Raw genomic sequence first — 72,089 nt, 5'->3', positions numbered from 1 at the left:
CAGAGCCCCTAAATATTCTTAAAGTTGGTTCGAGACTTTCAACCTACCATTTAACCTATATAGACCCATGACATAACAATAAGATATATTACAACCTTAATTTAGCTAAAAGGATTGAATACTCCCAACTTTTAGCTAAAAACTACTTTAATTTGAGTAGACACAGGTCTTGATAAGCTTAAATGCCTCCAATGAGGTCAAAATCATCTTCAAGAAGTTCGGAAATGTAGGAAACAATATCAAAAAGTCTATACCGAGCAGTATAAGCTATCGAGTTGAGTCATTGAGCTAAACTTGAGTCGTGCATACGAGACTGATCTGACAAACGAGCCATGACTGGAGATGGCTGATCACGTGTGCCATGCGTGTGAGGATGACTGTGTAGGCGGGTTGAGACACAGACTTTGGGTTGAGCGGGTACTTCAGGTTAAGGTTAGCATTTTCTATCCATGGGTCGCTTCGTCTTTTGGGCCACCTTATCCAAGGGCTACCCTGCTTCGATTGCGCCACTCTTATCTTCAACCATATAGTTTGAGCATCCTGAATGAATGACTCAGTCATCCTCGTAATTGATATGCTCTCCCATATTCGCCATGAGCGCCAACTCATCTTCTTCTATTGGACATAGTACCTTTGCATCTCATTCATCCTCCATCTCCTTTCTGGAGGTTGCCACATTACTTTGAACAGATTTTTATTGGACTATCAATCCCTGAATATGTGGTCTTTCTTCCCGCAATTTTAGCAAATACCTTCAAATCTCTTCCCCTGAGAGCTCTTGTCGTCGTTCTTCTGAGCTCTCCCTGGTTGTGCAGTTCCTTGGTGCCTTTTTCCTTTGTCACCATTTTTTTGAAAGTATTGAGTAATCTTCATGTCACGTTGTGAAATTGATAACAACTCATTCTCCAGAAGTTGTAGCCGCATATCGTTCTTCTTTAAGAACATCATTACAAACGTGTCTCATGCTTCTTTTGGTGTCTTGTTTTCCCAAATGTGCTCTAATATCTCTTCTGCGATTGTGATCTTGTTATCTCACTCTTCTCAAAAAATCATTTCTGATGTGGAAAATTAGACCGTGCTGCAACCACAGACCATACTAAAAATTTCAAGAGATCAAACAACCTACACCAACTTCACTCTAATACTAGGTTGTTGAACACCACTCTTTTGTCGGAAACACTCACACTTTTTATTAACACCAATTAAAAAAGATCACAAGACATTAAATAGAAACTACTTCTGCGCTTTCTCTAATTAAGACTGCTTGGATTTTTTGGGATTTATGGGGAAGAAAAACTAGATAGGGTGGAAGGGTATTCATAGCATCTGTCAATTTATTTTTAAAATATCTAAATCTTTTTCATAAAATATCTTGGCATATTTATTCTTAAATACATAAATCATTTTCTTAAAATATCTTAATCATTTTACTATAATAAATATACAAGGGATTTATACAATTATTGGGCTTGACTAACGATCTATGTCTAGAATTCGAATCAGGATTCGAAATCTTAATTTGGTACCTGATGGCCTCGACAATCCATTGTGGCACCTTATGTACTTCTCACTTTTTAAGAGTGAAGACTATCTCCATAAGCCAACACGATTTCTTTCCGCATGCTTTGTCCTCACTCATATGTATCCCCCAAAAAATCTTAGGAGGTTACCCAACATTGAATTACCCTAAGTAAGCTTAACATAGAGTTCCTATGATTAAGCTACCGAAAAAAAAGATACACCTAGTTGGTATAGATAATAACTTATATTTCTTTTAAGCCTTTTTTGATTATCCTATTATCAAAATCACTCTCATTTGGATGTAGTATCAATTCATTCAAGTACTCCTCATTTATTCCGGTGTCACAAACTTCTATTTGTCACCATTCATTTCCCTTGAAAAGACATATCTAAAGAAGAGATTTTACGTTTGTAAGATCTTATCTTACAGATCTTTCATGTGAAAGGAATAAAAAAAAGTTAATTTTGTCTCCTTCAACAAAATTGTCAATTTCCCAAAGAGAAAAGAGGTTTGAATTAATATAAAAACTCAAATCCCTATAGAACAAAGAGATTCATTGGTAAATGCTCCTTAGTCAAAACCTAGTACATCAACTTTACTATAAATTTATATTTAACCTTAAAACACCAACAACTTGATCATTTGAAAAATGTGGAATTAGGGTTTTGAAAGGTTAAACAGAAAGTCTTAATTAGCAGCATGTCATTAACACAGGATCCTGCCTTAATTAATGCGACACTTTGCTTTAATTAATCATAAACAATTCACTTCTTCAATACATTTGTACTTTATATCACATGCAAACCCTAAATTCTTTGCTAATCTTTCTTTCATTCAACCAAGGATTTGTTCATAAACAATTTCTTTTTTATTGGCTAACAATTACATTTTCGAATTACAAACATTATTTTAAGGATACATTCATGATCGTTTCATGTTAATGTACAAATGGGGAAGAAAAGTCTTAAAAACTATGTTTTTTTTTTTTTTTTTTTTTTTTTTTGTAGTTTTCAGAAATAAAATAATTATTAGACTTCAATAATTTGGAAAGTCCAAGAAAAGTTACTAAAAAAAACATCTTTATTTAAAAAAATGTGAACTTTGTTTGCTTTAACATTGTACTTTTGTCTCATAAATTAGAAAATAGTGTCGAAAAACAACTCCCAAAGAACGGCAAGAAGCTTTATACGACCAATGCTCACACATTAAGTTGTAGAAGAACAACAAGTTCAAGACAAATATTTGAAACAAAACAATAAAGAAATACATTTTTTTTTTAAAAAAAAGAAAACATAAAAAGGTTAACCCAACATGTTTTTATTAGACTTTCACTCTATAACCACTTTTACAAACACTCCAAACAGCCCCAAAGCTGTTTCTGTAAACGACATGAACTTTAGGAACATGACTTCCATTATTATTATTATTACTTATTTTATTAAGCTTCACTTTCACACCGACTACACGAACAAAATTTGGTCGACACCCAAAACAATAATATCGTCACTAATCTTAAAAGCATATGGATTTGAAAAATGAGTTTAATTTGGTATAATTACGCTAAGCAACAATGTACTTTGTTGTACCACTTTCTAGAGAGAGAAGTTGACCTACATAAATAGAGTCTTAATGATGAACACTTTGCTTATCACAAATAAAAGCAAATTAAATTAATGTAATAATGTGTCATACATGAACATGAACGGATAACAAATTAAAAAAATTATTAATGGAGACTATCTTTGTTTAACAAATTATTAATGGAGACTGTCACAATATGACTGTATCGTATTCGATAGATATCAATTGTTGTTTTTTATGAAAGTAAAATTAGGAATAATGTGGAAGGTGGAAGAGTGTAGAAAGAGTTGGGTGAAAGATGATGCAAAGAAAAGCCCTAATGTGCGACTTTATGTCCGAAAGTAAGAGAAGGAGAATGCGAAATTTGAGATTTTCACTGTTTGTGTTTCTTCCTTTCACTTCGAGACACAGCAACTTCTTATAATTCATTTTATCTTTCTTCACTTACTCAAAGGAAAACTGTCTCTGTCCTTTCCACTGTTTCAGACATACTTTGTCGGGTCGAGTGCCCTAAATTTAGGGGGTCACTCTCACTGTTTTCTCTAATTTCAATAACTCACATCTTATCTCTTCCCATCGCTGGATCATAATTCTGTTTTTCTTTTCCACCTTTTCATATTTTCCTCACGTCGGCTACACGGTAAATTACAAAATGTACGTGTTAAATCACCATGTGATATCCCATATTGGTCGAGAGGAGAGGACAATATCTATTAGTGGTGGGTTTAGATTATTACCTTAATAGTTTAATTTGTTTATAATTAACTCATTTAATGTTCTACAGAAAAAAACCCAACCCATATAGTTCAAAATTAGGGTGGAAAAATTATGAAATGAGTAAAAAAAGAATTGAAAGTTCATGCATCTCATAAGAACATGAGGAAAACCACTTACTTTGGGGGAAAAGAAAAGGGTAATCTTTATGAAAAGCTGAGACCAAATCTTGTTTCAAATCAAAAGCATATATAAACAGTAAAGAAGATCTAAATTATGGGACTTGGATTCTAGCTGGACTTTTATTTATTTATTTTTATTTTTATTTTTATTTTTTTCATCTTTCATCACCTTCATGGGGTCGCCCATCAAAACAAATTGTCTCCACCTTTCTAAGATATCATTACCAACCCACAACACTAATACGTTTGTTTATTGTAGGCACAGTTCCAAATTAGGAAAGGAAAATCATGATTAATGGTGTCGGTTCACTCAGAATTAATGTAATTAAATTGAAAAACAGCATTTAGGGTAGAAATTAGAGAGAGAAGGAGGAAGAAATAAGGAAATGAGGGAGTAGGATTAGGCCACAAACCACAAAATGAGTTTGTCGGCAACTTTTAGAAGCCTATTGTGTCTTAGGCACATAACAAAGTTACATGAATGATAACATATAATTAAACCAAGAAATATGTATTAAAAACAAAGTTGAAAAAGCATGACAAGATGGATCAGAAGAAAAAGAAAAGAAAAGAAAAGAAAAGAAAAGGCCAAAAGGGTATTGATTTATTGCAAAGCAGCAAGGAATTCCTCCATCCCATGAAGTTTTCAAAGCTTGATTAGATTCCTTAATTGATTAATTAATTATATAATAAAGGGTTTTGTGTAGAATTAATGGGTGAAAAAAAGGTGATGAATTAAGATGTGTTTAGGGTTTAGGGTTTAGGGTTTAGGGTTTAGGGTTTGAAGGGATGGGCATGTGTCCCCCATAGGCCATCTTGTGGACCTCAATAACCCTCTTGACCTACAGCTATACAAATGAAAGTTGTTTTTTTGGGATGATGATTGCACTCATATGGAGTAATGTGTTTTTGAAAGGAAAATGGTATAAGACAGAGAGAGAGGGGCTGGTTGGGTTGCTACCAGGAAATGTGGGGAACATATTCATGTACAATTTGAACACAAACAAATGTTTATTTAAATAGCGAAGGGAGAAGAGTCTCCCACACTTGACACTTTGTTTCTTAGCTTTCAAATAACAACAGTTTTTAGAACTAGCTAGCTTGGACCATGCATGCCTTTGCCTTTCGTTTTTTTTATGTTTTCTATTATTTTTATCCAAAGCTTTTCTACTTTCCCTTTCCATCATTGCATTTCAAATCCAAATAATATTCCTTTTTGACCATATATATATATAATTTCGATCGAGAATTCTGGTTTATTCACTTCTCTTTGTCATTTACCAGTGTAGATTTGTGATATCTGAATAAATGAGAAATACGTAAATGAACTGAAACTAAATCTAAATGAGATCGATCCTGAGGATAGATAATTAAAAAAGAATTAAAAGAATTGAAAGTTAATATCTAAACCAACAAGGTGCATTTTCATTTTCAATTCTTTAATTATAAAAACTCAAAAAATGACCAATGTTACTAAGAGGATAATCTTTACTCTTAAAAACGAGTAGTAACTAAGAATATTGGATACACAAGTACCGAATCCAAATTCCAAATTCTAATCTAAATCCTTAAATTCTCTGACACCTCGTTGTTTCATTTTCTTTTCTAGCATAAAATTTCTTTCTTGTCATAACATAATGTTTGGTTGTAAAGGAGTTGACATGACAGAACCAAGTAGGCTTGTGCATGTCCTTTAAACACGTATCAAGTTTCACTACACATATTACCTCTCTTTCATAATGGGTATAGTTTCTGTAACCGTTCAAGTCCTTTTTGGGCTTTCCTTTCAGGTTTTCACTCAAAAAACGCGTCTATTAGGAAAAGATTTCCATTCGTTCTCCTCCCCAACCAATGTGAGATTCTCACCATTTCTTTATAGAAAGGAACTCAGGGGTGTAAGTCGAATCGGGTAATTTGGTTAACCGTGGTTGATGAATTTGATTTCATAAGTTCAAAATTAAAGATTGTGAGGGAAATTAAGCATTTGGGTATATAGCCATGGGATGAACAGTGAGATTTTGTAAAGATTTCTAGAAATGAAAAGAATAGAAGAAGAGATGTATAATATATCATGAAAAGAAAAAGAAATAATATATAATAGATAGATTGATTAAAGAGAAAAGTAGTGTATTTGGTGCTGAAAGGTGGGGGAGTTGGGGATGTTTGGTCCCATTCGAAAAAATGAATCTAAAAGTGAGAGTGTTGTCTGCCCAAGATTGAACCCCATGAAGAATGTAAAGTGATTTCCATTATTGTCTTTGTTTAACCATTTTCCTTTCGGCCCCCACACCTCTCAGGAGTGGATGAACAAAAGGAAGAAGTATATGAGGAGCCAACAGCCCCCACACACACACACATCACTCTTCTTTGTTCATATCAATTACATCTCTCTTCATTATTGTGATATGTTATCTTATGGGTTTCCAAATTCCTTGAACATTCATATTACCTATTGCTACTTCTTGACCTAATTTACACATTAAACCCCCTAATGTTTCATTATCTTCTCTCCTTTTTACTATTTTTGAGGACAATTTTCAATTCCTATTCTATTGACTTACAAAAAGTTTGTGGAAGGGCTGCTTTTTATCTCCTACCCTTTTTCAATTGCTATTAACACTCCATCCTTAAACTTCAAATAGTGAAAGGTTGTTGAAGATATTTCGTCCCACCATCGATGAATTCAAACCCTCAACCCTTTCAATTGATGATATATACCTTAACGAAATGGACGTAAGAAATGTAAGAACAATCCAGACATAACTTAGAACCATCATTCAAATACTGAGATCTTTCCATTTCAACTCCACGAAGCAATGGTTGGTTTTGATCTTCAAACAAAGCACACTGAAATGAATAATCGAAATAGAGTAAAACACTTACGAAACACACTTTGTACAAAAAATACTTTAATCATTATGCTTTTTAACTTGCAAATAAAACGTATAATTGATGACTATTTATATAAACAAAATCACTAACCATTCTTCTTTTAGAAATTCTCTACGATTAATAAATCATTCAACGACTAAATCACGTGTCAACAATGCACTTATAATATGACACATAATTATTTGTAACTGTTTATTAACCTTTCCATGTATGGCTACTATATCCCATGATTCCAACATAATGCTTAATGTTCGGCTTTAAAAAAGTTGAGTTTATTGACTCAGAGCGATTACATAAACCGAGTTAGGTTCAGGTGGATGGCAATGTTTATGGGAGGCTGTTCATATGCTTTTAGTTTATGTTTAAGAACCGGAGATGATGTGCTTGGTATGCAGGTTGAAGTCTAACTTGAAAGGTGGAGTTAGTGTGAATATTGCAATATATTCCATTAGCTCTTGTGTAGGCTTCCATATAAACCTATGATGTCACTTTCAATTAGCTCTTCTGTACCTCAAACAAGCACAATTAAAGTGGGAAAAAAGAACACAAAACATTACCTTAGGCACCTAAATGGATAAAATAGGGAATCACTCATGGTATTAACATAATGCGTCTATTTGTGTCAAGGGTCGTTGATGTAATGATAAGAGAGCGAAGGTGAAACAAGACATGTCTGACATGAAAGCGGAGCTTCTCTTGAGACATCCCAAACAATGATACAGCTTTTACTGCTATTGATTTCGCTACAAGAGATCAACTGATTGCTATTGAGACTAAATTCAACACCAAGGAGTGGACCAAGGAAGAGACGTGGGTTGTTAGGATGGAACCTTACAACTGCAACGCCTTGATCCTACTTGAATATTCAAACTTCTGTCCCCTTCTCAACAACAATTGATCTTGAAGCAGAATCGTATCCACGAGAAAGAATAGATAATCCTGGTTGTGACCATTGAACATGTAGCGTTGTTAATGCTCTGACTTCAATGATAGCATTGCCATATTCTTCTATAGTCTCAATAAGCTTGACTTGATTACGTGAAAGAAGTTATTAGTTTGGACCAAATTTATGAGGGTGATTATTAGTTATTAACTTATGGAGTAAGATTAGAAAAACAGTCACTACTTTCTCTACCAGAATTACTGGTAGTTGTTAAATTCTGGAACTTGGTTACCAAAATGCTTAGTGTTTTCTTCCCTAAAAATAGTTTTTAAATATATACTTTACTTTTTAAAAAAAAAAAAAAAAAAAAAAAAAAAAACTCCTCTCAAGTTGTTCTTAGTTTTCCGTTATTGGTTTGGATTTGCTTAGATCGAGGGTCAAAACCAACATCTAGTATCAGAGTTAGGATGCCGAAGTATAGTGCACACCTCCGTTCTTTTGGCAGTGATGAACAACCATCTTGTTTCTTTACATTTAAGCTCACATCTCTTGTTACTAACAATTAAATTTCCAAAGTTTTTTTCTTAATCATCCCTATAAATAGATTTGTTATAAATATTATTACAATATTCATGAAGTACCATATTCTTCAATAACTAAAGTTTTCTTATTGAAAAACTCTATCAATTTTACGGGTAGATGAATAACTAACAAAAATACCAATATCCATCTTTGAATCAAAATTTTCAACATTTCTTTACTGTTCAAAATAAAATATTTGCAACAAAAAAACTTTGAAATATTCAATATTTGGAATTTTACTAGGACAAAGTTCATAGGTAGTTTTATCTAGAGAGGTCTAATTAAAACCTTATTTAAAAAATAACAAACTGTGTTAATCCAAGAATATTTAGGTAAATTATATTGTTTAATATTGATGTAACAAATTATTGTTAAGTATGATTTTTCCTTTCAATGGCACTATTTAGTTGAGAAGTCCTCGGAGAGGATACGTCACTAGAAAAATCATTATCTTCACAAAAATTTTCAAAACCAACACTATCAAATTCTTTTCAATATCACTCATAATTTTAGTAATTAAATTTTTTTTTTTAATTTTGAACTTTGTTTACAAAAGTAGCAAATCTTTTCCAAACATATTCTTATGTTTTATCATCAAAACACAAGTAAGAAAAATCATCAACTATCACATATACCGATTCTCATAACTAGTTATTTTAAAAGTGCCAAATAAGTCTATATGTAATTGTGGAAGAGTTCTAATGGTAGAAATCAAAATTTAGATTTGAGAGAGCACTTAATTTGCCGGTACATTTGACCAGCATCACAAATTTTATCTTTTTCAAATTTAATTTAGGAAGACCTCCAACTAATGAATTCTTTGACAAATTTGAAATCAAGCCCATAATAACATGTTCTAATCTTCTATACCATAGCCAAAAGTTATCACGTAAAGTCAAAAAAATGTTTATCATTTGTATAACAATCATTTAAATCAATAATATACACATTGACATATCTATTTCTAACAACACTAACATTTTCAATTATGTAATTATTATTATCAAATGTAACTCTAAGTTTTAAACCATAACTAAAAGTACATTCTCAATAAAAGTACAAGTTACAAGTGTAGTTAGCTATAGTATCCTTATCAATTATTTTACCCTTCTTGTTATCAGCAAAGGTTACTAAACCACTATCTTTCTTATAAAGATTCACAAACTTGGATTGATTTCTTATCATGTGTCTTGAGCAACCACTATCATATCAAAGTACAATTTTTTTAAGGCTTTCAAACAAACCTAAAAACAAAAATATTCAAAATTGGCATTTTGGCGCATCTCTGCCAACTTAACCCTTGCTAGGGCTTTAGTTAGAATATCTGCACGTTTCTCTTTAGTGCATACAAACTCTGCAAGAGTGTCAATGTGTTTGCTGTGTCCATGAAATACTAGATTCTTCGTCGGTGCAATCGCAGATTTGTTGTCGACGTAAAGAGTTACCAGCTTTAGTTCACTCTAGTCACTTCGCTCAATAAATTTCTCAGCCACAATGCTTGGCACGATGCCGCAGTTTCTGCCATGAACTCGACCTCATAGGATGTTAGTGCCACAGTTCACTGCTTCTAAGATTGCCAAGAGATCAAATTTTCGTTGAGATAAAACATCATTCCTACAGTGCTTTTTCTATCGTCAATGTCTCTAGCTAAATCACTATCGGTAAAACTAACTAGTTCTTCAGAACCTCACCCTCTTTGATACTTCAACCCGTAGCTTGTGGTTCCCTTCACATAGCGAAGAATGTGCTTAACCACTTGATGATGCATAATAGTGGACTTTTCATACCTACTCACTATTCCAACAACATATGAAAGGCCCGACGAGTATGAGTCAAATACCTTAGACTTTCAATGACGCGCCTATCTCAGTGGAATTCACCAAGCTTCCTTCAGCATCTTTCTTTAGATGTAAATTTTCTTCCATGGGATAGTTGGTCGGGTTGCACTCTGTCATCTTAAATTGCTCCAACAACTTCTTAGCATAGGCCGATTGCTTTAGCATGATGCAATCTTTCCTTTAGTCCACAACCACAAAACTTGGTCCACAATTTGACAACTACTACCAATTCTCCTACAGTTACTCTATAAGTTAGTAACTCATTATACTAAGTTTACCAACAATTCTAACAATTCTACTAAGGTTACTTCATAAGTTAGTAACTTGTTCTACTAAGTCTACTAACAATTCTAAGAAGGTTACTTCATAAGTTAGTAACTTGTTTTACTAAGTCTACTAACAATTATCCTAAAGTTACTAACTTTTTCTATGGCTCAAGTTTATTAGCTAAGAGAGAGAGAGAGATTTATGTAGTTTAAGTAGGTTGGCGGTGTGATTTTAGTTTATTTAATAGTTTTTATTAATGATTTACATGTTTGTTTAGTTGGTCACTTTCATACATAGTTGTTCTCTTATTCAAACGAAGAGAAGAAGCAATGAAATTCTCCTTAATTTTCTAGTTCCATTACAAAGACACTTGAAGGTAATACAAGGGTTATGAATAATTCTTCTCCTAGTGTCTTGTTAAAAAAAATTACAAAACGAATATGGAAGTAATCACCATGTATGACCCTCGAAAGTGGGCTTAAAAGGAACTAAAATCCATCCGAAAGTTCAACAACTTAATTATTTAATATCTCCTAGCCGAACCTTTCTCATTATTGTTGATTTTCTTGTTGTTCTCTATTTTTCGACAATAGTGACATTCTACATAGTTTTATTTAATTAGTTTAAAGTCATCCAGACCTATTTGAATGATACAAAAAAACTCAGTTAATTTCCAGCAACAAAAGTAACAAAAAAAAAAAAAAATACTATATGGAATCGATAATTTACTCATTACTTGCTACTTGTGATAGTGTATACTTGCACTTATTCTTGTAAATTTTACTCCATTTTATTATATATATCCACAAGCGATCACATGTATGAGACACTATATTTCATTTATGATGTGACATGCCACAACATGTTTTACTATGAAGAGTTATACTAGACACAATTCCCAAGTGATGATTGTATGAATGTTTATGCATGCATGAGACTTAGAGTTACATGTAAAGGATATGTGGAGTTGTGCTGATCGAATGATTTGAGATGAAAACTATAGGGAACTCATGCATATTGTATGTTCATTTAAATTAGGATATTTCCCTTTTTATGATTAGTACAAATGCGTACACTATGATGATGATCATCATCATGTTTTGCATGATATTCGAGGGTTTGTTGTACTTCTGGACATCTGACTATAACTAACTAAGCTGACCATGCAGGCCCAAGGGGTACGCGAGCCTGGTTAGTGGCTCCACGCTTGCACATGTGGGTCGTGTTTATAAAAATATTTGAGACTATATTAAGTAGTTTTTTTGGGTTTATGTTGGATATTCATAACATGTCCGAGAAAGACAAGGTCTTCAATTTTATTAAGGGGTTGAAGCCATGGGCAAAGGCCCACAAACTTGAAGGTAGAGGAGGGGAATGCATGTCCAACCCCCACCATCATTCAGACTAACACCCGTCAACCAAAAGTGATGAAGATTATGTTAGTAATCTCTCGACAAATCGTCTTGACCTTGTGGAAGTACTGAGCAATCGTCATTTCACGTTGTGAAGTTGATAACAACTCGTTCTCTAGAAGTTGTAGTGTAACGACCCAAAATTTTCTACTTAATTTAAGGTCGCTACTATATACGTATCATAAACATTGAATGCGGAAGAGTTCATTTAAATTCCATAAAACATAACCTTTAACTTAAAACACAGCCATGGACTTACGTGTTTCGAAACATCTTTAAAACGACACAACAAAAGACCCGAAATAAAATAAATAAGCGTTTAAGTTTAAAACATCCTATTCTATCCTAAGTCTAAGAAAATAAATACCACTATCCTATGCATGTGCCATGATCTCGAGTTGCGATGTCGTCGTCAGCCGTACAGGAATGTCTTGCCTTAACCTGAAAAATGTAGTAGCACATGGCTTGAGTATTTAAATAAATACTCAGTAAGTGACCCCACTATTGGGGTTAAATGCAACAATCACATGCAATGAAATGATGGGACCTAGCTTTCGTTTCATTTCGTTTCGTTTCGTTTCGTTTTTCCTACGGTGTAATCTTAACAAGTAATCGTCGACGTGTACCATATACTCTACACGCAGTCCATACGTGCGAGTATGGGCTCACCAGCTAGTTCACACACCGCTGGGCCACTGTCCCTAGCCGGTGGACATGTTCTGGGAGCCCTTATACCGGGACCCGTTAAAACTAGAACCGTCACGGCAGCGTTATGCAAAGCATAACGATCGTTGTTCTGCCATTGGATGTACGCGTCGGTACCCTCGTGATGGGATAGGGGTATCCCCCAAATGCATGAGCACACAATATGCATGAGGTCCCACTAGTCCTACAGTTATCATTAATGAACATAACCCCCTGTCACGTTTTCATGCTTACATGTCATTCTCATTCTCATTCTCATTTCATTACGTATCATACATATTCCTAACGGGGTTATGTTTCATGCAATTTACCGTATTTCATGTCATACAGTTCATGCAGTTACATTCAAATATTCATACAAACAAGCTATAATCGTTCAAGGACCACACATCGTTACATGCATTACACATCACATCAGACTAAAAGCATACATTCACGTTCACATAACTACGTACTTAAGCACAATAATCTAGCATACAATGCATCATATTATAAACAAGTCATAACGTAAACAATTCATAGTCATATCGTTCTCTAACTTACCATAGCCTTGACGTTCTTATACCTATCACAGACATATCATTACGTAACGTACCTTGGTCATATCATCACAGAACGTATCCTAACGCCATCGTTCTATCAATCTATCACAAACCTATCTCTTGCTACCCATAACCTAACCGTATTCTTTCATCAATCTCTCCTATCCATAGCACTCCGGTATGTAACCTAACCTTAACGTTTCATGAACAGATCTTACTCCTATCGTTACATTTCGTTTTGTGCATCCTTCTCGTATCCTATCTCACACATCTCCTAGAGCACATCGTACCATAATTATTATCATACAATCCACATATTATAACATAACATAACATATAGGAAGCATATCGATCCACAGACAATTCACACATATCAATATATATGACACGTGCAGAACCATAGGGCACGTGTCAACATCAAAAATAACCATGCCGATAGTAAGGTCACTTACCTAGCTCGCTTAAGTCATTGTCACAAATATATCTTTAATGAAAGTTCGATTTCGTCCTTTGAAATCCGAGTCAACCTATATGAGCTCATGACATCAGTTTCAAGTTTGAACTCTATCAAATTATTTCCCTCATTTACATTGGTCATCTTAAAATTCTAATCTTTTCTGTTAGACAAAATTTAAAGAAGCTCACTGTCCTCTAATAAAAATTCTGATTAGACAAAATTTAAAGGAGCTCACTGCCCTCTGATATTCAGTTTTATGGTTAAATACTGCTTAACAAATCTTTCCTCAATCTCCCTCCATCTCTCTCTAATTTTTTTTTTTTTTTTCATTCTGTAAATAGGTTTTTCAATTGTGTAAACAGATATTACTGGCCAATTTTAAGTACAGGCTACGATCCTTTAGTTTATAGATCTGCCACCTAAAATTTTATTGAATCTAACCTTATAATCTTATTTCGTATAACTAAAATGCTAACAAAAATCTAATAATTATATATGGGATCTGATTAGTACAGACGGTAAGATAGGAAAGAAGATTTGATCCTAAATTAATTTCTTATAACCATAACTAAATTAATTTCTTATATCCATAACTCTAAAGGAAAAGGAAATCTGAGATAGGATTTTACCGTAATAACTGACAAACTCTGAATATGCAATCTGTTGAAAGCCATTTTACTTCTCAAATCTGACCATTTTTTTTTTTTTTTTTTTTTTTTTTTTTTTTTTTTTTTTTTTTGCAGTTGGCTTAAGATGGGTCGAGGAGAGATAGAGGTTAGTGGAGAGGTGTGGGGAAAGATTTTTTAAAATTTTTTTTAATTTAAATTTAAATTAATTAATTAATTTATTATTATTATTATTATTTTAACTATTTTTTTTTATAATTTTTTTATTTGTTTATTTCTTTATTCATTTTTAGGCTATTACATGTAGTCTCGTATCGTTCTTCTTTGAGGACAACATCACGAACATGTCTCATACTTCTTTCGGTGTCTTGTCACCCCAAATATGCTCTATCATCTCTTCTCCAATTGTGATCTTCAAGGCAAACATTGTTTTGTCTGCTTTGATTCTCCATTTGCGCAAAGCGCCGTTAGAATCCTCCTCTGGCAGCGTAGTTACACTCCGGCCAACGTTCTCCCAAAGATCATGTCCTTGTAAATAGGACATCATGCATATTGCCCACATGTTGTAGTTGTTGTTGTTGTTGAGTTTCTTGATTCCTCCAACAATTTGAAAATCACTCATCATGTTGGCAATACCTCGGTAATACCAAACAAGCCTTTTCAACACAAAACTTGCAAAGTTAGGGACTACTCACGACACAATGAAACTCACTCACTAATAATCTCAAGAAATCGTTTCTGATGTGGAAGATCAGACAAAGCTGCAATCATAGAGCACTAAGAATTCTACAAGATCAGACAACCTACATTAACCTCGCTCTGATACCAGATTGTTGAACACAACTCTTTGTGGGAAATACTCGCGCTCTTTACTAAGACTAATCGAGAAGAGATTACAAGACAATTTGTAGGATACTAATGTTTTGTATTTGTTGGGATGATAACATAGGTAGGATGGAGGGGTATTTACCGACAATTTATTCCTAAAATTTCTAACCTTTCTGCTAAAGTACCTAAATCCTTTTCCGAAATTTATTCATAAAATCCAGAAATCATTTCCCTAACATAAATATACAATGACTCACACAATTGTTGGGTTTAACCCTATTGGGATAGTGATGATATTTAACATTATCACACTCCAATCCCATCCTCTCTCAAGGTGGGTTTACATCTACATACAGTAGTAGTTTCTCATGTTATCCATTCATGTAGTCCCTCGTCCCCTATCAAGGCTGGTTTACGGGTCTTGACCTGTTACTACACACAGTGGTAATTACTCATATCGCCTAGTTATGTAGTCCCTCGACCCATCACAAGGCGGGTTTACAAGCCTCAGCCTATTTGTCGTTCTCTAAGACTTTTTACAAAGTCACGACCTTAGCCTTTACTCGTTTCTACACTCAATAGGAGTTCTTGCATTGAATTAACTACCCATCTAGTCCCTAGTTTCTCTTTGAGGTTGGTTTAACGAGATCACGGTGTTAGCCTTGTCCCAACCCTAATCTTAACTCAATTCTCTCATGCATGCTTTTCTAGGGAGATATTTCTACCGATTACTTAAGCACGTATTCCGTAATTTAAACTTCACCTTAATCATATCTAGGAGTTGAGGAGGTCTATTGGATTTCTAAAGCAGCTAGGTGTCTTAACGCGGACTTCTAGCTTCAGGGTTTTCTGTTCTAACTCCTCAAGTTTTTTTTAGTCGTGGGAGCACTAAGGTCTAGACATTCTGACCATTGCTTACGATCCTACGATGTTCAGTCTACTTGAGGCATTCTAGCCTAGGTCATCATCTGACCAACCTAACTCTAACATCTTAGCTTTGTACAGATAAACATGCTCTACAGGGAGAACACACATTCAAACACCTGAAGATAAAACATACAATATCATGCACACATACAAGCAAACAAGCTCAATAGGGAGATAACATCCATCAACCACCCGGAGCACAGATCACAATAGTTCATCCTCCTTCTAACATAGCGGAAAGCATATAGATCATCATTCATTATAAATCTCACCATAGGGGCTTTTTAGTAATTTCATGCAACATGCAAACATACTCATCCATATTTCCCCACTAGTATTATAGTCATGTATATTCTCTTTTTAGCCAAGCAAAAAAACATAAAATAGCATGTTTTTTTTAAAAAAATCTCATCATTGAAGCCCAACAATAACTTTACAATAATATAGATACAATATATACTTATCCAAAAAGATGTTTTTTTTTTTTTTTTTTTTTTTTTTTTTTTTTTTTATGCTTTAAAAAGGAAAACATTGTTACAGGACCCAAAGGAAAAACTTAAAAAATGACATTTTGCCATTGAACACCCGATATGGAATTTTAATATTCAACTTTCACATTTTTAATTTAATTTAATTTAATTTTTTGAATTTTTTCTATGTAAATAAAATCTCTATCTCCTTGCAATGTTGTACATTTAACATTGAAATAAAAGTTTACAAAGTGGCACACCATATGAAACTAACCATTTAATCTGAGAAGTTTAGTTAACTACAATTTAGTCCTTAAGGGATGATTTAATTCCTATTATAAAAAATATAGTTAAACTAATAGATTTTTTTTTTTTTTTTACCATTGGATAGATTTGTTAGATTAATTTTGTTTATAAACTAACTAAAGACTAATTTTGTTTATAAATTATAAAACGGAAGTTGATTGAATGTCTTATACTCTATTGAGATTTTTTTTTTATGTTAATGATCTTAAAAAAAAAAAAACTAAAAAGCAAGAGAGTAATTAGTTATAACTCGATTGAATGTCCTATATATATACTTTGTGATCATCGAGAAAACTTTTATATTTAGTAGTTTGAGTTTCAACCCATGTTTACTATAAAATTAAAATGGAAAGGAGTAATTATTATAGGTTCTTTTTAAACCAATTTCATATATTTAGTATACAATAATTTAGTTTTTATAGTAACAAATAATAATTAAATTAACTGCCATCATTTAATTCAAAAAACTAATATCAAAATTTAATTAAATTTCTTATCATTACTTTACTTTAGTTGCTTGATGAATAAGTAGTTGCTTTCTAAGGTCAATTAAATTTTAACAAGATTGGTCCATAATTACAATTTATCCCTCCTTTTTTTATATTTACACTTGTTGAACCATATTTTACTGGAAGAGGCCACCCTACGTAGGAATGTCCTACGTAAAACATACTTTAAGTTTAAAGTTCTTATGATTTAATCATCTAAGCCATATTTTATATTATAACACTGGTACATTATTTTTATACTAAATTATTGATAAATTGTTATAATAGTAGAGATCTATAAAGATAAAATTGATATTTGTCTATTATTGATAAACTATTTTTATATTTATGGTTATATCAATTATTGATAAATTGTTATAATAGTAAAGATCTATAAGGATAAAATTGATATTTGTCTATTATTGATAAACTATTTTTATATTTATGGTATTGATATAATTTTGATACATATGTATTACTTTGGTTCTCGAGAATAAATATTAAATAAAACTAATAAACTAGTATATAAAGTCAAACGAGAGCATCAACAAAATTTCTAAATTAGAATATTCTCAATCTTATATTACAATAAAATAAAATGGATAATAGAACTAGAGAGACTTATAGATGCACCCAGAGGAGAGATGTCATGGTGGTAGATAGATGGGAACTACCTCTGCCTCAATTTCGCCCGGTCAATATAATAATATGCTTTTATGTTTTTTATTAAATAGTAAATTATCAACCTATATGTTTGTTTGGTGAATATTACTATTATTTTTAATTGGTATGGTATTTTACAGAATTAAGTGATGTACGTAGATTATTAACCTTTTTATGTTATTGTGTTCTCTGCTCAACTTTTACTTCCCTTTTAGCTATTCTTTGGGTCTGTTCAATTGTGTTTTTTTTCTTTATTGTTTTGTAAGAGTGTTTTATTTTCTAATGATAATAACTAAAACTGCTTCGTAATAAAAATTATATATAGGGATCCGATCAAAAAATCAGTGGCACGGTAGTGAACATCACTATGTGGCGTCATTGGAATGTCGACGGCCTGGTCCACGACGGTGGAGGAGTCGAGACGAGGGTTGCTCATTCAGCAAGTAGTCCATGTCTGAGCCTCCACCATGAACAACAATTGTGCGACACTTGCTTTAACCAACATACAAGTCAACCATGTGAAATTCGGACTTTGTTGACAATATCGGCGTATGCTCGAGCATCGGGTCCCATTTGAGAGAAATATTTTAGAAAAAGTGAGCGAGAAAATACGTTAAAAATAATTAAAAAAAAAAACAATGTTATAAGCTAAAAAAGAATAAGTAACAACAATGACTTTGATAACATATTACCCGGATAATAAAAACTGACAACTAGGCACATCTTGCATTTTAACCTTGGCAGATGTAAACAAATTTTTGGTGACCGGACATTCACTCTCGTATTCATATAACAAGAAATAGTAAAGGTTGTCTATCATGAGAGCAAGAAAAATAGGTTCGAAACGGACATGCTACCATGACATTTCTTGGACAAGTATGACCGGGACATCCGACATGCAGTCACAGGCAACACAGTTTGAACAAGCATGACCATGACATTGAGCCACATCAGGACCAAAAATGAAAAAGTTGACTCAAATTCAAAAGAATTAAGAGACAAATGGTTTACAAGATGTACGTGCCAATCTCAAGCAAATTAATCTCCAAAATGGTTTTAACTTTCTTTTAACTGAAACAATTATAGTTATAATTATGGAAATCGTTTTATTTATTTTTCTTTTCTAATTTATTATTGCCTCTTATTCAATATTTTAACCAATTATTAACCTAATTAATTTTTTTTAGAACAGATTTTACAAAATAATCTTTTACTATAAAAAAAAAAAAAGAGAAAAATTTTATTTTTCTTTCTTATAATACATTTTTTTCTTCTAATTTATGAACATATATTTTATTAAAAACACACAAAAAACATACATATATGTATATGTAAAAGTATGTATGTACCTATGTAACGACCCAAAATTTTCTACTTAATTTAAGGTCGCTACTGTATACGTACCATAAACATTGAATGCGGAAGACTTCATTTAAATTCCATAAAACATAACCTTTAACTTAAAACACAGCCATGGACTTACGTGTTTCGAAAACATCTTTAAAACGACACAACAAAAGACCCCAAATAAAATAAATAAGCGTTTAAGTTTAAAACATCCTATTCTATCCCTAAGAAAATAAATACCACTATCCTATGCATGTGCCATGATCTCAAGTTGCGATGCCGTCGTCAGCCGTACAGGAATGCCTTGCCTTAACCTGAATAATGTAGTAGCACATGGCTTGAGTATTTAAATAAATACTCAGTAAGTGACCCCACTATTGGGGTTAAATGCAACAATCACATGCAATGAAATGATGGGACCTATCTTTCATTTCGTTTCGTTTTCCGTACGGTGTAATCCTAACCGGTAATCGTGGACGTGTACCATATACTCTACACGCAACCCATACGTGCGAGTATGGGCTCACCAGCTAGTTCGCACACCGCTGGGCCACTATCCCTAGCCTGTGGGCATGCTTTGGGAGCCCTTATACCGAGACCCGTTAAAACTAGAACCGTCACGGCAGCGCTATGCAAAGCATAACGATCGTTGTCCTGCCATTGGATGTACGCGTTCATACCCTCGTGATGGGATAGGGGTATCCCCCCAAATGCATGAGCACACAATATGCATGAGGTCCCACTAGTCCTACAGTTATCATTAATGAACATAACCCCCTATCACGTTTTCATGCTTAAATGTCATTCTCATTCTCATTTCTTTACATATCATACATATTCCTAACGGGGTTAAGTTTCATGCAATTTACCGTATTTCATGTCATACAATTCATGCAGTTACATTCAAATATTCATACAAACAAGCCATAATCGTTCAAGGACCACACATCGTTACATGCATTACAAATCACATGAGACTAAAAGCATACATTCACGTTCACATACTACGTACTTAAGCACAATAATCTAGCATACAATGCATCATATCATAAACAAGTCATAACGTAAACACTTCGTAGTCATATCGTTCTCTAACTTACCATAGCCTTAACGTTCTTATACCTATCACAGACATATCATTACGTAACGTACCTTGGTCATATCATCACCAGAACGTATCCTAACGCCATCGTTCTATCAATCTATCAAAAACCTATCCCTTTCTACCCATAACCTAACCGTATTCTTTCATCAATCTCTCCTATCCATAGCACTCCGGTATGTAACCTAACCTTAACGTTTCATGAACGTATCTTACTCCTATCGTTACATTTCGTTTTGTGCATCCTTCTCGTATTCTATCTCAAACATCTCCTAGAGCACATCGTACCATAATTATTATCATACAATCCACATATTATAACATAACATAACATATAGGAAGCATATCGATCCACAGACAATTCACACATATCAACATATATGACACGTGCAGAACCACAGGGCACGTGTCAACATAAAAAATAACCATGCCGATAGTAAGGTCACTTACCTGGCTCGCTTAAGTCATTGTCACAAATATATCTTTAATGAAAGTTCGATTCCGTCCTTTGAAATCCGAGTCAACCTATATGAGCTCATGATATCAGTTCCAAGTTTGAACCCTATAAAATTATTTCCCTAATTTACATTGGTCATCTTAAAATTCTGATCTTTTCTGTTAGACAAAATTTAAAGAAGCTCACTGCCCTCTCATATTTTCTTCTATTGTTAAATACTGTTTAACAAATCTTTCCTCAATCTCCCTCCCTCTCTCTCATTTTTTTTTTTCATAAATAGGTTTTTCAATTGTGTAAACATATATTATTGGCCAATTTTAAGTACTTTTAGTTTATAGATCTGCCACTTAAAATTTTATTGAATCTAACCTTATAACATTTCGTATCATTAAAATGCTAACAAAAATCTAATAATTCTATATGGGATCTGATTATTACAAACGTTAAGATAGGAAAAAAGATTTGATCATAAATTAATTTCTTATAATCATAGCTAAATTAATTTCTTATAACCCTAACTAAATTAATTTCTTATAACTATAAAGGAAACCCTAACTAAATTAATTTCTTATAACCCTAACTAAATTAATTTCTTATAACTATAAAGGAAACCTAACTAAATTAATTTCTTATAACTATAAAGGAAACCCTAACTAAATTAATTTCTTATAACTATAGAGGAAAAGGAAATCTGAGATAAACTCTGAATCTCCAATCAGTTGAATGTTTTTTTTTTTTTTCTTCACTTGGAGTAAGATGAGTCTAGGAGAGATAAATGTGGGAAGGGAGGGGAAAGAGGGGGAAATTTTTTTTTTTTAAATTTTAATTTTAATTAATTAATTAATTATTATTATTATTATTTTAACTATTTTTTTTTATTTGTTTATTTGTTTATTTATTTTTGGGCTATTACAACCTATACATATATGTATGTAGGTATATATAGGGGAAGACATGTTATCAAACTCTACTAATTAAATTTTAAAATAGGCTACTAATCTTCTGACTTTTTTTTTTTTTTTTTTTTTGAAGGACAAAACAACAATTGAATGTGTGGAGATACAAAAATCAAAATCAAAACAAATAATCATACCACCAATCATATTTATTTTATATATTTCGTAAGATAAAAAACATTAATGGATAACACACAAACTATTTACAATATTAATATATGCGTCTTAAGTAAATAAAATATCACTTCTCTCATTGAAAACACCACTAAGTCTCTCCTAGACTTATATTTCACCAAGTACCTTCGATAAATATAATGTTTTTCATTGTGTTGAGGTTGATAAAATATCACTTCTCTCATTGAAAACACCACTAAGTCTCTCCTAGACTTATATTTCACCAATCACATTCGATAAATATAATGTTTTCCATTGTGTTGAGGTTGATGGTTAGCTAAGGTTTTTTCACGAACTTCATACAAACACAAAGGACAGATTATTATCTCATCCTTCTTCTCCTTTTCTTTTTCCTTTCCCTTCTTTTCCAAATTGGCATGCCCTTTACCAGTTGTTCTATTCCATCGGATCCACAAGCCTTCCATAGATAAAACAAATATAATGGAAATAAATAAATAAATAAAAGAAACACGGTATCTTACTTGCATAATTTTGGATTTTAGTCAATTGAAAAAATAAAAATTATAAAGTATAAAATTTTATTTCTAAACTCAAACCTAAAATCAAAACAAAAATCACACCACCAATCATATATATATCTTATATTTTTTTAGGATAGAAAATATTTATGAGAAATACACAAATCTATTTACAATATTAATATTTGAATTCTAAATAAATAAGACAGAAATGATGTATTCATACTTGATAAACAAAAAAATAAAAATAGATAGTGAGAAAAGTGTAAGATAATTAATTTATTATTTATGGTGCTCTCCTTATCCTCCACTTATACTCTATAAGCACCTTTTAAAAAATATAATGTTTTATATTGTGGGGAGCATGGTGGTCAACTAAGGAACTTCATACGAACACGTAAGGACAGATTATCATCTTTTTTTTTTTTCTTCTTCTCATTCTCTAGATTGGCATGCCCCTACCCTTCTCTGTGCTATTCTCTTCCATCTGAACCACAAGCCTCTCTCATTGGTTTTTTACCATAGGTAAAGCAAAATAATTGACATAAAAAAAAACAACAAAGAAACAGAGTAACTTACCCTCATCATTTTGGTTCCAATAAATGTAAAAAATAAAAATCATAAATTATAAAACCCAAATATACTTATTCATATATGTCTTTTTTTACTATTTTACAGAAGTGTATGGAAACACAAACCTAAAATCAAAAGAAAGAATTACACCACCAATCATATATATTTTATATATTTTCTAGGATAAAAAACATTCATAAATAACACACAAAATTATTTCCAATATTATTGTAATATTTGCATTCAAGTAAATAACGCAGAATTATGTATTCATATTGTTAGATTGAATGGCACGATGACCTATATGGGTCACGATCTCATGTATTTATAGATGCGTATAATGAAGATTACATTCAAAATCTATGATTTGATAACAAACCATGAAATCATAGATTTGGTAACAAACCTTTCAAATTATAGATTTGGTAACAACTGGTAAATCTTAGATTATTTTAGTATATACAGTTATGATCTATTTTAGGTTTAACACCCCCCTCAATCTGGACGATGTACTACTAAGTTCAGATTGCGCCTAAAATAGCTAAAAGAAGGAGCTGGCAGTGGCTTTGTCATGATATCGGCGAGCTGATCCTTGGAAGATATGAGTCGAACATCAAGCTGACGAGTCGATACTCGTTCACGAACGAAGTGATAATCAACCTCAACATGCTTCGTCCGTCGATGAAAGATTGGATTGGCGGATAGGTAGGTGGCACCAATGTTGTCACACCATAGGCTAGGCGCTCGCGCTTGCGAGATCCCGAGCTCACGCAAGAGGACTTGGATCCAAATTAATTCGGCAGTGGCATCAGCAACCGCCTTATATTTGGCTTCCGTACTAGAACGAGAAACTGTCGATTGTTTCCTCGAACTCCAAGAGATAAGATTGCCACCAAAGAAGATCACATAGCCTCCAGTGCTTCGACGATCATCAGGATTCCCAGCCCAATCAGCATCTGAAAAGGCACTCAACAAATCAGTGCTGGACTTTGTAAGACACAAACCCATATCAATAGTGTCATGTAGATAACGGAGAATTCGTTTGACTGCCGCCCAATGTATAGAAGTCGGAGAGGACATGAACTGACACACTCTGTTGACATAGAAGGATATATCAGGACGTGTCAGAGACAAATATTGGAGAGCACCAATGACACTTCGATAGCGAGTAGTATCCTCAGGTGAGAGCTTTTCACCACCATTCAATAACAACTTCTCACTGGGAAGCATAGGTGTGGGCACACCTTTGGAGGTGAGCATATTGGTTCTGGCTAATAAATCTCGAATGTATTTATGTTGTGTCAGAATAAGTCTACTGGAAGTATGGCGGACCTCAATCCCAAGAAAATAACTCAAAATACCAAGATCCTTGATGGCAAAATCATCCTGAAGCTGTGTAAGAAGTTTCTCAGTAGCCGTAGAAGATGAGCTGATGATAATAATGTCATCAACGTAGATGAGGATATACATCTGAATGCCCGTTTTGTTAAAAAATGAAAAGAGAGACATCAGCCTTTGAAGGTGTAAAATCCAGCTGTAATAGTTTGGAGCTAAGGCGAGAAAACCAGGCATGCGGAGCTTGTTTAAGGCCATAAAGCGACTTATCCAGCTTGCAGAGATAACCAGGGTGTTGAGAATCCACAAATCCAGGGGGCTGCTTCATATAAACATCTTCATTAAGAAAGCCATGAAGAAAAGCATTTTGAATATCAATCTGCCGAATAGCCCAACCACGAGAAATAGCAAGAGATAATAAGAGCCGAATGGTAGTGGGCTTAACAACTGGACTAAAGGTATCATCATAATCAACGCCATACTGCTGTTTAAAACCTTTAGCAACCAGGCGTGCTTTGTAGCGATCAATAGAGCCATCTGGCTTTTGCTTGAGTTTGAAAACCCATTTGCAATCAATAACGTTAAGACCAGCACGAGGAGGAACTAAGTGCCATGTCTTATTTTTTTGAAGTGCCTGAAATTCATCATTCATTGCCTGACGCCAGAGGGGATGCTCCATAGCAGTAATATGTGAAGTAGGTTCAGAGGCAGAAGACCGAGCTACAAGATATGTTACTGTTCCATCTGTATGCACCTTGGGTTTCTTGATATTGTGCTTCAATCGAGTACCATACGGATGAGTAGTAGGTGCAGGATCCACATTTGAGGGGACGGCCGTATCAGCCGTTGCGAGGGGGCAACCGATGCTACAGCAGTTGGTTGACGAGCGGCCGAGGATTCGACCAGGCATTGCGCAATATCATCTGCTGGCGGAGGAGCCGAGGCCTCAATCATTGGCGGAACAACCAACGCCGATTCGCATGGCAGCGACGCGGAGGATTGTTGCGGCAATTCCGAAGCTGATGTAGACACCAAATTTTCTGCATCCAAAGAGTTAGTAGGCCCAGGCATATGCATGTGATCATTCTCCAAATTAGTACTGCTATTACCCAAATTCAAGGTGCACAAATCAGGGGCATTATGCGTCGACTGCATGATTGGGGAAGAATTAGGTGGGGGCTCTCTTGAATGGAAAAACATTTTCATCAAATATGACATCTCTAGACATATAGACACGACCAGAATCGGTGTCAAGACACTTATACCCTTTATGTGAAGAACTGTAGCCTAGAAAGACACATTCCTTTGATCGAAAAGAGAGCTTTTGTTTGTTATAAGGACGAAGATGAGGCCAACAAGCACACCCAAAATTTTTTAATAAGGAGTAATTTGGTGGGGTATGAAAAAGAAGCTCTAAGGGGCATTTTTTATCGATGACACGAGTAGGAAGACGATTGATGAGATATGTGGCTGTAAGAAACGCGTCGTCCCAAAATTTAATAGGTACATGAGCATGAGCTAGAAGGGCTAGGCGAGTTTCAACAATATGACGGTGCTTGCGTTCAGCAGACCCATTTTGTTGATGTGTGTGAGGGCACGAAACACGATGACCAATTCCAAGGGAACGAAAAAATGTGTTATGAATTTTCTGATATTCTCCACCCCAATCAGATTGGACCCACTTGATTTTAGTATCTAGGAGGCGCTCAACATGAGCTTGGAATTGCAAAAATATACGAGGAGCTTCTGTACGATCATGCATCAAATAGATCCACGAAAATTTACTGAAATCATCAATGAAACTAATATAATATTTAAAACCCCCAACAGATGGAGGTGCAGGGCCCCAAACATCCGAAAAAATAAGTTCCAAAGGTGACGAAGACCTTTGGGAAGAACTACTATATGGTAATTGATGACTCTTTGCTAACTGACACGCATTACAAACTGACAAACATGACTCACTAGCACACGAAATATTATTTAGACGCAAAATGGATTTTATTACTTGAGATGAAGGATGTCCAAGACGTGCATGCCATTGGGCGTGAGTAGTAGATCTGCTCACCAAGGCGTGCTTGAGATTATCGACATCGGATGGCTTAATAGGATAAAGACCAGATTCACACCTCCCATTTAGGAGACTTTTCCTCGACTGTCGATCCTTTATAGAAAAATGTCAAGGATGGAATTCAAAAAATACGTCATTATCACGAGAAAATTTATGAACAAAAAGAAGATGTTTGGAAATTTCAGGCACATGCAAAATATTACGCAACGCAAGAGGACGAGTAGCAGTATTAATTAGAGAATGACCAGTATGCAAAACACGCAAACCTGCTCCATTGCCGACTTGAACTTGTTCACCTCCATGATAACGTTCACGCACAGCGAGACGATCCAGGTCACTGGTGATATGGTCCGTAGCGCCTGTGTCGTTGTACCAATTTGGGTCAATCTTGTAAGAGGAAGTAGCCGCCAGTGCCGTAGGAGGAGCAGAAGAAGGTTCATCTTGATAGGACTCATCCATCCTATGCCAGCAACGGATAGCAGTATGCCCCACTTTGCCGCAGATCTGGCAGGAAGGACGAGCAGAAGGGCCACGACGATCACCAGCAAGACGAGAGGGTGCATAACCTTGAGAACGACCACGACCACGATCCCTACGCCCACGATTCTTCTGCTGACCACCACGACTAGCATAATTGGCAGAAGATCCAAGATTTAACTGGAGTTCAGCATGGTGTTGTAGTTGGCGAGCTTCATACGTCATTAGATGTGTAAACATATCATCAAGCGTGAGGGCTTCACTCTTGGTAGTCATTAAGGTGACGAAGGGATCATAGTCAGGGCCAAGACCAGCGAGAAGATACGCGATCACATAATCATCCTGCAAGGCAGAGCCGGCGGCGGCCAGCTCGGTGGCTAGCCCTTTGATCTTGCAAAAATAATTTGCAGCAGATTGATCTCGTTTCTTGGACGTGGCGAGCTCAACACGAATCTGAGTAGTGCGAGCACGAGTTTACGATGAAAACATCCGCTGCAGGGTATCCCACGCCTCCTTGGACGTAGTAGCGGCAACCACATCATGAAGAATCTCCTCAGACATGGAGGAGAGAAGGCCGCTAAGGACTTGTTGATCCTGATCATACCACTGATTATAGGCCGGATTAGACACCAGCTCAGCACCAGCAGCAGTTGAGGAAGGGACCAGCTTGGCAGGTGCAACATTGGTGCCATCGAGGTAGCCCATAAGCTTCGTACTCCGTAGGTAGGGGAGGAGCTGGGCACGCCATATGATGAAGTTGTTTTTGGTTAGACGAATTGTGACAACATGGTGTAGAGGGATTGGGCCAAAAGTCGCCATGGTAGTTGAGACGGTGTTGGAGATGGTGGATGGAGAGGAGGAAGAAGACATGGTAGACATTTAAAAAATAAACCTTGGCTCTGATACCATGTTAGATTGAATGGCACGATGACCTATATGGGTCACGACCTCATGTATTTATAGATGCGTATAATGAAGATTACATTCCAAATCTATGATTTGATAACAAACCATGAAATCATATATTTGGTAACAAACCCTTCAAATCATAGATTTGGTAACAACTAGTAAATCTTAGATTATTTTAGTATATACAGTTATGATCTATTTTAGGTTTAACACATATTTCATAAAACGAGAAAGAAAGACACTACAAGTCCCTCCTCGACTTATACTTCACCGATTGATAAATATAATGTTTACCATTGTGTTGAGCTTGGTACTTAACTAAGCTTTCTCCACGAACTTCATACAAACAAAAAAAAAAAAAAAGCAAACATATTACCATCTCATTCTCCTCCTTCCTTTCTTCTCCTTTTTTTCTTCTACTTCTCGAGATTGGCATGTCCAATCCCCTTTCTGCAGCTGTTCTCTTCCATCGGATCTGCAAGCCTCTTCCATTTGTTCTCTTCTACACCTAAATGAAAAAAAATGAAAAAAAAGAAAAAGAAGAAAGAAGAAGAAAAAAAAAAAAAAAGAGAAGAAGAAGAGAGATACACCAACTTCTTGATTCAAATAAATGAAAAAAAGTTAAAATCATAAATTATAAAACTTTATCTCCAAACTCAAACTTATTCATATGTCTTATCTTACCAATGACAAATATTTTAGAAAAATGTTTGGAAACACTAAATAAAATCAAAATAAAGAATCACACCACCAATCATATATATCTTATATATTTCATAAGATAGAAAGTATTCGTATGTAACAGACGAAACTATTTACAATATTAATATTTGTATTCAAAATAAATAAATTAGAATTATGTATTCATATTCATAAATAGACAAATAAAGACAGATAGTCATAGAGGTGGTGAGACAATTGATTTATTATTTATGGTGCTCCTATGGTTGATGACACCACAAGTCCGTATTGCACAGTTGAAAAATATAATGTTTTATATTGGGTGAGCTGGGTGGATAACTAAGTTTTTTTCATAAATTTCATACTATTACATCCTCTCCTTCTTTTTCCTTTTTTTTTTTTTCATCTCCTTCTTCTCCCAATTGACATACCCTTATCCCTGCCGGTTATCTTCTATCCGATTTGCAAGCCTCCTCCATCTATTTTCTTCCCAAGGTAAATAAAATATAATTGATAAAACGAGAAAGAAAGACGGAATCTAGAAAGGAATACAGATACCGAGAGAGGTGGTGAGACCATTCCTTTATTATTTGTGGTGCTTCGCTTTTTGATAAAACCACAAGTCCCTCTTCGACTTATACTTCACCCATCACCTTTAATAAATAAATGTTTTCTATTGTATTGAGCTTGGTGCTTAACTAAGCTTTTCCCATGAACATAACGGACAGAATATCATCTCAATCTCCTCCTCCTCCTTCCTCACCTTATTCTCCATATTGGCATGCTCAATTCCTTTATATAGCTGTTCTATTCAATCGGATCGACTAGTCTCTCCCATTGGTAAACTTCAATAGGTAAATCAAATATAATGGAAAGAAATAAAATAATAAATTATAAAACTTTATCTATGGCTCAAACATATTTGTTCATATATGTCTTTTCTTACCAATAATAAACATTTTAGAAAAGTGTTCTTAAACACTCAACTAAATTCAAAAGAAAGAATGACACCATAAATCATATTTATTTTATATATATGATAAGATAAAAAAATATTAATAAGTAACACAAAGCTATTTACAATATTAATATTTGTGTTCTAAGTAAATAACGAAGAACTATTTATTCTTCATAAAACGAGAAAGAAAGACAGAACATAGAAACAAAGACAGATGGCTAGAGATGTGGTTAGAACAATAATTTAATATTTGTGATGCTTCTCCTTTTTATAACACCACCACAAGTCTCTCTTTGACTTATACTTCACCGAGCACCTTTGATAAATATAATGTTTTCCATTGTTTTGAGCTTGGTGCTTAACTAAGTTTTTTCCACGAACTTCGTACGAATACAAAGAACACATTACCATCTCATTCTCCTTCTCCTTTTTTTTTTTCTTCTTCTAATTCTTTCCGAAATTGCCATGACTAATAAACTTTCGGCACCTGTTCTATTCCATTTGATATAGCAAATATAATGGACAAAAAAAAAAAAAAAAAAAAAAAAAAAAAAAAAAAAAATATCTTACTCCCATCCTCTCATATTCCAATAAATGAAAAAAATAAAAATCATAAATTATAAAACTTTATCCTCAACCTCAAACTTACAAGTCTTTTTCTTATCAACCTCAAGAAACACTCAATAAAATCAAAAGAGAATCACACCACCAATCATATATATCTTACATATTACATAAGATAGAAAACATTTTCATATTTGTTTTCTAAATAAATAAAGTAGAACTATGTATTCATACTTCATAAACAGAGAAATAAAAACCGATAGAGAGAGAGGTGGTGAGATAATTGATTTATTATTTATGGTGCTCCTCTTCTCGATAACACCACAAATCTCTCTTCCATTTCTACTTCACCAATGCTTTTGAAAAATATAATATTTTATATTGTGTTGAGTTTGTAAACTAGGAACATAATAACCATCTCTTTCTTTTTTTTCTTCTCCTATTATTACCCATTGAGATATACTTACCCTTTTGCATCTCTCTTCCATCTAATCTTCAAGCCTCTCCCCTTGGTTCTCTTCCAGGGATAAATCAAAGATAATGGATAAAAATAAAAATAAAAAAAACTTCCAATTTTTTTTTGGATTCCAATAAATGGAAAAAATTAAAATCATAAATTATAAAACTTTTTCTCCAGACTGAAACGTACTTGTTCATATATGTCTTTTGTTACCAACGGTAAATATTTTAGGAAGAATCACACCACCCATACTATATATCTGGTATATTTCATAAGATAGAAAACATTCGTATGTAACATACGAAACTATTTACAATATTAATATTTGTATTCAAAATAAATAAAGTAGAACTATGTATTCATAGTTGATAAACAAAGAAAGAAAGACCGAGAGAGGTGATGAGACAATTGATTTATTATATATGGTGCTTATGTTCTTGATGACACCACAAGTCCCTTGTCAACTTATATTTCACGAGCCCCGTTGAAAAATATAATGTTTTATATTGTGGTGAGCTTGGTGGTCAACTAAGCTTTTTTCATGAATTTCATATGAACACACGGGACAGATTACCATCTTCTCCTCTTTTTTTTTTTTTTTTTCTCCTCATCTCCATGTTGACATGCCCTTACCCCATTCTACTGTTGTTCTCTTCCATCGAATCTGTAAGCCTCTCCCATTGTTTCTCTTCCATTGGTAAATAAAAGATAATAAAGAAAAAAAAAAACAGAAAACAAAGACACTAACTTACTTGTTCATATATATCTTCTATTATCAGTACTAAACATTTTAGAAAAGTGTTCGTAAACACTTAAATATTTGTGATGCTTCACTTTTATATGAAACCAGAAGTCCCACATTGACTTATACTTCAGCGAGCACTTTCAATAAATATAATGTTTTCCATTGTGTTGACCTTAGTGCTTAACTCAACTTTTTCCACGGTTTTCATACGAACATGAAGGATAGATTATCATCTCCTTCTCCTTCTCCTCCTTTTTCTTCTTCTTTTCCAAATTGGCATGTCGAATTCCCTTGAGGAAGCGGTCATTCTCCTTCTTTTTCTTCTTCTTTTCCAAATGGCATGCCCAATTCCCTTTAGGAAGCGGTTCTATTCACGCTGATAAGCCAAAAAAAAAAAAAAAAAAAAAAAAAAAAAAAAAAAAAAAAAAACATTAGCTTACTTTTATCATTTTGAATTCCAATAAATGAAAAAAAATAAAAATCATAAATTATAAAACTTTATCTCCAAACTCAAACATACTTGTTCATGTGTTCTTACTTACCAACCGTAAATATTTTAGAAGAGTGTTTGGAAACACTACATAAAATCGAAAGAAAAAATCACACAACCAATCAAAATATATATATATATATATATTTCATAAGACAGAAAAAATTTGTATGTAACACTAAACGAAATAAAAATAAATAAATGAAGTAGAACAATGTATTCATACTTCATAAATGGAGAAATAAAAATAGATAGCGAGAGAGGTGGTGAGACAATTGATTTATTATTTATGGTGCTTCTCTTTTTTATGCACAAGTCTCTATTCGACTTATACTTCACGGCCACCTTTGAAAAATATAATGTTTTATATTGTAAATTTCAATAGAAACACACCAGACAAATTACCATCTCCTCTTCTTTCTTTTTTCTTCTCCTTCTTCTCTAGATTGGCATGCCCTTACGCCTTTCTGCCATCCTCTTTCTTTCTTTTCTTCTCCTTCTTCTCTAGATTGGCATGCCTGTTAACGGTAAATTTCAATGACTTTGCAAAGATACCAAAAATGATCATTTATTATTGATAGGGTACAATCCCTCTTATAGGAGAAATCCATCAAAATTAATAACAAGAAAAGGTAACTAACAAACTAACTAATAACAAGGAAAAATACTAACTAACTACCTCAACACTCCCTCCCTTGAATTGAATTCGATCAAGAGTTTAGTTCACAGCACTCATTCCAAACGCTTCTCTGATCCTTTGAAATGATGTCAACTTCAAAGGCTTTGTCATTATGTCGGCCAGCTGCTCCTTAGTGCTGCAATAGACCAATTTAATTACACGTTCCTTTATCAATTCTCTGAGAAAATGATATCGAACCCTTATGTGCTTTGACTTTCCGTGCATGACTACATTTTTTGATAACTTGATAGTGGACGTGTTGTCACAAAACAGAATCATCTCTTCATCTTGTTCATGCCCGATTTCTTTCAAAATCCTTTTCATCCAAATGGCTTGACAGGCACATGTAGCTGCTGCTACATACTCTGCTTCAGTTGTTGACAACGTGACGATTGGTTGCTTCCTTGAGAACCATGCTGTTAGGATCGCACAACAACGCACACGCTTGATCTAGATGATCACAAAGAGAAGGATAGAGAGAATTGCAAGGAGAACTCTGGCTAAAAGGATTTTTTATTGATGACTTCAGGCATGTACAACAAGAGAGTACAGAGAATAGAAAGTACATTTAAAAGCTTTACTGGATGGGATATATATATGGTTCAGTCTACTAAATATAGCTTTACCAGATTTAACCATCTACTATATATAGCTATGTACCATATATAGCTTTACCGGATATAGCTTCACCATATATGGCTTTACCAAATATAGCTTTACCGGATATAGTCATTGACCAAGCTATAAATACAGGGAGCAGACTCCATAACTCAACAATTCTCCCACTTGGAGACTGATCCTACACCATACCAATTAGGGCTTTGCATAGCTTTAATTTTCCAACATCAACACATTTTGTCAACATGTCTGCTGGATTCTTTGCACCCTCTATCTTCTCCAAACACATATCGCCTTCTTCCACTAACCTGCGAGTGAAATGGTACCGTCTTCTAATGTGTTTTGTCCTTGAATGATAGACTGGGTTTTTCACCAACTGTATGGCACTCTGACTATCTGTATAAAGGATCTTCTTGCACTGCTTCCGGCCTAATTCTTCTAGATAGTCTGTCATCCATATCATCTCCTTTCCAGCTTCAGTTATGGCCACGTACTCAGCTTCAGTAGATGAAAGAGCAACGCATTTCTGAAGCTTGGACATCCAACTCACTGCTGTTCCATCTATAGTGTAGATATACCCAGATGTGCTCTTGCTGAAGTCTACATCTCCACTCAGATCAGCATCCACAAAACCTTGCAGAACTACTTTGCCATTGCCATAAGCCATAACAAAGTGTAGTATTGGATGTACCTCTCAGATATCTCAGAAGCCACTTCACAGCTTCCCAATGTTCCTTCCCTGGATTTGCCATGTACTTGCTAACAACTCCCACTGCATGTGTTATGTCAGGTCTAGTGCAGACCATAGCATACATCAAACTCCCAACTGCAGAAGCGTACGGAACTGATGCCATGTGCTCACGTTCCTCAACTGTCTTGGGAGATTGCCCCTTTGACAATTGAATATGATTTGCCAAGGGGGTAGTCCTGGGTTTAGCGTTATTCATCTTGAATTTGGACAACACCTTCTCAATGTACTGCTCTTGGGATAGATTTAATGTGCCAGCAGATCTATCTCGAGAAATCCTCATCCCAAGGATCTGCTTCGCTGCACCTAAATCTTTCATCTCAAATACTGAAGACAAGCTTGCCTTCAGGTGGTTTATCTCCCTCATACTTGATCCAGCAATTAGTATATCATCCACATACAGGAGTAGAAACACATAAGAATCAGTGTATTTCTTGAGGTAGCAACACTGATCCTTTTCACTTCTGTGGAAACCACTCTTGCTCATGAAGAAGTCAAACTTCCTGTACCATTGTCTCGGTGCTTGTTTCAGTCCATACAAGCTCTTATTGAGCTTACACACCATGTGCTCCTTGCTTGGAGCTGCAAATCCTTCGGGTTGTTGCATATAGATCTCCTCATCTAGATCTCCATGTAAAAATGCCGTTTTTACATCCATTTGCTCAAGGTGCAAATTCTCCGATGCAACAATACTCAGTAGAATTCGGATAGTAGTTAATTTCACAACTGGAGAAAAGATCTCAGCATAATCAATGCCTTTTCTTTGTGAATATCCTTTAACTACTAACCGAGCCTTAAACCTCCTTCTGCCATCTGGTTCAACCTTGATTTTGAACACCCATTTGTTCAACAGAGCTCTCTTTCCTGTAGGCAACTCAGTCAGCACCCACGTATTATTCCTTTCAAGTGAGCTCATCTCATCATCCATGGCTTGCTCCCACTTAGTTGAATCTTCCACTTGTAGGGCCTCATCAAAGGACTCTGGTTCTCCTTCGTCAGTCAGCAACAGATAGTGTAATGAGGTTGAATATCTGTCTGGTGCTCTGGTAGTTCTGGATGATCTTCTCAACACCTGTTCAGGTGCAACTTGCTCCACGTCTGGTTCTTCAGCAATAGGATCAGCCACGTCTGGTTCTTCAGCAATAGGATCAGGAGTTTCTTGAGCTTCTGTTGTACCATCACTGTGTGAATTTTCTTGCCACTCAAATTCAACTCCCACTTGCTTCGTAGTCTCAGAGTTTATCTTCTCTCTGTCCTTGTACATGACATTTTCATCAAAGGTCACATCACAGTGTCTTAGGATCTTCATATTTTTCTCATCCCAAAACCTATACCCGAACATGTCAGAGCCATAGCCTATGAAGTAGCATTTCACAGCCTTAGCATCAAGCTTATCTCTCTTCTCAGGATCAACATGAACATACGCAGTACAGCCAAAGGTTCTCAAGTGAGAGTACTTGAGTTCTTTTCCTGTCCATACTTCTTCGGGCAATTTGAACTTCAAGGGTACTGACGGCCCTCTATTAATCAAATATGCTGCTGTGTTCACAGCATCAGCCCAGAATGTCTTTGGCAATCCAGATCCTCATGCTTCTTGCTCGCTCATTCAAGGTTCTGTTCATCCTTTCTGCAATACCATTTTGTCTTGCCTTACCGGGAATTGTTCTTATTAATCTGATTCCCTCAGCTGCACAAAATGTTATAAACTCTGATTTGTTGTACTCTCCTCCATTGTCAGACCTCAGGCATTTGATCTTCAAGCCGGTCTGATTTTCAACTTCAGCTTTCCACTTCTTGAAGGTGGTAAACACATCTGACTTGTGTTTCAGAAAGTAAACCCATACCTTCCTGCTGAAGTCATCGATGAAGGTGACGTAGTACCTTGATCCACCAAGTGATGAAACTGGAGATGGTCCCCAGACGTCTGTATGGACCATTTCCAACCGCACTTTCTTCGGTTCTCTGGCAGCCTTTGTGAAACTAACTCGTTTCTGTTTGCCCATAACGCAGCTCTCACAAAGACCCATATCAACAGATTTTAAGCCTTCTAAAGCTCCTTTCGCAGTCAGCATCTTCATTCCTTTGACGCTCATATGTCCAAGTCTATTGTGCCATAGACTTGAATTGGAAGCACTCTCAGCAGCAGCAGTCATGTTTATACATCTGCAGTAGTGTATAAGGTTCCGGATTTTGTGCCACGCGCAACAACCATGGCGCCCTACACAATCTTCCAGGAACTCTTTCCAAACTCTGCTGCATAGCCTGTGCTATCCAACTGACCAATAGAGATCAGGTTCTTCTTGAGACCAGGAATGTATCTGACATCTTGTAATGTCCATTGATTTCCTGCTGGAGTTTGTATGGAGACATCTCCCTTTTCTTCAATCTCCAAGGTTTTATTGTCGGCAAGATACACCTTCCCGAAATTTCCTGATTTAAAATTTCGAAACAATTCCTTACTTGGAGACGAATGGAACGATGCACCTGAATCCAAAATCCAGGATTCAGCTGGGCTATCCACACTAAGAATTAAAACGTCCTCAGCATCTTCTGTTGTGTATATAGAATCATCATCATCTTCAGATTTATGATTCTGCTTCTTCTTTAGCTTTGTACAATCTGTCCGAAAGTGTCCTTTTCCCCCACAGCTCCAACACGTTACGTTGGGTTTGTTTGGAGATTTTCCCCGGTTCTTTGATTTTGAACGCCCATGTTTGTTTGAGCTCTTTGATTTGCTTCTTCCCCTTCGATCAACACTGAGAGCATTGCCTGATGAATCTCCAGTTTCCCGTTTGCGAATACTTTCGCTGAGAACTACATCTCGAATTTCATCAAACTTCAGTTTATCAGATCCTCGGGAACTGCTGATTGCGGCAACAACAGTATCACATGACTCGGGTAAGGATGACATCAAAATCAACGCTTTAATTTCATCTTCAAAATTAATTTCCACCGAACCCAGTTGACTTATGATCATATTGAATTCATTTATATGATCCGCAACATGTCCACCCTCAGACATCTGTAGATTGAACAATCTACGCATCAAATACACCTTGTTCATAGCCGACGATTTTTCATACATATTTGACAGCGCCTTCATCAGATCTGACGTTGTCTTCTCCTTGATGATGTTAAACGCCACGTTTCTGGATAGCGTCAACCGGATCATCCCTAAGGCTTGTCGATCCTTGAGCTTCCACTGTTCCGTGGTCATGGTATCCGGCTTCACCCCCAACAGAGGTTCGTGAAGATCTTTCTGGTACAGATAATCTTCAATCTGCATCTTCCAGAAACCGAAATCGGATCCATCGAACTTCTCAATTCCAATCTTTGAACTTTCCATCTTCACAGATCGTGGTGAATTTTGCCTTGCTCTGATACCAGTTGTTAGGATCGCACAACAACGCACACGCTCGATCTAGATGATCACAAAGAGAAGGATAGAGAGAATTGCAAGGAGAACTCTGGCTAAAAGGATTTTTTATTGATGACTTCAGGCATGTACAACAAGAGAGTACAGAGAATAGAAAGTACATTTAAAAGCTTTACTGGACGGGATATATATATGGTTCAGTCTACTAAATATAGCTTTACCAGATTTAACCATCTACTATATATAGTTATGTACCATATATAGCTTTACCGGATATAGCTTCACCATATATGGCTTTATCAAATATAGCTTTACCGGATATAGCCATTGACCAAGCTATAAATACAGGGAGCAGACTCCATAACTCAACACATGCCACAGCTCCTCCACTCATTAAGAAAACATAGCCTGAAGTGCTCCTACTGTCATCCACATCTCCTGCATAGTTACTGTCAGTGTAGCCTAAGAGTTCACTATTCCCTTCACGTTGATACCCTATCCCAAATTCCAGAGTTCCCTTCAAGTACCTCATGATTCTTTTTGCAGTAGCAAAGTGCAACTCGGTAGGATTTGCCATAAAGCGACTAACAAGACTTACCACAAACATCAAGTCAGGTCGTGTGGCTGTGAGATACATTAAGCTACCCACCATTTGCTTATATAGTGTTGAATTGACCTTCACACCAGATTCATCTTGGCCAATTTGCTGTCCAGGGACTATCGGATTGCAAACAGAGTTGTAATTTTGCATCCCAAACCTCTCGATCAACTCAGCAGCATATTTTCTTTGACATATAAAGATGTCGTCAGCCTTCTGCATCACTTCAATGCCAAGAAAATATTTCATCTTCCCTCCCTTCTGTTTGATGAATAATGTTTGTTCACTAGAGCCGCTTGCAAAACCTTCCTTGACGATATAAGCCTCAATGCGACTGAACCAAGCTCTAGGCGCTTGTTTTAGTCCGTAGAGAGCCTTTTTGCAACTTATAAACCATGTCCTTCTTCCCTGCTACTTCATAACCTTGTGGTTGTTCAACAAATACATCTTCCTTCAGCTCACCATGTAGAAAAGTAGATTTGACATCGAGCTGATAGATTCCCCATCCTTTTTGTGCTGCTACAACAATGATCATCCTTACTGTATCCATTCGAGCCACTGGTGCGAATACCTCTGTGTAATCTATCCGTACTCTTGAGCATACCCTTTTACAACCAGCCGAGCTTTGTACTTGTCTACCTCTCCAAATCATTTAATTTGGTCTTGTAGATCCACTTAACCCCAATAGCCTTGGCTCCAACAGGAAGTGTAGTCAGCGACCACGTGTGGTTCCGTTCGATGGACTGTATCTCAGCATCCATCACTTGTTTCCATTTCTGATGTCCTACGGCTTCTTGAAAACTGATCGGATCTGATATGGCCATGAAAGCTAGAGTTTCAATCTCGACTCTAGCCATGTTTGCTTCTTCCTCTGTATCTGATAGCCCTTCTCCTGTGATATAATCTGCAAACCAGATTGGTGGTGTTCTCACCCTGCCCGTTTCAATCTGGTTACAGTGAAGGAGCTGATCATCCTGTAGAAGTAGGGATAATGGCACCAGAAATAATATTGTTTCCGTAAAGTAGAGATCCAGAAACAGGTTCACGAATACCATCAATATCTACTGGAGGAGCAGCAATCCCAGTATCGAATACTGGTGATAATATCAGCAAAAGAACGTTCTCCTGTGCTTCCAGACATGCCTTGCTATTGTTTCTCTAGTTGGTGGATCATTTGGTGAAGGAACGTCAGCAGTGTATTCTTCTGCTTCCTCTGCATTCTCAACATTTTCATAATCATTTTCCCACTCAAGTTCAATGCTTTCTTCACGAGGATAACCAACATCTTGCCAATTCCACTTCTTATCTTCCTCAAATATCACATCTCGACTGATGTGAACCTTTTTCTCCACTGGATCGAACATCTTAAAGGCCTTGGATTCACTGCTGAAACCTAACAGAACATACTTCACGCTTTTGTCATCGAGCTTGCTTCTTTTAACATCAAGGATATGAACATATCCGATAAATCCAAAAATCATAAAGTGTTCGACTGATGGCTTTCTTTCACTCCATGCCTCTTCCGGAGTCAATATCTTTTACAATGAGTGTAGGAGATCTGTTAAGAATGTGATTCACCCATTGCACAGCATCTAGCCAGAAAACTTTTGGTACCTCCTTTTCTAATAACGGTACTCTCACCATGTTCATGATTGTACGGTTTTTACGTTCAGCAACGCCATTTTGCTGAGGCGTGAAGGCGGTGGTCAGCTGTCTTTTGATTCCATGCGCTTTACAAAATTCTTTGAATGCAATTGAATTGTATTCTCCTCCTCTATCTGTCTGTAGACATTTGATGAACAATCCAGTTTGCTTTTCTACAAACGCTTTGAATGTCTTGAACGGATGAAATGCTTCTGATTTTTCTAGCACAAAATATATCCATGTTTTTCTCGAGAAATCATCAATAAAGCTTATAAAGTACTTTATTTGACTGTTTGATGGTGCGTTGATTGGACCACAGAGATCAGAGTGGATAAGCTGTAATCTTTCAGTGGCTCTCCACTTGCTCTGCTTCGGACATGGAATACGGTGGTGTTTCCCTTTGACACATGCCTCACAGATAGTTTTCACACCTCCAATTTCAGGTAAACCCACAACCATCTCTTTACTGTATAATGTGTGAAGTCCCTTGTAGCTGAGATGCCCATATCGATGGTGCCACAGCTCTGCCTTGTCTGAGATATCAACCTGCAGACATCTCTCCTCCTTTGTTTTGTTATTTAATTCACCCAGCAGGATAAACATCCTATTAGCACTCATAACAGATTCTGCTATTTTTCCTCTTGAGGGATAAAAAAGGCTGCATGTGTTTCGATCTCCTCCTTTGAATAGCACGTCTAAACTCCTTTCTTGAAGTTGTCCAACACTAAGCAGGTTGTTCTTTAGTTCCCGAATATAATACAAATCATTGATCACATAGCTTATTCCCTTGAGTATTATTTTCACTGCTCCTTTCCCACCAACCATTAGTTTGTGATTGTTCCCAAGCTTGACATTATGTGTGAAGCTAGTGTCCAAGCTTAAGAACATACTTCTTTCTTCACACATATGGTTTGAACACCCAGAATCCACGACCACACATCTCTTCTTTTAGTGCCTTGAAGCTCCACATATGTCATGAGAATAGCTTCATCCTTTTCTTCGATCTCTACAAAATGTGCTCCATTGTACCTAATTGGACATTTATATTGGAAATGTCCAAGTTGGTGGCAGTTGTAACACTCGAGTGTTGCTTTGTTGAATGAGCGTCCTCGACCTCTGTATGATCCTTTGCCTCTGCCTCTAACATTGAAAGCTTGATCACCTTCTTCATGACTGATCTTCTTGAATGTCTTTTCATGTACAGACAGAGAGCTTTGCAGTTCGTCAATCGTCATCTTTCTTGTGTCTTTTGACTCCTCGATGGCTACCACCACATATGTGAATTTGTCCGTCAGAGTTTGAAGTATTTTCTCAACAATCTTCGAATCTGACATGTCTTCTCCGTTGCTTCTCATCTTATTGGAGACAGCCATTACTCTTCCAAAATAATCATCAATGTTCTCTTCGTTCTTCATTTCAAGAACCTCAAAGTCTCTTCTTAAAGTTTGGAGAAGAGACTGCTTCACTCTTTCGTTGCCTCCAAACTTTTTCTTCATCGAATCCCAAATGTTCTTGGATGTTTTACGATTCAAGATCTGTTCAAACACAACCCGATCAATTGCTTGGAACAGGTAGTGCTTCACTTGATGATCCTTCATCTTGAACTCATCAAGATTCCTTTTCTGCGCTGCAGTCATTTCGATTCCCTCTGTCGGTTCGGTGTAACCCTCTTCCACTAGACTCCACAAACCCTTGGCACGCAAGAGGTTTTCCATCAGTTCACTCCAATGGTCATAGTGACCATCAAACTGTGGGATCTTGGAGAGTATTTTGTCGTTGCTCATCTTCTTTCTTGGATCACTCTCTTGGATCACTCTCTTGGATCACACTCTTGGATCACTCTCTTGGATCACTCTTGGATCACTCTTTTGGATCACTCTCTTGGATCACTCTTGTCTTGGATCCTAACCCGCTCTGATACCAAATGTTAACGGTAAATTTCAATGACTTTACAAAGATACCAAAAATAATCCTTTATTATTGATGGGGTACAATCCCTTTTTAGGAGAAATCCATCAAAATTAATAACAAGAAAAGGTAACTAACAAACTAACTAATAACAAGGAAAAATACTAACTAACTACCTCAACAATGCATTGCGTCTCTCTGCCGATGTTCTCTTCCATCGGATGTGCAAGCCTTGATTTTCTTGCATAAGTAAATCAAAGATAATGGATAAAAAAAAAAAAACAGAGAAACACATTGAAAAGATTAAAATCATAAATTATAAATTTTATCTTCAAATTCTAACATATTTTTTCATATGTCTTTTTTTACTGTACATATTCTAGAAAAGTATTTGAAAACACTAAACTAGAATCAAAAGAAAGAATCGCACCACCGATTATATATATCTTATATATTTTATAAGGTAGAAAACATTCCTAAGTAACACACGAACCTATTTACAATATTAACATTTACATTCTAAAATAAATAAGGCAAAACTATGTATTCATACTTCATAAACAGAGAAATAAAGATAGATAGCGAGAGAGGTGGTGAGACAATTGATTTATTATTTATGGTGCTTCTTTTCTTGATAACATCACAAGTTCTTCCTCGACTTATACGTCACGAGCATCTTTGAAAAATATAATATTTTATATTGTAGTGAGCTTGAAGGTCAACTAAGTTATTTTCATGAATTTCATAAGACCGACAAATTACCATCTCCTCCTTTTTTTTCTTCTCCTTGTTCTGTGGATGAGCAAGCCTCTCTCATCAGTTCTCTTCCATAAGTAAATCAATTATAATAGACAGAAACAAAAAAGCCCAAAAACACCCTCTTACTTTCATCAATTTGGATTCCAATAAATGAAAAAATTAAAATTATAAATTATAAAATTTTATCTCCAAGCTTAAACGTACTTGTTCGTATATTTTTTTCTTATCAAAAGTAAATATTGTAGAAAAGGATTTCACAACACTAAACTAAAATAAGAAGAAAGAATCACAGGACTAATCATATATAATCTTATACATTTCATAAGATAGAAAACCTTCCTAAGACATAAAAGACATGAAGCTATTTACAATATTAATATTTGCATTCTAAATAAATAAGGCAATTGCACATTCTCGACTTACGATTAACATGATATTTTCATACTTTTCGTACAAGACATATATACGTACATGTGACGTATCGAAGAATACAGGCGAAGAAAGATCAGATATACAAACTGTCGACCCAGCTACCCAAGCCTGCACCCTCGCCCAATACCCGTATTTGCAGCCCGAAGTCCAACATACGTTTCAGCCTAGATCCAACTCCCTTTGTCCAGCGCACGCGTCTACAGCCAACACTCGAGAGTACCTGCAGTCCAAAAACACAGAAGCCCATACCCGAGACCCAACTCCATCGCTTCTGCCCACGCCTGCGACCAGTCCAGTATTGCGACCAGCACACCCAAATCAACAACCCGAACCCGGGCCTTGACCCGAGAAGTAGATCATGACGCATTCCTCTCCCACGGTGACACGTGTCGCGCCTGCAGCCAGACAATCCCTCGCTCCAGTGGCTTAAACAGCTCTACTTGGCTCACTCGGCTCTGCAGCTCCAAAATTGGCTCCTCTGCTCGGTAAAGGGAAAATATATCATTTTCCACTTGAGGCTAATTTTGACTCTAATTAAGGTAATTAAGGTTAGTATGATGCCCTAATTCAAGTTAAACTATATTAGAATTGTGAAATACTAATGAACGAAATGGACAACCTACTAGGAAACAACTTCCTGCGACATTTGGAGTAACTTCGAGGAACAAAAGACTCACATACTCAAATTTAGGGAAACTACAGCTAAGGCCAACCAAGTAAGTAGCCTTACTATAGAATAGAATGAACAATTGTTTGTTGTATGACTACAGGTGCTTAGTGGCTCCTGCACATGTCATTTATGCTTTACATATATGATGCTTGATGATGACTTATGATGTATGACATATGATAACGTGAATGAGTTATATGATGATGCTTTATGATATTTACAATAATTATGATGCATTATATGATGACATTGTATGATAATGACAACGCATGCTAGTTTGACACGTAGGATGATGGTATTTCCTTAATACCATGTTATTTTCCATATTAAGATGAGAAGTATATTTTGAATGTCATATTGCATTATGATGATGATTTTCCTAGTACAAAACCCTAGTTAATGTTAATGATGAGGAAAGTAGAAGGACTAATGCACATATATTACTTTTTGTAATATAAAGATGAGTACGGACGCGAACACTATGATAATGATGGTGATCATGTCGCGCATGACACTCAAGGGTCTATTGATCTCCAGGCGTCGTTACGAACAGCTAGCTCGACTGTGATGGGTTCAGGGGGTGCGAATTGCCTGGGGATTCACGCTTGCACGTGTTGGTCGTGTGTAGGGAAGTACTACACATCCACATTAGTTCGGACTAGAGGCTACCCCTATGATGTCTTTAACAATAGGTCCCTAGAGCATATCTTGCATGTGTTTGCATTTTTACGGCTCCAATAGTGGGGTCAATTACTGAGTATTTCTCGAAATACTCAGGCCGTGTGCTACATCATTTTCAAGTAAAGGCAAGACGTCTCTGTACGGCTAACGACGACATTGCATAAGAGACTATGACACGTGCATAGGCTAGTAGCATTTTTAAATTCTTAGATTTAGGTTAGAATAGGTCGTTATGCATATCATGTTTTAAATTATTCATCATGTTTTTAATTATATTTTCGAACACATAAGACCATGACAGTGTTTTAATGATGATATTATGCTTTTAAGATGAAATTATAATTTAACGATGATGTTACAAGAGTTAAATTCCACATAAGAGCTTAGGTTAAGATGACAGTAGCCACTTTAGATTAGTGGAAATCTAGGGTCGTTACACCTTGAAAGTATCTTATATTTGGAATAACAAAAGGTATTCCTCCCTCATATCGTCCTCTCATTCCCATGTAACTTCCTCTGTTTGAAAATCCTGCCACATAATTTAGACCCTCCTTATCTACGAGTGTTCGTAATCTACTGCATATCCATGTCGGAAAAAAATCGTGAAACCTAGACATGTGGAATGCATTATGCATAGCGGAGAGGAGTGTTAGTCGTACTAATGATATGTTAGGTTCATCATGGACTAAAGTCAGTCACCTTCAAGCATAGTTTCCTTTCCACGGAAGTTAAATATGAAATTATTTATAAGTTCGAAGCTGTTGTAAATGCATATCTACTCAACGTTTTTCTTTTTCGTGCTAAAAAAAAATGATTAATTATGAGGATCATGTATGCGATGCTCTAAGGTCGGATTTTGTATGCCGTGGCATTCAACAGGCTGAATTGTCCATGACGTGGCACAATATGAACCACCCGAAAGCTGACACGTGGCCGCATGTTATTTGAAAATAAAAAAGGAAATTTTGGGTCAATGTGTGGACGAATAGAAGGCGACATGTGGCGCTTGTGGGTGGCGTATTTAATCCCACCCCACATAGCAGCTGACTTACATATCATAGCAGCTGACTTACATAGCAGCTGCATTTTAATTGATTGAGCAAATTCTAGAATAAAACAAGACTGATTTAATAACGAGTTAATATATTTCATATAATCTGCGACGACTTAACTTTTCTGTTAAAAACAAAGTCGATATCACATACATTGCATGATTGTAAAGGTGGAAACCTCTTTAATTTAAAAGGGTTCTTATGACATCATGTACTTTCCTTTGAAATAAAATTCTTAAAACAAAATAAAAATAAATAAATAACCTGAAATTTAAATAAAACAATCTTTTATCTACTTAAAAAATATAAAATAGATATAAATTCAGCTACCCTAACACTATTTCATGGGTCGTCATCCATATATAAGTGCCTTACATTTACTTGAAATATAAGAGTTTTAAGAAATCCTCGTTAGGTAACCCCACTATTGAGGTTAGAAAATGCAAACACATGCAACATGGTGAAACTTATCGTTTTAACATTTCATATTAACATAGTCTTAGGTAGCTTTCCAGTCTAACTAAGGTTGGATGTGTAGTACTTTGTCTCTACACATGACCTACGCGTGTAAGTATGGGCTCACCAAGCATACTCCCACACCCCCTTGACCTGACTCGTCTGACTAGCACTCGCTAACGGTCTCTATACCGAACACCACTGAGGGAAAGGCTCCACATAACATCATGGTGAACATAACATTGTAAAGCATAAGTCATGATACGCGTCCGTACTCGTCATAATAGAGAGGTCCCCACAATTTATAATCCTGGCTTTATGTATGATGCAAGACCTATTCATCTATAACATAGTAAGTTTGTGAATTACGCATACATAATTCCTATATATTGTTTCATACATAGCTTAGCTTTCAGGGTGTAGTGAGGTTTATGTATCATATTTCCACAACAACTTTATACAACATAGAATGATCACAAAATAGATAGCTTATCATAGTAAAATGTGGCATAACATAGCATACCACACCATAACATATATGACATGAGCAGGGGCCACGGGCACACATCATCATACATAATATAATTCGTCCAACCAAATCGATAGTGGAGCCACTGACTTGGTTGGACGAATTTAGTACTATATGTATTCCTATAGTATTCCTCCTCCACTCGAACAAAGTATAACATGACTAAGTTAAAGGCATGACTCTGATACCAGGTTAGGAATCACGGATCTCCATGGTATGATATTGTCCACTTTGAACATAAACTCTCACGGCTTTGTTTTGGGCTTCTCCAAAAGACCTCATACCAATGGAGATGTATTCTTTACTTATAAACTCATGATCATTCCTTAAATTAGCCAACGTGGGACTCCCTCCCAACAGGATCATCAACTTAATCGATGTGGAACAACTTTTATTTATTTATTTTTGGTTATTACATATTCAATAAAAAAATGTTGTGTTAGTCCTTGATTTGAGTTTGTGTATGTCGTTACGGGTATATGGATTAAAGACGCTATTACTTGTTTAAGTTTAGAACTAAACAATGCTTATTAAAACCAAGGTGTTTTCATTGTAATACTCATAACATTGAAACATAATAACGTTATTATTACATAATACTCATAATAATACACAATGGATCAAGATTTCAAAAGGCAAACTTGGACAAATCTTCAATTATTTCTTAATAGTAAACCAAGATTAGGTCTTGCATTTATTATCCCATCAACTCTACCTCTTAGGTCAAAATTAGTCTGAACAGTTTAATATTTTATATTTCCTCTCTAAATTATATTCTTTCTTCACATGGAAACATTAAAAATTAAACTATAACATCAAATAATTAATCAACTTCTAGACTGATTAATAAAATTATTAGGTGTTCTAAACATTTTAAATTTTCAATTCTCGACCGTTACCGTTCATTATTTTTTATAGTTTGATAAGTGATTCAAGTAGCTTAAATTGTGGCCCAAGATATCGTATTTTAACTCTTTATATATAATGCTATGACGACACCTTGTTATGATGACGTAGTTGCTCAAATAATTCTATAGTAAGCCAAATGTGAAAGGCATCTGATAACTTGTTGAATAATTATCAAATAATAAGTGGAACCCTATTCATATATTAATCAATACTTCATCTTCAAGCATAGCCTATATTATATTCATGATCTTTGTTAAATATACATTTAAATATTCAAATTATTCATTTTACCTTCAATAAATCTTAAAACATTACCATTAACATTTTTTATGAATTATAAAAATATATTTAGGTGCGAAAATTATTATGATTATTATTTAATAAAAATGGATAAATTTGATTTAAAATGATTAAATTTAGATTTATTAAAAATACGTAGACTTAAAAAAAAAAAAAATTAAAATTGGAAGTATATTTTAAAATGTATCACATGGGTGTCCCACATTTTAATTTTTGAATTTAATTCCACAAAACTTAGAGATCCAATCTGCTTATATTAAGATAATAATGAATGATAAAGTATTTGGATAGTTTTGATAGATTTGGTTAGTTTATTTAAATTAAGAGTTTGTTTATCTTAAATGCTACGAAAACCAACTTGACTTAAAAAGTTATTAAATTCATAAATCAAAGCTTAAGTTTCTATTATTATTTTTTTTTAATACCATCTTAAATAATTTAATTTTGAATCAAATAGTTTTATTAAAAGCTAAAATAATAAGTTTGTTTGAGAAGGAAGTCTACGTTTCTTAATATTTTGTCATGATAAATGTATGAATTGTAAGGAAGGGTACCTCAAAAGTGCCATTATTAAAGTCATCCAAATTTTTAGTATTATTTAAGGATTTCAAGTTCGGTTCAAGGTTTTGTCTATGATGCCAGTAAAAAGTTGTCCGAGAATTGAATATGTACATAGAAAAATATTATTAGAATTTTTAATAATTTTATTATATTATTTAATTTTTAGATAATTAAATATAGAAAATTATATTTATAATTAAATATAATTTTTTAATTTTTAAAATTTATTTGATAATAATCTTAATAATTATTCTTAAATAAATGATTTTAATAAAATTATATAAAATTTTAATTATAAATATTTAGTTTACCACAAATAAATTATATTAAATGAAATATACTTAAAAATCTTATATCATTATACTAATTTATTAATAAAAATATTATACCTTAAATTTTAATTTGATTTTCCTTCATTAATAAAAATACTATATTATTTTCCTTCATTAATACTATAAATAATATGCATTAAGTTTGTTTAACTATAATATTAATAATTATTCTCAAATGATTTTAATAAAACTATTTTAAAAATTAATTATAAATAGTTAGTATATAAGATATTAGAGTGAATTGGAAGGTAATAAACTTGAAAAGAGAGAGCATTGATGGACCATATAGATGGGTTGGTATTCTTATATAAATCATATCATAATTAAAACAATAAAATAAAATCCTAAAATAAAAACAATCTTTCCTTGTTTCTCAAACCTGCTCCCACCACTTTCTGACATACATTGTCAGTTCAAATGCTACGCAAAAATAATTAATTCTTTTTCGTCTTAAAAAACAATTCGAACAATAAGAAGAAGAAGATGAAGAAGAAGAAGAAGAAGAATCCCATCTTCTGTTTCCTGTCATTATCATCATTCCATCTTCCTTCCTTCCAATCCAAAAATATCTTAGCAGAGCTCGAATTCGCCGGAATTAATGGCTCCTCACATCCAAATAGCATTTTTCTCCATAGCCCTTTTCGCTCTTCTTTCTAATTCCTCTTCTTCACCCACAAAAACCAGCGGCAACACCATCAACAAATGGTGCAATACGACGCCGCATCCTAAGGTTTGCATTTTCTTCATGTCACCCCTCAAATCTCCACCCCAAAATCGACTCGAGTTTAGGAAATTGGCGATCAAAACCACGTTGGAAGGAGCCGCCAAGGCTCAAAATTACGTGTCCCGATTCGGTCCCACCTGTAAAACCACTCGCCAGAGAGCCGCTTGGACCGACTGCTTCAACCTCTATAACGATACCGTTTTTCAATTAAACCGTACTATCCAATGTCTCGACGCTGGTACTCGCCTCCGGCATTGTACGGATTTCGATGCGCAAACTTGGCTCAGTTCTGCTCTCACTAACATCGATATGTGCAGCTCCGGCGCGGCGGATCTCAATGTCACGGATTTTATTACTCCCATCAAATGTCAGAATGTTTCCAAGATGATTAGCAATTGTTTGGCCATTAATGGGAGATTCTTAGAGGAAGAGACTAAAAGCAGAACAACGGGAACAGAGGAATATCAAAATGGGTTTCCCACATGGGTTTTCACTGGTGATCGGAAATTGTTGCAGTCGGCGAGGGTTAGAGCTCATTTGGTGGTGGCGAAAGATGGGTCTGGCAAATTTAGGACGGTTCAGGCGGCAATCAACGCCGCCGCGAGAAGGCGTGGGAGAAGCCGCTTTGTAATTTACATAAAGCGTGGGGTTTATAAAGAAAACATTGAAGTTGGGAATGATAATGGGAACATAATGCTGGTCGGAGATGGGATTAGATTTACGGTGATTACAAGCGGAAGAAGCGTCGCCGCCGGCTTCACCACCTTCAATTCTGCAACCGCAGGTATGCGGTTAAATATGACCTATATAATTTAGTACTAAATATTTTAGGTATGCGGTTAAATATGACCTATATAATTTAGTACTAAATATTTTTGGCACAGGTATAATATGACATATATGGTAAATTTATAAGTTAGTATTAAATATTTTTGGCATCAGGTATCCAAGGTCCAGGGTTCATGGCTCGAGGTATAAGATTTGTGAACACAGCCGGACCAAGAATGGGGCAAGCAGTGGCACTACGGTCATCATCGGACCTATCGGTGTTCCATCGGTGCAGCTTCGAGGGCTACCAAGACACACTCATGGTGCTGTCACAGAGACAATTCTACAAGCAATGCTACGTATACGGTACAATCGACTTTATTTTTGGGAACGCGGCAGTGGTTCTACAAAACTGCTTGATTTACGTGCGAAGGCCTTTAAAGGGGCAAGTGAACGTGATCACCGCGCAGGGCCGAGAGGACCCATTTCAGAACAGCGGAATCTCGATCCACAACTCGCAAATACGGGCGGCGGCTGATTTGCAGCCCATGATTGGGTCTGTGAAGACGTACTTGGGGCGGCCCTGGAAGAAGTACTCGCGGACCGTCATCATGAGAAGCTATATTGATAGCTTGGTGAGCCCAATGGGTTGGTTGGCGTGGCAAGGTACTAGATTTGCTCAAGATACGTTGTATTATGGGGAGTATCGTAACTTTGGGCCCAGAGCCTCCACCCGGCTTCGAGTCAGATGGCCTGGTTTTCATGCCATTACAACCCGAAATGTGGCCTCTAAGTTCACCGTCCGGAGACTCATCGCCGGCCATACTTGGCTTCCGGCCACTGGAGTTCCCTTCAAGCTTGACCTCTGATTTCCATTTCTTACATTTTATCACTTCCATCTCATTTTTATTTATGTAATAAACTATCTGATTGCATCCCAAATTTATTAAAACCTAATTTTTTTTTTTTTTTTTTTTAATTCAGCTATTATCCGATTTCTATCCATAATTTCAAAAAATTTATTTTAAAATAAAAATAGTTACACGGCCAACAACATAATTATTCATAATAGTATTAAAAATAAATTATTTGTTCATAAATAATATTTTTTTAATTAAGTTTTCAATACTCGGGTGAGAGATTGAAGCTACCTCTTGGTCAGATATATAATAAGAGATGATCGGTTTCAAAACCAGACATTATCTGTTAATACAAATTGTATCAGAGCCAGACGACATGTGTTATAGATGTGGGCCGAGTGAAGAAGGCTGGACGGCCAGTGGGCCAGACATGGAAAGAGTGGGCCGTGGGGGGGTGTTGCAGTAGAGGGCATAATGGTAAAATCAACAGGTTCCCCATTGAACAAAACAACAACCCTCTGCTCTTAAAATCTCATTTCTCTCGAAATCCGCGATGGCCGCCTTCTTCTATTACACAATTTACCTCATCCTTCTCTGTGTTCCACAATCCCTTAGTCTCTCCTCCACCATCCACGACCTCCTCCGGTCGAAGGGGCTGCCGGCGGGGCTTATTCCGAGGGAGGTAAAATCCTACTCCCTCTCTGAAAGCGGGCTTCTGGAAGTGTTCCTGGACGGCCCTTGTCTGACAAAATTCGAGAACAGGGTTCTGTATGAGAGCGTGGTTAAGGCTAATCTGAGCTACGGAAGTCTGATCGGCGTCCAAGGCCTGACACAGGAGGAGCTGTTTGTATGGCTTCCAGTGAAGGACATAATCGTGGATGACCCTAAATCCGGCCTTATTCTCTTTGACATTGGCCTCGCTCATAAGCAACTCTCCCTTTCACTCTTCGAAGACCCCCCCACCTGCAACCCTCAATCTACAGGTATTGTTCTAATTTCCCGTTCTTGTCTTTTGCGTCTCCCATTTTTTAATATGGGTTTTGATTTTCGCGTGGGATTGGGATTCGCAGAGCTTCCGCTGCATCATGTGAGGGAGGAGAAAGGATTTGAAGCTCTCAGATGAGGGCAATTTTGTCTTTTTCATTTTTGGTTAATTAAATTTTGTTTTTTTTTTTCTTTTAATATATAATTAGTTGAGTAAGAAACACATAAGTTTGGTTATTATTATTATTATTATGAATTTATAAATTAATTGATTTTGCGGGAACGTAGGCTTTATTGGGAATATGTGGTTTTATTTATTTGTTTATTTTTAATTTTATTTTCCAATAATCCTTGATTAATGGGATTTGGATTTGTTTTGATTTGAATATTAGATAAACAATAATTACCCCCTTGTTGCCAACAATTATTAAAAATATAAATTGTTATAATTATATTTAAAAAAAATTAATGAGAAAGAGAATTTATTAATTGGCCATTTTTGTTGTATTTAATGATTGAGAATGATTGTATTGGTAGGTTGCTTTTGTTGGGGAATGAATTGAAACAATAATTTTAAAATGGAGGGAGAAATTTGGGGATGGAAAAGTAAATAAAGGACTCCCAATAAATATAAAATAAATTCCAAGTATTTGTCGTTAAGCTGTTGGTGTTTATTGGGATTCTTTCAAGCTTCAAGGGCTCACTTCCTACATTTTCAATTTATTCTTATCATTATTGTGAATTATTCCAAAGGGAGAGGAACAAATTTTTATAAAATAATATTTATGAAAGATACTAAAATAGATTCTTAGTCATCTTTTTAGTTTCCAAATAATTTATAAAACCAATGTTATGAATTTAAACGTTCGCATTAAAATTGCATTAAAAGTCCTATTACATATAAATAATTCATTATTTTAACATAAGTTTCATGGTCTTCAACGTGACAACATTCGTACAAAGGTGTCTTGTTTTTACTTGAACTATAAAAATAAGTATTTTAAGAAATACTCTTAAAGTGACCCCATTATTGGGATCGGGTTATGCAAACACATGTAGAATGATCGGACCTATGATTTAAAATTATGTTTTCTCTTAGGTGGCTCTCCAATTCGGACAAATTAGATGTGTAGTATTTCTCTACACATGACCCACACGTGTGAGCATGGGTCCACTACGCAGGATCGCACACCCCCTCTTGGTCGGGCTACCTCCTCTAATGTAACAATTCAAAATTTTCCATTTTTGCGTTATTTGATTAAGATTTGCATTTATTCTTGGGAAAATGTGCAGTTTTCAACCAAGAGTTATTACCAAGTTATGAAAACCTTTTATATTCCTATATTCAACTCTTCTCCTTCCTTAAAAACGACTTTTGCTGTCCAAACTTGTTTCTATTTTCGAGGGTGTTTAAGAGTACGGAAAAAATCGAGAGTGTGAGCCGAAAAAACGTGTGAGTTGGTTCACTGGGTAGTTTCTTGTTCGGCGAGTTCTCGAAATCAATTGTGTTACTCTTTTGGAGGAAGAGTTGAGTGGAAGTTAGCGTCGACGTCGGAATCGCTACGTCAAAGGGGGCAAACCGTCGGAAGCGAAGGAGGAGGACGCCACGTGACCGTCATCGAAATCGGAAGGGATTGTGTCGTCGGCAGCGAGGGCACATCAGATTAGGGTTTTCGTGAAGGTTTGGGCGAAGAAGACATAGAGTCGGATCGGGTTTCAGCCTCTGAACCGGCCCACGGACGAACGTAGGCCCGTGCGTTTCGGCCTAATACGGACGCGCGCTGCAGCCTTGGTCTTGGCTTCGCACGCGTGCTCTCGGCTCGGCTTGACGTGTACAGCTGCTCGGCTCCGTCAAATCCCGTGGCTCAGCTTGTCAGCTTAGTTGGTCGGCTCGGTATCACTATAATATATCGATTCCAAGTTTTTGGCCCTTCCCAAGCCATTCTGTCCTTAGTTTTACCATCTGAGGTTAGTATGGTTCCTAACTGTCAAAGACAAATTGGGTTAGGAGTTTATTTTGATAAATAGCATAAGATTTAGCTAAGGCATGTTATGAAAGGTTCCTAAGTTTTTATGTGGTTATTATAGGACATTTAACCATTGGGATTAGCTTGTTGTGAGTGACTTTGGCCAAGGCCATCGAGATAAGTGACCTTGCTATTGGAGTTAGTTTACTACGTGTTGTATGATGGTGTGTGCCCTGTGACCCTTGCATGCACCATGTTTTATTATGTGATATGACTATATGATGTATGAATTATGTGACTGTTTATGCTATGAAGCATAATGGATTATGTTGACTGTTGACTGTTTATGTTATGTGAAGTTATGAATGATATGTTAGTAATATACGCCATGAAAATGTTGATCGATGTCATAGATATACGTAGTATTATCGAGTCATGTCATGAGATGCTTATGCAATTGGACTGTACTTTCATGTTATGTAATATGCCATGTAATGTAAGTCATGTGAGATGCCATGTAATGTAAAAAGCGTATATGCGATGTTAGCGATGCTTATGTAATGCCATGTTAGATATGTTAAGGGACCTCATGCATATATGTATGTCACGTGCATCGGGATTCTTCCCCTTTATGATACGAAAGAATGAATTACGATATTTATGTTCGTCATGATATCATGCGGGCCCTTTTCTGTTTTGTAGTGTCCGGCGACGTGTAACACGTGTGCCCGACCAAGTCAAGCCCAGGGGGTATGATACGAGCCCGCCTGGTGGGCCTATGTACTCGTACATGGATTGTATGTGAAGGAGTACCACACACACAACCCTACCCGGAATAGAAAAGCGCCCAAGGCTATGTAAAGCTTATGAAAAGTTAGGTCCCGCTCATATGTTGCATGTGTTTGCATTTCTAACCCCAACAGTGGGGTGACTTACTGAGTATTTCATAAAATATTAAAGCCACGTGCTACCTACATTTTTCAGGTAAAGACAAGGCGCCAATGTACAGTTGACGGCGGAGCTGAGGACACCATGAAAGTTGGAGAGGGAATATTTTTAGGATGTTTTATTTAGATTTATTTTGAATTCAGTTATTGAAGGTTTTATTTTCGGAGATAGGTTTGTTTTTGAATTTATGAACCTCTATGAAAGACTTGTTGTGTTTGTCTAAGGTTATTTATGATGAGCTTACACGTAATGAATTATGTATGCATGGATGACGTCCCTAATTAGGTTTAGAAAATTAGGGGCGTTACATGTAAGCTATGCATGATGGTCATTTTTGTCTCGTAATGTACACATCTGTACTCATCATAAGGGGAAGTATGCAATGCACATGAACATACAAATATGCGTAAGGTCTCCATACATTTTATGGTGGCTTAACAAATTATGTAAGACAACCCCATTCTTTCCACACATATCACATTTAGTAATATGCAGGAATAAACTTTTATAAATAATTTCATTCACAATATGACTTTCAAATCATGGCATGAGGTTGTGCTCCGTAGCTTTCGTTTATTTCAAAACATATCATAACATGTCATAATATATCATAGTGCATCAGGGCATCTCATACATATACATTATATAGCTTATCAATACATAACTTAACATTTCATTAATACCATCATATCATTTAGCTTATCTTATAAAGACACAATCATAACATCACATGAAAAAGCATATCACACATATGACACGTGCAAGGCCATTGGACATATGTCATCCTACATAAAACAATTTTTTCAACCGCAAATAGAGTCACTTACTTGGTTGATCTTAACTGAATTTCTATCTTATTTTCAAAGTTGGCTTGACTTGGCCCTTCAGAATTTGTTTCAATCTATATGGAGACACTTCACCATATTAGAAATATTCACCTAATTTCTCCAATAATTCTAGTTCCTAACTTGAATTAACTTAAACTAAGTAATCAAGAATTATACTAACCTTAAATACCTTCGATAAAGTCAAAATTAGCTTTGGGAGGGTAAAAAAAAATGTGGGAGCCGGCACCTACAGGTAATTAATTTCGATTTCGTGAGACAAAATTCCCTTTCTTTTTTTTATTATTTTTTTTTACATAGGGTAAGTAGATGAGTTGTAGAGTTCAAAACACTAAGTGGTTGACTTCCTCTCCAATAAAATTTGCTTATTTTATTCTTTTCTTTGGCGTAGTTGGGCGGACTTGGACTTGAACCAAAGACTTGGCTCGTGAAGTAAATAATCACACCTATGGTCCAACCAATTGGGAGAGAATTAGATTCCTTCTCGGAAGTAATTCATCCTTCTCGAACCCAACATACAACTCTCCTGGCAAGTCTTTGTAAAATATCGACCAATGATAACTTTTTTTTCCCATTCGGCTCATCTTAACGAACTTCGTGTGTTTAATTATTAGATTTTTTAAATAATTAAAAAAAAAAAAAAATTAACAACTCAACCAAAAAAATTTATCAATGCAATCTATATCAGGAATGAGAAGGGAAGGAGGTGTAGGTCCCACAGAATAAAGAACAAGGAAAAGCATAATAAAAAAAGAAAAAGAAAAAAAGAAAATAATAATAATAAATAAAGACTAAGACTAAAGAGTAATAACTTAGTCGCGAAGTTGTTATATTCCGGTCTCGAGTCTGTCCTCCCTTTCATAAGTCTCCATTGTCATCGCTTCACTTCAACAGTCATTAGGGTTTGAAAGGGAATACACACTTCAGTTCACGCTTTCGCCTCATCACTCTCCGTAATCATGCTAACCGGACTTGCCAGAGGCGCGTCTATGGTCGCAGCTGAAGTCGGAGTTCTCAGACGCCGTTTTCAAAGAACTCCGCCCCTTCAATCGCCGGAACACTGCTATGCATCCTCTGCTTCATTTTCTGCTCTCACTTCCTCCTACTCGCCCCTCTCTCCCAACCCTATCGTCGCCGACGACAACGACCTAGTCATGGAGGCCGGAGAGCCACTCCCTAGACTCGTATTCGGAGGTGTTCCTAGTTTTGAAGAAGCTAAGGAAGCCACCGCTGAGTTGAAGGAGGTCTTGGATGCGTAAGATCCGCCAAAGTTCCATCTCATTCTATTGCCAATTTATTTGATTGCATTCTTCGTTTTCCGTTACACGATTTTTGTCATTTTCTCGGAACTCTGTATACATTTTTTTTTTTAAAATTTCCAGGATGTGTCTGTCGTCGCCTAAATACTTTGAATCAGATACCTCATTGATACCGGGAATTGCTCTGTCTCTGAACAATGAGACGGTGGATAACGGATTTGGTGTAATCATGGAGAACGATGCAAGGAATCCAGGGCGTGAACATGTTCGCGAAGCATTCCGTTTGCTGTGCTGTAGCTCTAAAATCCAGGTAATTAATTTTAACGCATTAATTTTGATTAATTACCACGGCACTGAGGTTCAATGGATCTATTATCGTTCCATTTGTTCTCCAGAATATTGTTTCCGGCGTCGCCTGTGACCAAAATGTATTCAACGCTGTGCTTGAGAATCCTGATGTCAAGGAACTCATCCAGACATACAAAACCAGTAATCAAAATGTTCATTTCTTTTGAATCCAATTTAGTTTTTTGGGGCTGAAACTATGTTATTTCTGCTGCAAAACTTGATGAAGTTAAATTTCATTAAGGTTCTGGTACCGAGGATGAAGGAGATGTTACCCAAGAGGGGGAATCAGGAGCACGCGTGGTTAAAAAGCTGAGGAATATGAAAGATTTCGTAATTAAAATGGTGAGTAATATACCAAGTCATCTTCCAGGGTTGTTGCATGGATCTGCAGCTATGGAAAGTGCTGATGGATCAGATCATAAAGAAAGCATAACCATGAAGGCTCGAAAATTTGGTTCCGGCTGTGTGGAAAAGCTCAGAAACCTGAAAAATTCAGCTGTTGAAGTGGCTACTAAAATACCAAATTTTGTTCCAAACTGGTATGGATCTTTAGCTGCAGGGAGTGGTTCTGAATCAGATCATAAAGGGAACGCCCAAAGTTCGACCCCTGAAATGAATTTGGGAACATCTATTACGGGGTTGGCAATCATGGTTATTATGATTGTAGTGTTCAAGCGAATTTAGACTCTCTGTCTCAACACATTGTGCTGGAGGCAGAGTTGGGCAGTAATGTAATTGATAGTATAAGGGAGGGAGGTACTTTATCTTAGCAAATCTGTTGAACTTTTTAAAGTGATTCTCTGTGTTTGTTTGCATAGAGAATATATGTATGTTACTATGAATAATGGGATTGCTGTTATGGAGTTTATGAAATCCATTCCTCTAGGAACAATTGCTTCTCTCACCTTTGCCCACCTTCCTACCATCGTCTGAAAGCTTCCTTAAAACACAAGCATTTTTGTAGTTTGGGAAGGTTGGGAGAAGAACAGACTTTGTATTACTAGCGGGTATTGTCTTCTTTTTGCTTTTCCTTTCAAATTTCTCCTTAAGGTTTTTAAACGCATCTTTGAGAGAAGATCTCACAATTCACCCCCCTCCCCCCTTCAAAGCCCAACATTCTCGCTGACATTTGTCCGTAGAAAGATGTACAAGATTGCTGGAGGCTAACAAAGCTTGTAGGAGAAGAATCAACGAGAGGAAGAACTGTGTTGGTAAAGGCAGGAGCTGTCGCTACAAAGAAGGAACGGTTAAAGTGAATTGGTCCCGGTTGATTCAGTTGGATCGGTAACCGACGGCCGAAACCGACCCACCTTTTAGACCCAATTTTACCATTTTGATTCAATTTTTGTCTCCCTCTCCCAATAATTCTAATATTTTCAATCCATGGGGACCTATTTAATAGGAGATTTTGAATTTTCAAACGATTCAAATCAAGCTTGGGAATTCAACTAATTATGTAAATTACATAGCATCTAAAATGTTAAGACATCAATCTAGTTTGACTTCTATAGCTTTGCAACTCATTCTCGCCTTCTCCTCGAAAAAGATTAAAGTAACATATATGGGTATAAAAGTACTTAGTAAGTAGCTTGATTATAATTCTTAGTTTCGTTCTTAAGTCTTATGTTATTGGTTGGATTGTTCGTTTATATGATGTCTTATTCATACTTAAGAGTTTATTCCCATGTTATAGGTTTTTCTTAGGTTTACTTGGTTCACCTGAACTCAACTTAGGGTCATGATATGTAAATCGTAAGGTTCTCTTTCCTTAGCCCTAACACAATGGTTAATTCTTATAGTTTGTTCTTAAGGTTCTAAGGTATCTTCTTTATATGTTCTATTAGTCTCTTCATCATCGCCATGATCATTAACCTATATCTCATAGGTACTTGAAGCACAATCCCGATGTTTGTTCCAACCCATAGTTCTTACTATACCGTTATGAACACTATTCTTAGATTCTCTAGCAGTTTACTTTCATTCAAACAAGAATAAATTAGAGGATGAATGAAAACTCCTTAACCACACCCACAAGACACTCATTAAGTTTTTCAAGAGGTCCAGGGTTCAACTCTTGTTCTACTAGCCCATAAACATAATAAAATATTATATAAACCCCGACAATTGAGCTGAATTCATGATTATGGATTAGTCAACTGATAATTTTGGGTGTGAAATTATGAAATAAATCAAATAATGTAATTAAAAATAATTAGGGGCAATTATTAATCGACAAAGATAAGCTTCCACATTAATATTTGAGTAACACAAGTGGTAATTAGCATTTAATTAACGCAATAAATGATTGGCATTTAATTTAATATTATCTAATCTAAATGCACTAAACTAACCATATTCAATGCATAGTTGGAACTCCATTAAAAAGAAAAAAAAAATTATTGAATATCCTATGTCATTAATTATTAAATTTTAAATATTATAAAACATATTAAATATATATATTAAAAAAATTTAAAAAGATAAAAGACGAGAAATATAATCTTTTCTGGTTTAGCTAACGAAGAAAAAATCTTCCTTATTCTTTATCCAACTCTTCCCGTAAATGAGATAATAATAATAATAAATGAACATCTCATTTTTTCTTAACTATGATCTTTATCTAAAAATATATAATAATTAAATAATTTGAATATATCTATTCAACCTTAATCTCATGACTAATAATTTGATTAGGAAAATTTTAATTAGGAAGGAAAAAAAGACAGAAAAAAAAAGAAAAAGACAGTTAAATATCCCATTGTCCCAATTTTGGTTTCACTTGTAGGCCTCTTCTCTTCTCTTGAAATGTCATTGTATAAGATTAGACCCACAAATTTATATCATAATCAACATTAGCTGGACAAACAGACTTGTGATATCATATCTCATTTCAATTTCTATTGGTTTCTCATAAATAAACTTTTATCTTGGATTGGAAAGCTCTCGATAATGATAAATGAAAGTAGTCAGAGAAGAATTGGCCCAAAAATTGAATAGGGTTTGTGAGATCTTACATCGATTTTGAGAAGGAAAACGACATGAATTGGAGAGAGAAACGAGTGTCAACGAGGTTGCTGGGCCTCGAAGGAGGGTGAATTGTGAGATCCCACATCGGTTGGAGAGGAAAACAAAACAGTCTTTATAAGAGTGTGGAAACCTCTCCCTAGCCGATGCGTTTTAAGAACCTTGAGAAGAAGCTCGAAAGGTAAAGCTCAAAGATGACAATATTTACTAACGGTGGGTTTGGACGGTTACAGAGGCCATAACATAGTTAGGTGCAGGCAACTAACTTGAGTATCCTTCAAACTGTGCAAAATGGTCGTTGATTACACGACTCACTAATCTAGCTGAAGTCGATTGCATTAACTGCGATGTAGTTAGACGACATAAGGAACTCATAAAGATAGCAAGGTGGCAGGGGAATTTAGAAGCCCTAGGTACATTAAAACCTTTTCTCATTTATTATAAAAAAAAAAATGTGAACGTAATGAAACCATTAAACTAACTATTTTTTTTTATAAGGTCAAAAATTAAGGTTAAAATAAAATTTAAAATTTTGTTAAAAATAAAAATATAATCTAGAAGATTATTGAGCTCCTAACTCCTACTATATTGGAAGTGAATAAGTTTTTAACAATTTGAAGGAAGGTTTTGTAGTAACAGAAAAAGAGTGGGGATATTAGAATAAAACAGGCAAGAAAGAAAAAAAAAAAGAAAAAAAGAAAAAAAGAAAAAAAGAAAACCACATGCTATTTGCCTTATTGTTGAAGCAATTAGTAAGAAGGAAAAATAGGAGACATTGGGGAATTTAAATTGTATATGGTTTGTCATCATTTGAGGACAAAAGTTTTGGTTGGAAGTTTAAACGCAGTTATTGTGTGTTCTTTGAGTTCACACATTTGTACGTTTCTGTTTTCTTTTTGTCTCTCTCCTATTTCATCTTCTCTCCTATTTCTTCTTCTCTCCTATTTCTTCTTCTCTTCTTCTCCAATCATTAATTAAGAAAATATTGATAAAAATGTAAATGTGTTTGCTTCCAAACTAAAATATTTTAATTCATGATAATATCTAAGCTATCACATCAATAATTAATGACCAACAGATGGTGGGAAAACTATAGGGTAAGTGTAAATGCCCAAAAAGCCCATGCAATTGTGACTACGGAAAAGGGAATGAAGAATGTTTTGGTAATTTATACAAGGCTAATGCAAATGTACCCACAGGGAAACCAATGGCCAACGGTTTTCTATAAGTTCAGAATCAACTCCCCTCCACTGGGGAAACTCACCACCACCACCACCACAAGTTCCCGGGATTCTACTACGGACGCCGGAGTGGAGAATGGACTCCTGCCGCTTCAGTTTTTGATACAGATTGTCAATTTTTGGTACTTTCAACTTCGCCTCTTTCTCGGAGTCGGATCAGAGCCTTCGTTCTCGTTCTGACCACTCTCTTCACACCGAGAGACTTGCACGGCGGTTAGTTTCCCGATGAAATTCCTTTTTGAGTTCGTTTCTTGCTGCGTGCCGGTGAATATGTCTCGCCTGGAGAATCCGGAGGCTACGGCGGCGCCGGGCGTCGAGGAGATGAAATCTCTGGCTCCGATTACCACTAGAAAACACCGGCGGAGAAAACGAGGTGCGTTGTTGCCTTCAGCGGCAAAACTAGCTGCCGATTGGAAGCCGTCGCTAGGAGCGATCTCGGAGGATAAGGTAGTTCTGGTGTTGAGGGAGAGAGAGAAGAGCGATGATCAGACGGCGGAATCGGAACGATCGGTGAAGAGGAAAAGCGGATCTCGAGACGGAGAGGCCAGAGGAGTTAACGGCCGTAGTAACAGTAACGATTTCAGGTACGTACGTTTGTGATTTCGTGAATCTTCCGTATCATTATCGAAACCGTAAAGATCTGTGAAATGAAAGCGACATCTGAAACGAATCTTTCTGTTATTTTCCCTCTCTCAGGCGAAGTCCGGCATCGATTCCAGTCGTGATCCCGGCATTTTCTCCGACTCCGTTCTTGTTCTGATGCGATTCCGCTTCTACTTTCTGATCAATCAGGCCCTTGTAATATATGTTGTATGTATATATTTTGCATAATAAATTATAATTTAAAAGTATAAAGTTGAGGTTAAGGAAGAAAACTTCTCCATGGAATTGTAGCTTGTTTGGCTGTTCTCTTCAATGGGAACTCTCTGCAATTTAAATGTTCCCATTCTTACATGATGCTTTGATTTCTCTCCACACTGTTTTGGATTATTGTTAGAGAAAAGAATCTTCATTCCGATTATGGATCTTTACCTGGACTTTGTTAATTTAGGGAATGATAGTGGGTTTATAGATAAAGAATACTCTCTTCATCCATATGAGGTCTTTTGAGGAAGCTCAAAGCAAAGTCAGGAGAGCTTATTCTCAAATGGGACAATATCATACCATTGTGGGGAGTCATTGATTCCTACTGAGAGTTATGCCCTAAATTTAGTTGTGTCAATAGATCGCTAAATCCTCAAATGTCGAACAAAAGACTCCAAAGGAGTCGAGCCTCGACTAAGGGAAGACGTGCTTTGTTCGAGGGGAGGTGTTGGATGATAAAAGTTCCACATCGACTAATTTTGGGGAATGATCATGGGTTTATAAACAAAGAATACTCACTTCATTCGTATGAGACTTGGAACTTTTTAGAAAATCTCAAGCAAAACCTTATTGTTCAAAGGGACAATATCATATCATTGGGGACAATTCTGTGTTGGATGGAGATCCTTTTTGTTTTTTAAAAATCAATTTATTTGTATGAATAATTTTTTAAAATCTTAATTTTATGTACAATAAATCCTTTAAATTCCTAATTTAATTTGAATAGTTCTTAACAACTTGTTAAAACTTATTTATTTAATAATGAAACATGTTTTTACAAACCTAATCTTAAACGGTTATTTTTTAAAATCTAGAAAAAAAAAAATAATTTTTAAGTACATTAAAGAATTTGAAAATAAAAAAGTAATAATTATTTATTTATAAGATATTGAAAGATACATTAAGATAATCACACTTGACTTCAATAATTCTGATTGATAAGACAAATTAAAATATAATAAGATAATAAATTATCTAGATAAGATTAAATGTTATTATTTGACTTTAATCAAATAAACTTTATTATATATTCATACATGTTCCAACTCCCATCAAGAATACATATAACATTTAATAATCAGAGACCATGAGCAATAAAGGAATGATAGAAATATTTCAACCTTTTAATTTATCAAATTATTAGATTAAAAAAAAAAGTTTAAATATAGAGTAGTTTACTCGTCGATATGACTATGATTAAGCTAACTCGTGTGTCGTGTTCATTAGTTCTAAATACAATTTAGCTATCTAATTAAGAAATATTATGTTTTATATGTTGCCGAATCTTTTTTTTTAAGATATCTTTTTTGGTCAATTGTTGGAATCCATATCTAAATAGAATATTAAAAAAAAAAAATCCATTAGGATATAAAATTTGTATGATAAAAGGGATTGGAAGCATGGTGGAAAATGGGATGGAAACACCAAGTGGATTTGAATTGGATGGAATAGTGTATTAAAATTATAAATAAAAAAAAGTTGAGAAATGTCACGTAAAGAAGAAAAAAGGAAGCATGAGATTATGGAAATCTAAAGTCCTATAGGGAGAAACAAAATATGATGTATTTGGTTAAGAGTCACATCGTTCACAAGCTTCCTTTTCTTTCATCCCATCCAAATATTAAAAAAGGGTATCCAACGGGCTCCCGATTAACATTAATTTGGTTAGAAAGTATATCCAAGTAGGCTCCAATTGACGCGGTTTTCTGGTAAAAGTGTATCCAAGTAGGCTCCAATTAACATTAGTTTCGTCAAAAAGGATATCCAAGTAGGCTCCAATTAAATTGTTTCTGTTAAAAAGGTATCCAAATAGGCTTCAATATACGTGTTTTGGTTAAAAAGGTATTCATATAAGCTCCCATTGACATTCTTCCTATTAAAAGGGTTGGATTATCTACCATCCTTCTTCACATTTATTTAAATGCAAAATTATTTAATGTTGCATTTAATGTTTTAATGGGAGGAAAAAAAAAAAAAAACTATAATAAATAACCAAATTGAAATAACAACTTTCTATTATGTATCTAACACTAATTATCAAATATCGATAAAAAAAATTGAGTCTTAAAAATAAATCCTTAATGATCACAGGTACATCAATGACTTAAATATATCATTGAGTTATAATTAATTGACATATATCATAGTTATCGATTATAATTTTTTTTTTCATTAATGCATTATTGATAGCATGTATTAAATTTTTTGTGAAAGAACATTTTAGTTTTTATATAAAGTGGGTAAATGATATAGGTGCATTGGACATTGATATACTTGATAGATCAATGGTATACTAAATCATGTATAATGTTACCTACTATGGTTGAATATAGGACCAAATGTTGGTGGGAGCCTCTTGAAAGAAGCCCATAACCCATCAACCTGGTGGGTTTTGTGGAGTTGGGTTCGTGGATCTAGCTGTTGGGGTGATGAGGGTTGTGGGCTGGTGGGTTTGAGTGTTGTGGTGGTGGTGGATGGACTACTACTTCAACCTCGCACCAACCTCTCTCTCCTTGAGGCTTTTAAAAGCTTTTGTCCTCAAAACACTTCTTTATCCTACCCCTCTTGGTCTATTTTCATATTCCCCTTGAAGACTTCGAAGGTACTTATTAATCGTGCTACCCCGTGTATATGCCAACTCCACCGACTACTTGCATGATCACCGCCCACCCACAAGACAAATCAATCGTGTAGGATAATTCAACAATATGTCAATTCGCATATCCTAACAAACCTCACACCTAGCTTAATTGTAACGACCCAGATCCACCGCTGACAGATATTATCCTCTTTGAGCTTTCCCTTTCGGGCTTCCTCTCAAGACTTTAAAACGCATCTGCTAGGGGAAGGTTTCCACACCCTTATAAATGGTGGTTTGTTCTCCTCCCCAACCAATGTGAGACATCACATTAATGGTACCATACCGAAGTAGAAAGGGAACTGGAAGCTCCACAGACACTGTACCAACTGCTATTGGCCTAGAGAGCTAGCTACCTTTATCATTTCTAGATGCTGTGGAGGTCTACTAGGTCTTTAGAGGCGTTTAGGTTGTTTAAATCTCATATCTCATTTCTAGGACGTTTTTGGTTAGTCTCTTGAGCTAAATCAATCTTTGGGTGCATGAGGTCTAAACCTCTTATCGCTCACGATCCTAGGGTGCAAGATCTACTCGAAATGTACTGACCTAGGTCAACATGTAGACCACTCTAACTATAGCATCCTAAACTTAGTTTGGTTCTCTTGTGCATGCTTTGGTAGGGAGATTATCATATCAATCACCTAGAGCATTGTATACATAATCTAATCATGCGTGCATGTTTATTAGCAAGATATCCTATTGATCACCTAAAGCACTGAAATATTCAAGCAAACAAACAAGCAAACAGGCTAAATGAGGAGTCACAAGGAGCACACACGTCACACACGTCACCCCTTGTGCTCCACTAGCTTGAATGCATTTTCGCTGCTGCTAGTCGATGCATGTCTAGCCCTTATTCTTCGATTTCCTGTGTTTCCCCCATAATTTCTTAGTTTTTGCATTCCAAACTATTTTATTTTCGTATCTCTTAATTATTAACTAGAAACGATTTACTTCCTTTGCAAGAAATGTAGACCTCATATACAGCAAGCCAAAAGTAAATTTTACATAATTTTTAGCTAACCACAAACCGTAATAAACACATTGAAACTTAAAAAAAAAAATCATTCTTACGGAAACTTGAGGTGTCTCGAAACTCCGATTTTTCCCTCAATTTTTGGCCAAGTTTCAACATGCAATCTAGGAGGATCCTTTTCTAGTTGAACTGATGATGATAAATGTTAGGTGTAACACAATTGACAATATAATACATGATGTTACAAGATATGTTTATGATATGATATATGTATATTATGACACGATGCATGAAATGAATGACATGCGATAAGATGTGATGACATGATGCACAACCCAGGAAAGATATGATGAAAATGATATGATATAATATAAAGGAAAAATGATTATCTTACATGATAATAAATGAAAATGTAGAGAGAAATAAATGCATCCAAAGTAGGATCGAAACCAGAAAATTCATTGTTCTTTCAATGTAATTCAAATGATTTCGTCATGAAAATGACCTGAAATCCTCTAAAAAAACAACATATTAAAATTTCAAAACCTAATTCCAACTAAACCTCTTAGATCAAATTTTAAAATTCTTACTTCTCAATCATCCTTAATTTTTGATAGATTTGGATGATTCTCCAAATTGGCATTCTCAATTTTTTTTATGGCCAAAAGACTACTCCTCATGGTTGGATTAGATTACCCAGGACGGTTACCTCATTTTCTGAACTTTCTTTTCTCTCTGGTTGGAGTTCGAGTCTTACGGCTATCCTTCGAAAGTATATGATATAGTTGCTGTAACGACCCTAAATTTTTATATATCTAGAGTCGCCATTAACGTCTTATGCTCATCTATAATGCGGAAATATAATTCTTACATGAACATCATTTATAACGTAAACTTTGAAAAACGTTTAAAACAACTTCTCCTCCGGAAAACATAACCATGGTCTTCCGTGTTTAAATACAAAATACTAAAATAGTTTAAAACAAATACAAAATAGTTTAAAACAATGGAATGCAAAACAACCTATTCTAACTTAAAACTAAAAATTTAAATATGAGTGTACCCTATGCACGTGCCACAGTCTCTGCTCGCGATGCCGCCGTCCTCCGTACAAGTGCGCCTTGCCTTTACCTGAAAATGATGTGGCACACGGCCTGAGTATTTCAAAGAATACTCAGTAAGTGGCCCCACTGTAGGGGCCATGAAAATGCAAACACATGCAATCATAATTTAGGGACCTATCTCTAATCATCTTAGGGGTGACCTCCAGTCTCGGACAAATTGGATGTATAGTACTTCCCTACACACGACTCACACGTGCGAGTACGAATCCCCAAGGCGCTCGCACACCCCCTAGACCCTCTGGTCAAGCTAATCTGTAGCGACGTCCGGAGGTCAGCGGAACCCCATAGTGTCATGCACCTCATGAACACCCTCATCTGTGTGCATTCGCATCTGTGCGCATTCGCGTTCATCATACGGTGCGCGTCCGCACTCATAATCTCTAGAGGAAGTAGCCCTATGCTTATGAACATACAATATGCATGAGGTCCCTCTAAATCCATCATAATGTCTCTTCTGACATAACCCTCTAAATCCATCATAATGTCGCTTCTGACATAACCCTCTAGTCTTGTTTCTTTGTTACTTTAGGTAACACATACTCGTGGATATTTATATTTATACCATTTTCACGCTCTTAGGGTTGTGTCCTATGTCGATCTAACAACATGATGCAATATAGCACTCATCATCATATAGCATGCTCAATATGGAAAACATCATCATATTAAGGTAAACGTCACACAATCATCATACTCATCATATTGCCACAAAGTGCATCAAACCTATAAGTACGACATTCATCAAAATATATATACTGCGCACATCATCAAGTATCGTAACCCACACATCATCATAACTCATACATCATCATAACTCATATACCGTATTGTACAACATAGTTTATACATCATCATAACTCATACAATTTTTAGCCTATCTTATAGTAAGGCCACCTACCTGGTTGGCCTTAGCTGAAGTCTTCCTTAATTTATTTAACATAAGCTCCCATTCCTCGAGAACTACACCAAATGTTGGCAAGGTTTACTTCCTATTGCATCGTTCGTCACCTTTTGTTAGTATTTCACACTTTAATTAATAATCCAACTAACAGTGTGAAATACGACTCTAAACGGCCTCAATAAAAATCGAGTTTCATGTTTTCATTTTTTCTAAATTATATAGAATAATAAAATTTAAAACTTAAATTAAAGATATCTCAATATTATTAATATTTAAAGATAATTCAACCTTTAATGACAAATGTAATAATTTCTCATATCTTTCATTTTCCTTCTCTCACTCTATTTTTTCTATGTTATATTTTAATTCTGTTCACCCTATTTTCAAACGGTTCTAATTTTCTTTTCTTTCCTAAAATCTTCTCTTTTGTTTTTTCTCTTCTCTTTTCTTTTAACTCTAATTCTCTTAAGCGTTCAATTCTACTTCTATATTTAATTATTTTAAGCATTTAAATCTAATTTTTTTTAATTAGTTTTTTCTGACCAGTTTAATTCTATAATTCTTTTAAGCAATTTGAGTTTAATTCTACTCTCATATCTGGATCGTTTAATTCTCTAAATCGATTAATTTCAACCGTTTAATTTTATTCCCAGATTTTTTTTGCTTTACTATTTCCAAATCTAATCTTCCTCTCTATCATGTATTGTTTTTATTTTTATTTTTTATTATTTGATCTGTTTTCCCAATCTTCCTCTCTTTCTCGGTTTTTGATCTGTTTTCCCAATCTTCCTCTCTTTCTCGGTTTTTTTTTTCCTCTTTTCATCCTGTTGTCCAAATCTTAGTTTTATTTTTATTTTTTTTTTATTATTTGGAGATGTTTTCCAGATCTTCCTTTTTCCTATCTTTCTCTCTTCCTTATTTGAATATGTTTTACAGATCTTCCTTTTCCCTATCTTCCTCTCTTTCCTATCTATCTATTTTTTTTCTGACCAATTTTAATAGACTCTTGGATATATATATATATATATTTTTCTGACAAATTTTGATGGACTCTTGCTAGGATAGATAATTTCTAATTCAATCATTGCAAAAAATAATTTCTAAATTTCTAACTCAAATCTAAATAATTGCTAATATAGGTAAATGTGACTACTAACCTTTTCAAATGACATCTCTTTTCCTTTATCACCTACCATCTCTCCGTTCCTTCGAGATCTCTCCGTTCCTTCGAGATCTCTCCATTATTGTCTAACCATCTCTCCATTATATGCCTCTTTTCCTCGGGAAAATATTTTCTTTCTATTTCTTTGTTTGATGAATTATTGATACCTAACTAGGGAGGTATGCATTTTTTCCTCCAGAAAATATTTTATTTCTGTTTCTGTTTTGTTTGCTGAATTTTGCTGAATTATTGATACCCAATGAGAGAGGTATGTTAGGGGAGGGGCTGAGAGATTAAAGGAGGGGTGATCAGTTTTTTTTTTCTTCTCTATTTTGTTATTTTTATTTTAATATATATATCTATATATATATATATCTATATATATATATTAAACTTAACAGGGACTGTTATACAAGTGTATTCTAAAATTGAGAGGCTACATAGGACCGTTGGACTTAGACATATTTTGGTTCATTCTATTTTAGGTATATGTTTCTTTTGCTGTCCATTTTTATTTATGTCCAACCTAACTTTCATTTTCACCTAATACTCTTAAATGGTTTTAAAAGAAAATTATTATTGACTTTTTTTTTATTATGCATTAATTAGTAGCCATTTGTGGCTCAAATCTCTAAAAAAAAAAAAAAGAAAAAAAGAAAAAGCGACTTAGTGCAATTATCAAAGTCATTTAATTTATTTTTTCAATTAGTAACGATTCATGGCTCAAAACTAAAAAAAACTAATACATAAATTTGATCATGTTCTATAATTTAATTTAAAATTCAGAGGCGTTGATGCGAAAGAAAGTCTTTAGAGTGTCCTCTTCTTCTATGTATCTTTCTAATTACTCAAGTTATGGTTTGCTTTGTCCTAGACAACTTTTCCCTTTGTGTAAAATTATCTTCTTTTCATTTAAGTCTCAATTATTTATTAATGAATAATGGAGGTTTAAATATATGTTTTAAGTGGCAATAATTTGTTAATCAATAAAGTAGCTTTAAATATATATAATATTATATTGATATTGACATGTGCCGAAATATCATAGGCTAACTAGTTGAGAATGATGAAATATATATATATATATATTCCCTCTTATTTCCTATAAAATAGAATTTAAAATTTAATTAATACATGATAATCTTTTTCTCCTTTATAGTATTTTGAAGAAGAATAATTTTGCATAATACATTTTCAATTTATTTTAAATGTAATAGAGCTAAAATAATTATAAATTAGTAATAAAAGCTCTAAATTTAATGGTTTAGATTTTTAATTGAGTTCAACCGTAAAAGTTATAAATTTATCGGGTATGAATTGAATTGTTGCTTAAAAATATAATGCGATATTTATGTGATAAGAGTTGTTCAATACCCTAAAACTTCTATAAATATGTACTTTATATTCAATATTGTTCATCAATCCATTCAAATTTCTCCCTGGTGAAAGAGATAAAATGTCTTATCAAATTTCTCTCATTTCTGCTTCAACAAGAGTTCAAACACTTTTAAAGGTAAACGGCCTGTCGCAAAATATCATCCGAGCATATGGAAAGACCACTTTCTTTCACTAACATCTGATGCGTTGGTAAATTAATCTTTAGTGTTAATGAATTATACCATAATCATAATTATTTTAATTTTTTTTATTTAATTTATTTTTGTCTTTCTTTTCAATTTCAGAGTATAGATATAGAGATGGAGGAACAAGCTAAGCAGTTGAAAGTAGAAGTGAAAAAGATGCTAATGATTTCTAATAGAAATCTTTTGGAGAAGTTAAGTTTGGTTGATTCAATCCAACGGTTAGGCGTATCTTATCATTTTGAAAATGAGATTGATCAAGTCTTAGAAAAAATATATGCAAATTATAGAGACTTCATAAGTATTGATGGCGACGAGGATCTTCACATTGTCTCTCTTCTATTTCGATTGCTTAGACAACAAGGTTATAAAATTCCGTGTGGTGAGTTTATTCATATATATGTTACTCTTAAACTATTGTTTTATAATCATCTGCAACTCATGAGATACAAAAATTATATATCCCGACTTTGAAAACTATGGTAGGTAAACAAAGTTGTTTAAGAAGAAAATACTAAAGAACTAATAATTGTTTTTGTGCACATGAATTTGGAGCAGATATATTCACAAAATTTGTAGAAAGTAATGGAAAGTTCAAAGAATCACTAACGGAGGATGCTAGAGGAATTTTAAGTCTATATGAAGCGGCACATATGAGGGTGTATGGAGAAGATATCCTTGAGGAAGCGCTTGATTTTAGTGTCAAATATCTAAGAGATGTTACAACCGACTCAAACCCCAAATTTGCTGATGAAGTTCAAAGTGCCTTGAAATGGCCACTAAGAAAAACCCTTCCAAGACTAAAGGCAAGAGATTACGTAACAATGTATCAAGAAGATCCTTCCCATTCTCAATCTTTGCTTGCTTTTTCAAAATTGGATTTCAACGTTTTACAGAAACTTCATCGAAAGGAATTGAAAGAACTCACAAGGTTTATATTTATTTATATGCTTTTTATTCTGTTTAGAGTATTTTTTATTTTTATTTTTTTTCTAAACTAAATTTATCCTAATTTATCAACGTTTGTCAAAATTTCAAGTTTATAAAATAATGAAATTTAATGTATTGTCATCTTATTTACTTATAGGTGGTGGAAGGATTTGGAAGTCCCAACAAATTTTCCTTTTGCTAGAGATAGAATTGTTGAGAGCTACTTTTGGACAATGGGTGCATACTTTGAACCACATTTCGGTGTTGGAAGAAAAATTTTAACTAAAGTAATCGCCATTTCTTCAATTTTAGATGATATATATGATGCCTACGGAACATTTGAAGAACTCCAAGTTTTCACTACGGCAATCCAAAGGTTATTCGAATTAGTTACGGTTAATTATGATTTTAATTTTAAAGTTCAATTTATATGCTAATATAATAAACTTACTTATTTACCTTATGATTACATTTGAATTTTTTTTTAAAATTATTAATTTGGTTAGAAAAATAGATTTGAAAAATTGGTGTAAAAAGAATGATTTATTAAACATAGAAAATAGAAAATATAAAATACAAAAAGAAGTTTTTGCTTAAATCAAATCAAATTCAAAATTAAATTCGCTTTTTTATCTATGATAAGCTTACCGAATTGCAGGTGGGATAGAAGCATGGTTAACGTGCTCCCAAAATACATGAAACATTTTTATATAGCAATGTTAGATGTTTTCGAAGAAATAAGCAAAGAAATAGGCAAGGATGAAAGTTCACTCCACATTCGTACAGCAAGAGAAGGAGTAAACTTTCTTTTTCTTCTATTTTCTTTCCCTCCTTTCTATACATGTATATAAGAGTTCTCATTTTCATTTATTTTTACAGATAAAAAAGCTAGCTCAATCCTACTTTAAAGAAGCTAAATGGTTGAATAAAAAATACAAACCAAATTTTAATGAGTACATGGAATTGGCGCTATGTAGTACAGGGTATACCTTCATTATAAGCATTTCATTTCTTGGCATGGGTGACATAGT

At 35.1% G+C, this 72,089-nt stretch overlaps 6 protein-coding genes and 1 non-coding gene across 9 annotated transcripts in view; 5 read left to right on the top strand and 2 right to left on the bottom strand.

Moving 5' to 3' along the window:
- Positions 1 to 26,272: 26,272 nt before the first annotated feature.
- On the bottom strand, positions 26,273 to 27,132 carry LOC147789422 (uncharacterized). The gene is made up of 2 exons (XM_087117589.1): positions 26,646 to 27,132; positions 26,273 to 26,472 (listed from the first exon to the last, which is right to left on the bottom strand). Exons 1-2 carry the CDS (start codon positions 27,130 to 27,132, stop codon positions 26,432 to 26,434), a joined length of 528 nt encoding a protein of 175 aa, XP_086973715.1. The 3' UTR covers positions 26,273 to 26,431.
- On the bottom strand, positions 27,068 to 27,207 carry LOC147789421 (small nucleolar RNA Z247). The gene has a single exon (XR_015411848.1). It is a non-coding gene; the product is annotated as a small nucleolar RNA Z247 (small nucleolar RNA).
- Positions 27,208 to 48,300: 21,093 nt separating this feature from the next.
- Positions 48,301 to 50,378, top strand: LOC111783828 (putative pectinesterase/pectinesterase inhibitor 33). 2 transcript variants are annotated; one of them, XM_087117330.1, is made up of 2 exons: positions 48,301 to 49,423; positions 49,591 to 50,378. In XM_087117330.1, exons 1-2 carry the CDS (start codon positions 48,514 to 48,516, stop codon positions 50,274 to 50,276), a joined length of 1,596 nt encoding a protein of 531 aa, XP_086973456.1. In that variant the 5' UTR covers positions 48,301 to 48,513; the 3' UTR covers positions 50,277 to 50,378. The 2 variants fall into 2 exon arrangements, with proteins under 2 accessions (XP_086973456.1, XP_023520442.2); XM_023664674.2 differs by having other exon boundaries at positions 48,306 to 49,423; positions 49,582 to 50,378.
- Positions 50,379 to 50,805: 427 nt separating this feature from the next.
- On the top strand, positions 50,806 to 51,665 carry LOC147789420 (uncharacterized). The gene is made up of 2 exons (XM_087117638.1): positions 50,806 to 51,250; positions 51,338 to 51,665. The coding sequence occupies exons 1-2, from the start codon at positions 50,821 to 50,823 to the stop codon at positions 51,388 to 51,390; spliced, it is 483 nt and encodes a 160-aa protein (XP_086973764.1). The 5' UTR covers positions 50,806 to 50,820; the 3' UTR covers positions 51,391 to 51,665.
- A 4,158-nt stretch (positions 51,666 to 55,823) lies between these two features.
- Positions 55,824 to 57,491, top strand: LOC111783835 (uncharacterized). The gene is made up of 4 exons (XM_023664682.2): positions 55,824 to 56,266; positions 56,394 to 56,580; positions 56,666 to 56,759; positions 56,860 to 57,491. The coding sequence occupies exons 1-4, from the start codon at positions 55,971 to 55,973 to the stop codon at positions 57,300 to 57,302; spliced, it is 1,020 nt and encodes a 339-aa protein (XP_023520450.2). The 5' UTR covers positions 55,824 to 55,970; the 3' UTR covers positions 57,303 to 57,491.
- A 3,400-nt stretch (positions 57,492 to 60,891) lies between these two features.
- LOC111783825 (uncharacterized) lies at positions 60,892 to 61,837 on the top strand. The gene is made up of 2 exons (XM_023664668.2): positions 60,892 to 61,467; positions 61,580 to 61,837. The coding sequence occupies exons 1-2, from the start codon at positions 61,109 to 61,111 to the stop codon at positions 61,641 to 61,643; spliced, it is 423 nt and encodes a 140-aa protein (XP_023520436.1). The 5' UTR covers positions 60,892 to 61,108; the 3' UTR covers positions 61,644 to 61,837.
- An 8,147-nt stretch (positions 61,838 to 69,984) lies between these two features.
- The window catches only part of LOC111783836 ((+)-gamma-cadinene synthase-like), a 2,668-nt gene continuing 563 nt past the window's right edge, over positions 69,985 to 72,089 (top strand). Inside the window, exons 1-6 of one of the 2 annotated variants that reach the window (XM_087117619.1) lie at positions 69,985 to 70,061; positions 70,231 to 70,510; positions 70,687 to 71,059; positions 71,216 to 71,434; positions 71,717 to 71,855; positions 71,938 to 72,089. The exon at positions 71,938 to 72,089 is cut by the window's right edge and continues 97 nt beyond it. In XM_087117619.1, the coding sequence (XP_086973745.1) occupies positions 70,005 to 70,061; positions 70,231 to 70,510; positions 70,687 to 71,059; positions 71,216 to 71,434; positions 71,717 to 71,855; positions 71,938 to 72,089 (1,220 nt within the window). In that variant the 5' untranslated portion in view covers positions 69,985 to 70,004. Of the gene's footprint in view, positions 70,136 to 70,230; positions 70,511 to 70,686; positions 71,060 to 71,215; positions 71,435 to 71,716; positions 71,856 to 71,937 lie in introns of both variants that reach the window. The other variant, XM_023664683.2, reaches the window with a different exon arrangement.

The sequence above is a fragment of the Cucurbita pepo genome, chromosome 14 (assembly GCF_057944985.1).
Source record: "Cucurbita pepo subsp. pepo isolate OVF chromosome 14, ASM5794498v1, whole genome shotgun sequence".
Classification (NCBI taxonomy): domain Eukaryota; kingdom Viridiplantae; phylum Streptophyta; class Magnoliopsida; order Cucurbitales; family Cucurbitaceae; genus Cucurbita; species Cucurbita pepo.
This window is presented reverse-complemented; position numbering and strand designations above follow the sequence as displayed.

Coding starts and splice junctions, on each gene's coding strand:
- LOC111783828 (XM_023664674.2), top strand. CDS start 48,514: ATGGCTCCTCACATCCAAATAGCATTTTTCTCCATAGCCCTTTTCGCT. Junction 49,424..49,581: donor CTTCAATTCTGCAACCGCAG/GTATGCGGTTAA, acceptor TTTTGGCATCAG/GTATCCAAGGTCCAGGGTTC.
- LOC147789422 (XM_087117589.1), bottom strand. CDS start 27,132: ATGACTACCAAGAGTGAAGCCCTCACGCTTGATGATATGTTTACACAT. Junction 26,473..26,645: donor TCAAGTCGGCAATGGAGCAG/GTTTGCGTGTTT, acceptor TTTTCTATAAAG/GATCGACAGTCGAGGAAAAG.
- LOC111783825 (XM_023664668.2), top strand. CDS start 61,109: ATGAAATTCCTTTTTGAGTTCGTTTCTTGCTGCGTGCCGGTGAATATG. Junction 61,468..61,579: donor AGTAACAGTAACGATTTCAG/GTACGTACGTTT, acceptor TCCCTCTCTCAG/GCGAAGTCCGGCATCGATTC.
- LOC111783835 (XM_023664682.2), top strand. CDS start 55,971: ATGCTAACCGGACTTGCCAGAGGCGCGTCTATGGTCGCAGCTGAAGTC. Junction 56,267..56,393: donor TTGAAGGAGGTCTTGGATGC/GTAAGATCCGCC, acceptor TAAAATTTCCAG/GATGTGTCTGTCGTCGCCTA. Junction 56,760..56,859: donor CATCCAGACATACAAAACCA/GTAATCAAAATG, acceptor AATTTCATTAAG/GTTCTGGTACCGAGGATGAA.
- LOC147789420 (XM_087117638.1), top strand. CDS start 50,821: ATGGCCGCCTTCTTCTATTACACAATTTACCTCATCCTTCTCTGTGTT. Junction 51,251..51,337: donor CTGCAACCCTCAATCTACAG/GTATTGTTCTAA, acceptor TGGGATTCGCAG/AGCTTCCGCTGCATCATGTG.